This window comes from Saccostrea cucullata, unplaced genomic scaffold (assembly GCF_032062105.1).
Source record: "Saccostrea cucullata isolate Sc308-1 unplaced genomic scaffold, CSIRO_AGI_Scuc_v1 ctg145, whole genome shotgun sequence".
NCBI lineage: Eukaryota > Metazoa > Mollusca > Bivalvia > Ostreida > Ostreidae > Saccostrea > Saccostrea cuccullata.
The window spans coordinates 87,355-158,423 of NW_026931856.1; the positions used below are offsets into that span (position 1 = coordinate 87,355).

Consider the following 71,069-nt stretch of genomic DNA (forward strand, 5'->3'; position numbering starts at 1 on the left):
TGGTTCCATTTCTTCTATCAAGGTATCTTCATGGTAACTCCACTGGTCTTGTGTTAGATCAGGTGGTGATTCAGCATCCTCTTCAATTAAAAAACAAGAATTCAAATTCTTTAATTGACAAAAAGAATTGAAAACAATTTGAGGGAGACCCACAGTCTGATTCTTCACAAATTTGTATAATTTTGCTTTTTTTTTTTTTTTTTTTGAGAATGATCGTTGTTATCATCACCTTTTTTTCTTGTTTCAAAATGCAATAAATTACCACCATATTCAACAGCTTTATGTTAAATGTTTACATAATATACAAGAACTAAATTGAAATTTTACCATTTCTGATCTCATTCGCCAAAGTTTGACACAACTCGTTGTACAAGAAGGGGAAATGTCTCAATTTTTCCAGGAATGCTTTGCATGTCTCTTCTCCTTTCTTAATAACTTGTTTCAATAGTTCTTGTTTAAGACGACACCCCCCTCCTTTTCTCAGTTCTAGTTTATCTTCATCCGACAGCTGTGGCATCTCACAAACAACGCAGAGGTAGCCTATCAGCTGTTCCTCTTGTATTCTGTCTCGCAAAAATGTGTAGCCTCTCTGTACGGCCTTACAAGGACAATCTGTCATCAGATTCACAAAGAATTAACAGAATACATAACTAGAGCGCAAACTAGAATTTTTGTTTGCATTTTTTCATAGATTTAAATTGCATACACAATTTTATACTTGCTTTGAATGAAGTTAAAAATGATGTAACTATGATTCTCCTGTCACTAAGGGCGAAACGATTACACGTTTAAACGGCGACGTTTCGATTAGATGCTCTAAACGTTTACGAATTGAGTAAACGTTTACACGAAGGTTAATATCAATGTCTATCAGAAAAAACCTTTCATCCAAACAAGTTGTTTTACTTCATATTTACCAAAGAAAACACACTTCGTGTCTGTTACAAACATTTTTTTTATCTGTTATAATCGATACCAGTAACGTTATGAACGAATGTTAATATTAAACAAAACTTTCTAGAAACCAATAGGCCTATGGTCTAACATATTTAATTCCGATTTCCGAGTAGTGAAAACTAGCGATGTGTTATGTTATTTTTCCAAGTATATGTTCAAAAATAAATAACCCCTGTTGTTGCTTTTTATTGATTAGAAAATAAAAAGTATCATGCTTATAATGGCATAAGAGCTTTGAAAAATTGAACGTAAACCGAAACCTTCAATGTTATCGTATTATATTTTTCTATTACTATTTCTATTAGTGTTTCTTGAGTAAGTAGCCATAAAAATTCAACACACAAAATTCTCTCGTTTAAACGGCACCGTTTCGTTTACTGCTGTTCGTTTAAACGTTTACAAAATTTAGTAAACATTTCACCCTTACCTGTCACATCAAGACTTACCCTCAATGAGAGACATTTGTGGTGATAAACTGGATGCCGAACTTATTCCAGAATCTGAAACTAAAGATAATATAGAAGTCAAATATCATAGTGCTTTGTTCTAGTTATTGTATTTAAAAATCTTGAAACAAAAAATATCTGCATAACTTTATGACATAATATCTAAAATACATGTCTCCTCCTATTTAGTGATAGCTTGATTCATGCTCGAGCCAAACTGTACTAAGGAATAACAATTCAAAATAATGTTTGACCTTTCAGATAACTTCACTTATTTACAAGCTCAATATGTAGTGGCTCTCTGCCATGAAAATAAGAAAGAACTACAGTCCATTCATCTGAATCTTTAATCTATACTTTGTCAGAAAATGAAATCATTTTTGGCTCCAGTGGTTCTAGAAAAGCAGATCAATTTTTCAATGACATGCTTTGTGGTTTATAAAGTGTAAACTGCCCAAAATTATCTTCATATCATAATTAACTTAAGTTGAAAGAAGCAGCTTCATTCCTTTAAAAAAGAACAAAAAAAATTACAATTTGAGCTTAATATTAAAATATTTGACTCCGTTGAAAATAAATATTTGCCATTGAAGAAAAAGCATAAACAGAATACTGATAGTATATATACTGATGCATGTAGTATCTTATACCTGGGCTACTTGGTTCTTGATCTCCCATCGATCCACTCCCTGAAACTGGTAGTTGGCCTAAAACACCCATTTTAAAAATGGTGAAGGGTGAATCTTGTTCATGGCTAGAAAACAACCAAAAAAAGGAATGATTACACTGTAGTCTATTTCAAATAATTATATTATACATCCAGATGATAATTAATTGTTAGAACCACAATTAAACAAACTTGAATCTTCACTACACTGGGAATTTGGCAAACTGTGTCATACATGTATGCATGTACCCCCAACAGGTCCGGCACAATCTCTTGATTTAGCTATATAGCTTTATTAAGCTATTCAGAATAGCTTGATTAAGCTATTTTCTCAGACATTTTTCTCAAATATGTTATTTTTTCAACATGTGCATAAAGTCGCACCTTGGTGCAGTGGAAATATTAAACTTTGTACTCTTCTGAATACAATGCATGTAAAAATCACTCACCATGCAAATTGCGTCTCCTTGAGAGACTTTGTACTCAAAGCTTTAAAAGTTTTGGGGCTATTGATGAGTGACCACAGTTATTTCTTGAATGGAATTATAAAGGAGGCCAGTTATGGCCAACAGGATAATTGATTACCCAGCAGGCATTTCAACGTTGATTCAACGTTGAATCAACGTTGCACTTCAACGTTGAATCAACGTTGAATTTTGGTTGCATATGAAAGTTGAGGCAACGTTGAGACATAACGTTGTTTCAACGTCAATTTTCAACGTTGAATAAACGTTGAAAATGGGTTGAATTTTTGGTTGATTTATGGTTGATTTTGGGTTGCAAATGAAAGTTGAGGCAACGTTGAAGCTTCAACGTTGTTTCAACGTCAAATATCAACATTGAACAAAAGTGAACATTGGTTGAAATTAGGTTGAGATTTGGTTGAAATTTTTCGGATGTACAAACGTTGATATTTGGTTGAAATCACGTTGAATTCATATAACATTTTGCTTTAAAAACAAATACATTTCAAATTTTAAAAAAAAAAAAAATTATTCAAGTTGCGTAATATTTAGATTAGTTGTAATCCAGTATTATGATTGTGAGAGAATTTATTTTACATGTATTTTTAAGACAAAAACAAATTCGGATTCAATCACTGAACCTCACTGAACCTCAAAAATCACTGCTTGACAAAATTTATATTCCTTGGGAAAAGTGGTTCACAATAATCACATCCAGGTCCTTCAAAGTACGCGTATGCCTTACACTTCTAAGTTCCAGAAAGTGGCAGATCCATTGATTTTAATCATGCATATAGTTAAGTCCCACGAATGAAAGAAAATAACAGGAGAATCCACCCTCTAAAGCAAAAGCCTATTGATAAAAGAAATAAAGATGTTAAAGCCATTTGTTCGATAAAATGTACGTACACATGTAACACGTTATTCAAACGATAAAAATAAATATACATGAATGATTTAAAAAAAATCAGACAAAGGAATATATTCCGGTGCTTGGATTTAATTAACATGATTAAAAGAATTAATATTGACTTTATGTTTAAAATGCTTATTATATAAATAATTATTACTAAAGAAAAATGTTATAGACATACATATACATAGCGTACTTACAAAATGTTGCATTCCTTTGTATAATTTTCACGGGAGAAGAATCTGATGCAATCAAGGCTGACTAATTCCTATACAATCAATTCCCTGCATAACTCATGTAACTGGTTGATTGAACCTTGCGACGTACTACAATTAGTTAAATTGTATAATATATTAGTATACTAGCTTATATTTCACAACCAAATGAATAATTATCAACAAAACACATAACACGAACCAAGGATTTGCATTTCACGCAGATTTCAAATATACTTATAAAACAAGAATTAAATGATTAACAGATACTAAAAAACTGAATTTCTTAAATTCATGAAAAGGAAATAATACTTACTGAGCAGAAGTTGATATTCAAGCCTTAATCCTTGTGTAAATAGCTTGAAAAACACATGAAATATGAACAACAAAGAAACGCGCACTTCTTGTCCATCAGTTGAATTCAAATTTTGACCTAGATAAGCTGCAAACAGCTATACTCTGCCCAGCAAGAAAATTGCATAACAAGGTTATCCTGACACTGAAACTGACCAACTAAGCGAGAGGCACTCCTTATCTGATATCTCGAAGGTTTTTGGGGAGTGGATCTTAAACAATGCAACTTGACCGGGGTTAATTGTCAGTGTGAAAATTATTATGTGTTTATTTGAATTTTTTTATATTTTGTGTAAAGAAAGATTATAGAATTAATACTCACAGAAAACACAATCTAATAAAATAAGCTTTAAGACTTCTTAGATTCGCTCTGTATACGTATAATCTGTGCAAGAGTATACGGCACGGATCCATATGAGTCTTATTTTAAGAACATTAATGCGAAATAATTATTTTTTTTAATTCTATAGTAACATGGAATTACAGTGAGGTGTTGGATAAAGATGTTGAATTATTTATTAAAAGCTTATATTTGACATATTTTATGAATATATGACCAAAAAAAATAGCATTCACAATTTATTGGAAAAAAAAACTTTTTTTGAAACATAATTATAATAAAGTGTTAAATGTATATGCCATGCTTCATATAAACTCATATTTAAAATTTTATAATGGTACTAGCTATATGCACAACTCTTTTGAGTAAATCATTTATAATGCAAGCGTTTCATTTATTAAGCATAATTATTATACAGGCACGTAGCATCGTTTTTGAAAGTGGGGGGGCCAACCTGAGAAAAAAATTTTTTTACTTACCTGAAGAAGTTGACAAGCAAAAAAAAAAAAAAAAAAAAAAAACGAATTAAAAGTTATTATGTTGCCCAAACTCGAAAATCCTATTTCGTGGGGGGGGGGTAGTGGCCAACTTTTTTAAAGCCGACTTACTACCACTTCAATTTTTTTCCTTCAATCCTTGCTATCACTATACTATGTTTATAAAGTGGGGGGGCCAACCATCCCATCAATGAACATTTCCTATAGTAAAGGTTATGTTGGGGAAAAAAGTGGGGGGGCCTGGCCCCCCCGGATGCTACGTCCCTGTTATATATATAAAATTTTCTAACAATGCATGCAGCTTTGTGTATATTGCGAAAAATCGCATGGATTAGAGTTAAATTAGACACCTTTATATTTTGAACTTAAAAACTAAAGTGCTCAATACTCGTTACCCCTTGTTTCAACGTTAAATTTTCCTTACTTTCCTAAAGTTGAAAATATGTTGCATCTTGCACGTTGTTTCAACGTTGAAATCAAGTCAGTCAACTTTGCATTTTTAAACCTTGTTTAAACTCTACAATATCAGAAAATACTCTACGTTGAAAACATGTTGAATCTTCAACGTTGTTTCAACGTTGAAATATCGACAAACATTCAACGTTGAAAATATGTTGCAGCCTCAACTTTTTTTTAACGTTGAAATATCGACGAACATTCAACGTTGAAACTATGTTGCAGCTTCAACGTTGTTTCAACGTTGAAATATCGACGAACATTCAACGTTGAAAATATGTTGCAGCCTCAACGTTGTTTCAACGTTGAAATATCGACGAACATTCAACGTTGAAAATATGTTGCAGCTTCAACGTTGTTTCAACGTTGAAAATAGGTTGAGGATTCAACGTTGAAACCTCAACGTTGAAACAACGTTGAAATATAGTTGATCAACGTTGCAACCTATATTCCACCTCCTTTCAACGTTGAAACAACGTTGCGTGCCTGCTGGGTATATATTAGCAGTTCAGCACAATGATAAGCAATCATACTTACGCACGCCTCACCACACACACAGTTACTCAAACAATGGAAATTCAAATTTTGCTTAAAGCCATATATGGAGTAACTGATCAAAAAAATATATTTTTGAAAAATACAAAATTAAGTAAAGAAATATAGTTAATACATTTAATAAATTAAAACTTTTCATACAATTCTGAACACGGAGAACACCTCGTTTAATCTAATAATACGATTATATTTTCTCTGTATTGTGTTATTTAAATCTTTTGTATTTTCTTCCGAGTCGGAGAAAATTCCGAGAACCCAAATTAAATTGTGATATCTTTATAACGCAATTGACTTAGATTTTGTAATTTACGGAAAAGTTCTATTTTTATATAAAGTAATGATACAAATAATAAGTTCTTATAATTTTAGTCTAATAATTTTCATTGTACATATGCCATACTTATGGCTTTAAAAGTATTCAACAGCAGAAATGTTAGAACTTTCTATGATTTAGGTTGTGTTTTTTTTGATAATCCGTACATATATGAATAGTCAAATATTTGCAACTTTTTGTTTATTTCTTTCAAAAAACGTTTTTGTAAAAAATTGCATATAAATAGCTTTATCAAGCTATTTTGAATAGCTTAATAAAGCTATATACCTCAATTTTAAAGCTTTTAATCAAGAGATTGTGCTGGACCTGCCCAATGTTTCAGTATAAATATGAAATGGCAGATTCTACTTTAATCTTTACAAAAGTTTCAATGAACCTCTCATCCATTATCACAGCCTGTGATGCTACAATTCTAAATGATTTCTTTAATTTTTGTTTTTATTCTTTAATCAAAATGTCAAGTTTTCTACTTTCGTTTTGACTTCATAGCAATAAATATCGAGATACGACTTGTGATTATGTTATAAATTGAAAACAAAAAAATTAAATGTAGATACATATTTTGTACGGAGGTATATTTGTGAATAACACAATAAAATACCTGAAATCCCTCAGATTACGTCTTCGTAATTTTCAACGATAACATGTAACATGGCAGACCCAACGAATCTAAACACACTATCGGGAAAGTCCGCGTGACTTCCGAAGTGATTCGTTAAATCCCGTGGTTTTCATAGAATCAAAGTACTAAAAGTATTGAATCGAATTCACTATAAAATACAACGCGGTGTACCGACTCTGGTAATGTTAAAAGCTACGGATTTTTAAGAATGCCATAGCTCTTAAAATTAATAATCGAATATTGTCATACACTGGAGAGTTGCAATTTTCACATCAAAGGAACCTGATAGGGCATACCATGCCAAGAAATCTCGTCCGGTTTTCCACAGCAATGGAGTCAATAAAAGTGTAATTGACAAAACGCAAATCGGCAATCCTCTGCTGACTCCGCTACGCTCCATTCAAACCTCGGATGTGATTAGTGGAGGAATATGCATCAGATCCTTACATTTCTCCGCTGGAAACTGCCTTATCACTCATTTCATATTTCGCTCTGCATAACGTTTTTCGAAAATGTTTCTTAATTTGTGCAATTCTTTATCGTAAACAGGTTTTGATTACAATCTCATGTTAGTAGGCTTTGAAAGCAAGAAAAAACTTTTGAGTGTACCACAAAATAACTTCGATTTCAAATGTATGACATTTCAAAGAAATTCAAATAAGATCACATGACTGAATCAGCAAGATGGTAGCTCACCGTTGACGTCCGAGGTTGTGTGCGAGGTACGAGTCATCCGAGGAACTCCGAGTGACAAAACACTGGCAAGACAATTTACGGCAGCAGACTTCTGGGGGTGGATCCTAGGTTTTTAGCTTTCTTAGTTAAAGAAAAAAAATAAACTTATACCCCAGGAAGTAGTCCCCTATGCCCTAAAAAGTTCCTGTCAAAAATCTTTATTTACAAAATACGTAAATTGCCAGAGGCACTGGTATCAAAATTTATATTTAAAAAAAGTTGGACTGAATTAAGAAAATAAGAAAAAAAATCAAAAGAAAATATTCACTTTAAAATGAAAATGTTTACATAGCCAATGGGGTAACGTCTACCCATTCAGTACTCGTCTCCATCTTGTTCAACCAGGAAATGATGTAAACTTCCGGGAATTTGGTACCCTTTTCTCTATATTTCGACGCGGTACTTCTACAACTACCCGATATCAATTAATTTGTACTAAGAAAAAAAGATATTTTGAAATTGAATTACGTAAAAAATTGAAAGGCAGCTTACTTTATTGAAGAATTACTTTAATTTAATTAATTCATTTTCTTTTTTTTTTTACCCCCCCCCCCCCCTAAAAAGGCAAGGGGCGGGGGGGGGGGGGGGGGGAGCAAAGGCTTCTAAATAATTAGTATTCTACCTGTAATTTTAACCCAGTAAATTTTAAGATCCCTCCCTGAAAACTGCAGACATTAATTGTTCCGCAGGTCTCCCATGGGAAGAATCACAGATTAACGTTAATTCGGCTTTTATTGAGTTCGCTATACGGAGAGAATGCTAAGGTTTTCTTGGCATGAACTGCAAAGAAAGGGCACTGATGCTATAGATGGGACACTCAGTAGGGCATTGGCTTCATAGTGTACCTGTTTGAGCATTTATTTAGGCTCCAAAGATAGCTATAGAGTACCTGTTAAGGCATTGACTCCATAGATAAGTCAACTGTTACGGTATTGGCCAATTAGTTATATATTTAGGCTCCTGAAAGGGCATTTATGATGCTGCATAAACAAGGCACCTGATAAGGATTTAAATACCCGTTAACCTGTTAGGACATTGGCTCCATAGTAAGGGCATTGGTTCCATAGTCTGTACATCTGATAGGACATTAGGCTGTATAGTTAGGGCAACTACTAGGACACTAGTTCTATAGAAAGAGCACCTGTTAGGGCATCAGACTCCTTGGTTAAGTCACGTGTTTTGGCCAGACTGCATAGTTAGGACCCCTATAAGGGCACAAAACACCGTCACAAGATGAATATCAATACACCTTATATACTAGTATTTTGAGTATCTGTTAGACGTACTCCATAATTAGGACACTCTTTTTATAAGGCTTAAAGATTAGAGTACTAATCAGGCTTCATGGTTAGGGCCTATCATATCACAAAAATTCTATTTATCTTTAATCATTTATGTTTACATTTAATAACAAACATTACAATGTATTCAGTTTCACTAATCTTGAAATGGTGGCTGCATGAGGTGCAGCCAGCCTCCTTCTCCAATTTAAAAGAATAAACAATTATCATAGAAAATTAACGCCCTCCATCAACAGCTATTTATAATTTCAAACCTTAACTTTGTACATAATCATAATTTTTCTGAGACTCTTTCCCTTTCAAGGAAATAAGACATCAATTTAAGCACAATGAAGTCTTTTTTTGGAAATTCGGGAAACACAGTAGATGTTCAGAATTCAGGAGTACAGATTGCTGTATAAATGGGACACCTGCAAGGTTAGGGCATTTAATTATTTGACACTCATGAGCAAGCCCTGAAAAGGACTAATTTTTAAACTAAAGTTGATGTTATGGGGTCTTCAACAACCTTGTTTAAAGTTAACATTTCATATATTCGCTATATTTGCTATAGTTGTTATAATGACTTCAAGTTCCAAATACAATGTAGTCATATTTTGGCTGATGTTTTAAGTTTTTATATTAATTTAGACTACAGAATATTGTGTCTACCTGATCAATACAAAGGGTTCATGGCAGATGGGACTGGTCATCAGGTGGATGCTCACTCCTTCTTTGCACCTGATACAACCTCAGGAATTTCCAGGTTCCATGTTCAATGCCCTCTTCACAGAATTTGTTATTCATATGGATTTTTTCAGATTGACCACTGTTTGTTATTTTTACCTTTCACATTTGAAGACATTAGACTTTCTAGAAAACAAGAGGCCCATGGGCCACATCACTCACCTGAGTAGCTTTGACCATGCTCTTCTTTACTAGATTTCCCCCTTGTAATACATATTGTGGCCCCATCCTACCCAATGGGTTCACAGGGGTCATGATTTGATGCTTCAATTCCACATAAGTTTCAGTTTTTCTGGCCCATTTGATCTTAAGAAGAAGATTTTTAAAAAAAATTTCTTCCAATATACATGTATTTCTATGTAAAACTTTGATTCCCTATTGTGACCCTGTCCATCTCCCGGGATTCATGATTTGAACAATTTAGAATTTACACTACCCAAGGATGCTTGGAAAACATAATTAAGTTTCAGCTTTTCTGGCCCAGTAGTTCTTCATCAGATTTTTTAATGACCCCACCCTATTTTTTTTCTTTTCATGATTATCTCTTCTTGTAAGGGGGGACTTGGCCCTTGATTTTAGTATAAATTTTAATATTGGCCAAGTGGTTCTTCAGAAAAAGTCAAAAATGTGAAAAGTTTAGACAAACGGACAGACAGACAAAATGTGATCAGAGAAGCTCACTTGAGCCTTTGGCTCAGGTGAGCTAAAAAGGGGTGGAGGTCTACAGGAGGTGGACTGAAATAATATTTAATCTTTATTCCTTGTCCAAATCATCGTCGCAAACCATGGCCAAAATGTACGCTCCTCTCCCATTCTGGCTGTGATTCAACGAGGAGAGAATTCTTTGTAGCTCATTAAAATTTTGACCAATGCGAGTAACGCATAGTCGGATGATGAGCTTTATCGCAACCTTTCAATATCCAATCGCTGTAAAGGAAATATTTCTTGTATACTGTTGACGTCAGTTATTGATTTCGATTGCGATGGAAACAAAACTTGCCACTGACTGAATATGACGTCACAATAGAGAGACGTGAATATTCAAGATTACGACACTTTTTGTGATCAAGAAGCCACGAGTAGGAGAGAGCTATATAAACAGACTCCGTACAGTGGCTTGAGACGATGTGTCCAAATGTGTGCATTAAGACATATAACAGTTAATGGAGAAAAAGGAGATGCTTTACCACCGAATACATTTAGTGGCCCACAGCCTAAGAATCACTCTTCTGATAAATTGTACAACCTTTCACTTCTATTTTAAGCCTCTTCACTCTTTAGTAACCAATATACTTATGATAAATCTTCAAAATTCCAAATTAAGGTCAGCATGACCTACATTTTGGTTAAACACTCTGAGAACCCAGAATTCATCAATTTACATATAGTTTGATGATTCTTAACCCTTCTTGATCTTAGATATTCAGATATAACCATGCACAGAGCACTTGTTCTGTGATTGGCAGGTCATGACTCCAAATTTTCAGCCACAACTGACCTAAGTCGATAAAAATGGGTTGCACCTGTTCCTTTACCATGTACTCAGCACTTTGAAGTGAAAGTTGCAGGTCTTTTGGAAGAGACCTTAAAAACACAGGCCCTGTGTCCCAGCAGACTTGGCACGATAAAGATCACTCACTGCTCAAAATGGTCTTGAGTACCAAGTAAAGGTCAAAATTCGAAGCCTTTCACAGGTAAATGGTGATGCCTCTATATGAGTGAAACAGTTTGAATGGGACATAGAAGAGTCATTATCAAAAATCGCCAAAATTTTGGTCACAAGCCAATAAAAAAGTATATGAAGTAAAAATTATATAAATTTTCACATCACTATTTAGAATGCATTACATGTATTCTGTAGTTGGCAGAATATTAATTTTATAGCTGTGTGATATATTTAAAGAAAAAATGCATTGATAATAGCTCAAATTAGCACATTTTGTGATGTCCTACACTCCTTTCCATTGAATTAACAAGTGTTTTATGGCATATGTTGTTCATTTTCTTTTCATTTTTTTCCTTGTATGCCTTAAACTATTCATAATAAATGCCATAAAAACACTAAAATTGTCTTAAACAAGCTCATCTTGTAAATATGAAGACTAAAAGGTGTGTCCCACGAGTTTTTGTCTCTCCTGTTACGCCAATGAAAATCAAGAAAATAGAAATATTTAGAATAAACTTTTCTGGGTTTCATACTTACCATCAGCCTTGGTTACATTTGCATGATACTAGGCTGTTTATGTAATTTTTTTAAATTTGATAAGTTTGAATAAAATGTCCAAAATAGAACTACGATTTACGCAGTAGAAAAAAATGACGTCCGTACTGTTACATTGAAATAAAGCTTAAACAATGGAGTGAAACAATTTTAACTTCTTTTACAAAATAACTTAAACATTTTGCTTCAAACCTACTGCATCATCAGCTTGTATGGTAAGCAATAAGGAAAAAAATGACCAAATATAGAGCAATTGTCTACCCTGTTATCTGTCCATCCTGTTACGTGTTAATTTGTAACAGTAAAGACAATTTTTGTAACAGGAAAGACTAACATTAAATAAAATGTGGATTTTAGACCTATCTCATCATTAACCAAGAAATTTATTGCATGATTTTTATTAAAATTGAAGTAAGTAACACAAATACACCTTGAGTAAGGATTCATTGTTTCTAATTGTTAATTGAAACATAAAAAGTGATTTTGTAACAGGAAAGACATAGCATATTGTAACAGTACGGACAAATTTTGCTTAAATCAGAAAAAAATGTGGACTTTTATTAATTTGTCAGATGTAATATTATTTTCATTTTATTACTTTGTAGTAATTATTTTATTTTTTATTCTTTTTTCAACTATGAAAAGATAATTTTTGATATTAAAGGACTTCTAAATATGATTCTGTAACAGGAAAGACGGGCATTGCTATAAAATAAACAATTTTTGAGAACTTTTTTTCTTATAAGCACAGTATAATATAAATTCAATATATGATTTTTTATTTATTAATTCAGTTTAACAGGAAGGACACAATAAATTATGGTTCTTAGCTATAGGCAGTATATATTTTTCCATCTTTAAAAAAAAAGTTTCACTCAGGTTAAGGGATTTGTTACTGCCCTTTTAGGTTGGAATTTAGGCCCAATTCCTGAGGGTCATTCGTCTAGTGAGGTTAAACCCAGGGTCATGAAACCCAAACCATGGTATAATTTATAATACACCACAAAACAGTCAAAATTGTATGGTTTATCTAATATTACTGATCATGGCTTTGCTACATGTAATGAGAAGATTTTTAAAGATTTTTCATAATTTCTTGTACTCCAAATATAACTCTAAATTAACCAATAGATGCCAAACCCTACACCAGTGATCATGATTTGAACAAATTAGAATGTACACTAAGTATAAATGCCTTTATTTAGATTTGACTGATCGATTGATTGATTGATTATATACTGTTTAACGTCCTTATCAAGGGTTTGCTGTTCCTGAAAAGAGATTTGTTGATATGTGTCTCAACTTACGCCAGTAATATTTTGATCATTCATAATGCCATACCCTACCCTAAGGGTTCAAGATTTGAACAAACTTTAATCTACACTATGTCATGAAGCTTTATATTTAAATTTTATCTTTTCTGGTCTTTTCTAAATGACCTGTCAAAGAATTTCATTCTTTCTTAATTATCTATTGGAAGAGGGTGTGACCCTTCATTTGAACAATTTCAATTTCCTTTTCATAAGATATTCTGTACTAAATATAGTTAAAATGACCAAGATAAAAAAAATGTGAGAAGTTTAAGAAAACAATAACAATTAAGTTAACACCAACAAACAAAACACAAATCTCAGTCAGAAAAGCTCATCTGAGCATTTGGCTCAAATACGGTAAGCTATACTAAACATCATGAGTGGTTTTTTTTCTTTCTTTTTGTTTGTTTGTTTTTGTTTTGTTGAAAATTGCCATGTGATTTAATTTCCCAATCAGTGATAAAATGAAATTAAATTCCCAATTTTGATGACCTAGCTAGGACCCATTTCCAAATTGCAGTGGAAAATTCTTAAGTTAATCAAACAACTTGCCAGAAACATACACTTTTTTGAACTACCAGGTAATATTTTATGTTTCTATATTTAGAAAAACAGTGAAAAAAGAAAGTTTTCCTCTAAAGAAAGGTAAAAGAAAATTATACAGGCAAAAGGAGGATGGCTCTCTAAATCCATGTTTTTCTTTTAAATGGAGGTTAAATATTTTTTTCAGACTCTAGTGTCTTTCAGTGTCCTTCCTTTACGTTGTACATGCCAATGTTTGCATAGGCAAGCAATTTTCTTAATGTAAATCCTATTTTGTTTTACATTTTACTTGTAATTCAGCAATTTGAATTATTCTATGTTATATCTAATTAACATGTAACATTGTTTTGTACTATTACAATACTGTGTATTTTGGAAAAGTCTCTCCTGTAACAGTCATACATATTCATTATTTTCATACTCTATTTGTTCCTATCTTAACTTTAACGTAAAGTTTAATCATTATTTGGGAACACCAGCGTAAATTTTTAGGATTAATTAAATTATGTGTTTAACAAAATAAAGAATTTGATGTAGATACACAGAAATTTCTCTCCTGTTGCATGTTCTGTTCTTTCCTGTTACACTTTTTAACTGAGAGACCAAAAAACCTTTCAAAGTCATATTTTTCTGGAATTGCTTTAGTTACTCTATATCTTTATAATATATTAACAGATTTCAGACTGAAACTGATTAAATATTTACTTTCCAATCATTTCTAAACTAGAATTTAGGATTCTGTTACAGGAGAGACATGTCTATTGCAAAGTACTGTCTTTCCTGTTACGGGCCTGTCTTTCCTGTTACATGCACTATAATTATGAAAATATGTGGTTTATATGTAATTGTAACAAGATTGGATCTACATGCATGCATAAAATGCCATTTCTTATCAAATGTGTGAATGTGGTTTTTTATACTAACTTTTACGACTGTAAAATGGTGAAAATATTGACCAAAATGATGTTCAGATTTGAAAATTGTCTCTAAAATCATTGAAAAAATTATTTTGCTCCTGTTTCATTGAAAAATTATAACTGATTTTTTATTTGCCATGCTTTCACAAACTAGGCTTAACTAATTTTATAATTATTTTTCCACCTCTTAATAGTAAAACTTGCATTATTGTGTCTGTAACAGGAAGGACAAAATTTTAGGTGAACCAGTATTTTGATTTCTTCTTACTCTGAAATCAAATAATTTCCAGGTGGGAGTTTAGTGTTTTTGTGTTCTTCAGATATGTGTTTTATAGTAACGATTAAAAAAATTTAATTCTAAATGCAAGAAATTTGTTGATTTTTCGAATATTTTTTTCTGCGGTTTTTGATAATGACTCATAACACATACAATCAATCAAATATTATTTTATAGCTATGAAATGCCTCAAGATTTTTTTAAAAGCTCATATTTCATCTAAAAAAAACAAAACAATGGCTACATTATTGCAGATTTAGATATGGCTCAAATTCAGAAATTAAAAGTTAACACACTAAAAAATCCAATTGTAGCTCTTTGAGCCTTTGGCTGAGAAAAGCTAGTAAAATTGCCACATATAACATATACACTTCTTTTAAATTTATTTTTTCAATCATTTAATATCAGCAGTCGTATGTCAAAAAAAAAACAACCCACAAAATATTTTTTTGCATGATATTAATTGGCTTTCAATTGTCCACTTGCATATAAAAATGTTGCACATAAAAGTTGGTTTACAATATCAAACTTATGATGATTGTATAGTTTTGTAGCTTCTGAATTGAATATTTTTAATTGTGTATTAATGTAAAAGCAAAAACAAGGCGAAAATAAAACGGCGGCAAAATTTCTTCCCTGTACACAGTACTAGTACCAGTAAGTGTTCTGAGAATTGTACAGTATTGAAAAACAAGTTTGTATCACACAGTCATAAGTAGATACACATGTAATACACTGTACTTATTGTTCTGAAAGGTTTACTATTTTCATCATCCAGTTACTCAGGAATTAAGGATTTGATGAAAAGACATAAAACATACGTAGAGACAATAAGCAAAATTAAATATTTAAGAAAAAAATCTTAATTTGACACATTTGAGGCTAAGATGGGTTAAAACAAGAGGCCCAGGGGCCACAGCGCTCACCTGAGCACACCAGGCTTGAATTTACTCCACCACCCCCCTCCAGGCATTCATCATTTGAACAAACTAGAATCTACACTACCTGAGGATGATTCCATATAAATATCACAAATCATAGCTTTGAAGTACTTGAAAAGAAGATTTTAAAAGGTTTCCCTATATATCCCTATGTAAAACTTGGGTCGGCCATTTTGGGCCCACCCTAGCCCCGGGGGTCATGATTTGAACAAACTTGAATCTACACTACCTGAGGATGATTCCACATGAGTTTCATCTCTCCTGGCCCAGTGGTTCTTGAGAAGAAGATTTTTAAAGATTTTTCTTATATATTCCTCTGTAAAACTTGGGTCGGCCATTTTGGCCCCATCCTTGCCCCAGGGGTCATGATTTGAACAAACTTGAATCTACACTACCTGAGGATGATTCCATGAGTTTCATCTCTCCTGGCCCAGTGGTTCTTGAGAAGAAGATTTTTAAAGATTTTTCTTGTATATTCCTATGTAAAACTTGGGTCGGCCATTTTGGCCCCACCCTAGCCCCGGGGGTCATGATTTGAACAAACTTGAATCCACACTACCTGAGGATGATTCCACATGAGTTTCATCTCTCCTGGCCCAGTGGTTCTGGAGAAAAAGATTTTTAAAGATTTTTCCTATATATTCCTATGTAAAACTTGGGTCGGCCATTTTGGCCCCACCCTAGCCCCGGGGGTCATGATTTGAACAAACTTGAATCCACACTACCTGAGGATGATTCCACATGAGTTTCATCTTTCCTGGCCCAGTTGTACTGGAGAAGACGATTTTTAAAGATTTTTCCTATATATTCCTATGTAAAACTTGGGTCAGCCATTTTGGCCCCACCCTTGCCCCGGCGGTCATGATTTGAACAAACTTGAATCTACACTACCTGAGGATGCTTCCACATGAGTTTCATCTTTCCTGGCCCAGCGGTTCTGGAGAAGAAGATTTTTTAAAAATGCCATAAATTTTTCATAAATTCATAATTATCTCCCCTTGGAAGGGGGCGTGGCCCTTCATTTGATCAAACTTGATTCCCCTTCACCCAAGGATACTTTGTGCCAAGTTTGGTTGAAATTGGCCCAGTGGTTCTTGAGAAGAAGATGAAAATGTGAAAAGTTTACGCCGACGCCGACAACGACGACGACAGACAACGGACAAATTTTGATCAGAAAAGCTCACTTGAGCCTTTAGCTCAGGTGAGCTAAAAACAAATGAAAGTACAACGAATCTAGGGACTGAGGCATGAGTGAGCTTTAGTATACAGCTGCCCAATTCTGTTTTAGTGCACTGTGTATATACAAGTAATGTATGAAGTTGGATTTTAAAAAAATGAAAACAGTTTAAAATCATTTTAAATTACACACAGGGTTTCAAAAGCTGCACATTCAAGTATATCTAATATTATAATTCAAAATGGAATGAATTTTATACAACTTTCATTTTTAAATATAAAATGCAAACATTCTATAAAATGTAAAATTGATTGTCATTTTTATGTGAATTATTTTTTGAAGGATGACTTTTGCAACTACATATAAATGGTACTATTCAAATGACTTAAATTAACCAATTTTGTACAAAAATTCTTTAATATAATTGCTAAAATTACATTCATCTAAATTAATACATGATTCCTTAAATTCTTTACAACTCGCCGAGTAGGTCCAGCTCAGCTATAACATTTTCCCCCGTGACTGTGTTTACCGCGGTAACAGTGATCTGAGTTAGTCCAAATGACAGAGAAATCTTCACACTCCTCCTCACTCCCTTCACAGTTAATTTCCCAACTACACAGCAGGACTTGTCTACATATCGTGGATTCTCTTCAGTAGATCTATAAATTTTGAATGACATTTGAGTGGCACTTCTTTCCACTGGTTCAATGTCCTCATCTAATTCATATGTGTCTCCAATGCCAACCTCTTCCCCAATGGTAACTAACTTCACAAACACACATACGTTGTTCTCACCTCCAATGTAACATTTAAGATGTTCAGGGTCGTGACCTTTTAAGAAAAACCTGTAAAGCCCCACCCCATAGGTGAAGGCACACCTCCTAGATGATATTACACTTGGGGTGTGGCCATAAAGTACTGCCCCCTTTAGTACGGCCAACCCAGCCTCACTGGCCCTCAAAATGTTTAGCCTTGGGAAAGTTTCTTTGATCGTTTCGTAGACAAATTTTGACTCTGAGAACCCTCCCACCATCATGATGTCCTCAATTTGTCCTCCCAGTTCCTTCATGATGATTTCAGCTTCTTGTTTGATTCTATTTAGCACAGGATTGAATAAGATAGTCTCAACACACTCTGCAGTCAACTCGAGTTTGTTTCCATGATGCACAGAAATCTTGCCATTAAAGCTGGACCTGACCACTATTTCTTTTAAATTCATTTCATGATGCTTTTCAATTATTTCTACAAAGGAGTATGGAATTTCGAACCTTAAGGGTTTGTAGCTATCTCTCCTGCTGAATTTCCTTTTCTTCACTTCAATATCATGCTGAACTTCCAGGAAGTCAGATCTGTGTTCCTGTTTGCATATGTCAATGACAGAATGCCCAAATAATTCTCCGAGGAGTTTTACAAAGTTGTCATTGACCTTATTTCCTCCCCAGTCCCCGCCACAAGCGCGGAAGAGCTGCTTTAAGGAACCGTCCAATGCGACCTCCATTGCTGTTAAATCAGCTGTCCCACCTTTCAATATAAACCTCTTAAAATTAGTTATTGGCACTTTTAATCTTCAAATACAATTTCATGAATTTTTCAAAGACAATAATTTCTATCAATTAAAAGTATAATATGATATAAAAGTAATTTGTGGAACACAAAAATGTTTTATCAGTTAACTTACTTAAACTGAATCAAATTGATGTCTTGAGTGCTGCATAAAAACATTAACCTAAGCAAACTGATCACAACTTTAAAATACTGTAGACATACTTTTATCTTTATGGAATTAATTTATTCCATGATTTTTTTGTTAAAAATTTGGCGAAGGTTTATACAATTTAACTTCGTTTTATTCATCTCAAAATAAATCTTCAAGAAGATTTTTAAAATCCCCCCCCCCCCCAAATAATATCTGCAAAGATGTTTTGACAGAGCTTCTATTCTGATCTTTGTAGAAAACTTTACCTCCGAGATCCATAACAAGAAACTTTTTGCCAGGTCTGTACTTGGATAACTCGTCTGCTTGCCTCTCTATCTGGATTTCTTTAACATACACAGAAGCTACCTCCGGCTCCAATGCCAGCATCACATTATAGGGTTGAATTCCAGCCTGTGAATAAAGGTGCCTGAGTCATATTTCAAACTTATATCTCTTTGTAAAGCAATAGACTTAATGGGTGCATCAATGCCTTGTGTGGCATGCAGTCTTTTGTAAATGTTTTCTTCACTAATGAACAAAAGTTTTCATCTCAGATAACTGATTTCTGAGAAAAGTCACATTTGTCTTGGATGATGAGAAAAATTGTACACAGAATCGTATTAATTTAAATGCTGCCTTTAACAAAAACATAAATGGATAGCATGAATATTAACCTTGTAGGCGCTTTCTTGCATCATCTGCTTTGCCTGCTCCCCCCAGATAGCTGGAACTGTTAGTACCCAGCGAATGTCATCAGCAGAACAAGGTGCCCTTGAAAGGTCAAGGTCACGCAATAATTTGTCCTTGAAATGCTGAATGGACATAGCAAAAATCTTCACTGCAAAGCACTCTTTTCCTTTATCATCTTGAATTACTGTTCCCCTATTTAGGCTCTGTATGAAGGGAAAACAAAAGTAAACTCATGTAAAATGCAGCATAAAGAGAATGTCGTGTTAAACATTAATGTCAAAGTTAAGAATGTATGTATTTCAATTACATTATACCTCATCTCTGTGAAGATTCATTTTAAAATGGCTGAAGTAGAAATAATCATGATGATGGCCTTCCTCACAAAGTTCCTTGTACTTCAACATGGCTTCTTGTCCAAATGCCACAATTTGCTCAGACTTGTCTAACAGCAGAACAGTTGGCTCTTTCTCAGAAAGCTTCTCTGGACTTTTGTATGTCTGGGTGTAAATCTTCTGTGGCTTTTCTTTCCATGAAAATGCATAGCCAGAATAAGTTGTTCCAAAGTCAATCGCAGCAACAAGCAAATAGGAATGGGGTAGCTCTGAAAATTACAGGTAAATCATCATTAAATCATAGATTAAATGTTGGTAATAGCATTGCTAGCCCATTACAAATTTTGTTGTTAACATTCATGCAAGTTACAAATATTCTTATAACAAGAGGCCCAGGGGCCACAGCGTTCACCTGAGCACATCAGGCTTGAATTTACTCCAGCCCCCCCCCCCCCCCCCCAGGCGTTCATCATTTGAACAAACTAGAATCTACACTACCTGAGGATTATTCCATATAAATATCACTAATCATAGCTTTGAAGTACTTGAAAAGAAGATTTTAAAAGGTTTCCCTATATATCCCTATGTAAAACTTGGGTCGGCCATTTTGGCCCCACCCTAGCCCCGGGGGGTCATGATTTGAACAAACTTGAATCTACACTACCTGAGGATAATTCCACATGAGTTTCATCTTTCCTGGCCCAGTGGTTCTTGAGAAGAAGATTTTTAAAGATTTTTCCTATATATTCCTATGTAAAACTTGGGTCGACCATTTTGGCCCCACCCTTGCTCCGGGGGTCATGATTTGAACAAACTTGAATCTACACTACCTAAGGATGCTTCCACATGAGTTTCATCTTTCCTGGCCCAGCGGTTCTGGAGAAGAAGATTTTTTAAAAATGCCATTAATTTTTAATAAATTCATGATTATCTCCCCTTGGAAAAGGGCGTGGCCCTTCATTTGAACAAACTTGAATTCCCTTCACCCAAGGATACTTTGTGCCAAGTTTGGTTGAAATTGGCCCAGTGGTTCTTGAGAAGATGAAAATGTGAAAAGTTTACAACGACAACGACAACGACTATGACAACGACAGACAACGGACAAATTTTGATCAGAAAAGCTCACTTGAGCCTTCGGCTCAGGTGAGCTAAAAAGGCTATTTGAGTATTTAACATTTCAGTTTTCAAGTTTTCATACTGTATGTTTACTAAGCTACAATAAATTATTATGATCAGTGATGGTTGCAAAGAGATTTTAAAATATTAATTTTTTTTTTTCATCAGGTAAGCTACAGAATCAAAAGATATAAATAGATTTTAGTCCTAGTTACCTTTGTAAGAGGCTGATTTAAATGGAGGTGGAAATTCTTGAGCCTTCTCCACAGGAAGTTGTTTTTTACTATAGGGCCCAGGTGGGGATTCAAGGTAAAATGAGGACACTGGCTTTGATGGAGAGGGTTCTTTTTCTTTCTTCATAAACTTTGGTAATTTTTTTGTAAATTTACTCTGTTTATTTTTTTCTTCCTCCACTTCAGGTGATATGATGGAGTGAAGAGAGGATGAAGATGAAGTAGAGCTGATGCTTTCATTTCCCTTGAGCGGTCTCTCAGGGGTTCTGGGAATGTCCTCTTGTGGTGGTCCGCCTGTCACCTCCTCCAGATGTAGTCTCTCAAAGTCTTCTGGTGATCTCGGACTTGGTATTTCTTCCTGCAACCTTTTTATTTTTTGATCTTCCATCTCCAGCATTGCAGGGTCTAAGCCTTTCGTCTCAGTTTCTCTGTCATTTGTTACTGTCACCAAAAGAAATCAGGCTGGAAATATGAAACAGCTGATGTTTGTTCAGCTGTACATGATTTTAGCTGGTACAAACAACAGTTTAGGCCATGCAAAATTAATTCCTTGGTTCTCAGGCCTTTTTTCAAGAAATATGATGAGGGAGGGAGGCATTTTTTTTTTACTTTTTATTGCCCCCAAAACATGATGAGGCAGCTTTTTACATTGTACAAAACCTCAAAAAATGATGAGGGAGGTGATTTGTTGTTTTTATTTTATTGATTTAGCAATAAAAAGGGTCAATGAGGCACCCTTGGAAGAGATGAGGGAGGGCCTGAGAACCAAGAAATTAATTTTTTTTGGCCTTATATAGGAATTATTTTTTTAAAAAATAAAATGTTTTACATGTACATGTATCTCTCAAGACTAAAGTAGTCTTTTCCAATTTTTATAACTATGAAGGAATTATATGCTAATTACAATAACTAAATCAAGCATTTTAAACTGTTCTTTTCTGCAACCGAATATCATGTTTAGGTAATTTAATTTTTTTTTCTAGAAATCCTTTAACTGAAAGGAAAAATATTTACTTGTGTATAAGCAAAATTTGTACTTATGAAATTATATTGTCAGCAGCAGTGGCAATAGGACATTTTGTGATATATTGTTTTGGTCACAAAGAGGGAGCAAAAGGATTTTTTAATTTCTCCTAGAGGTAAAAGAGTTCTACTCATTGAAGACCTGTAAACAAGTCTCCTCTATGAAAACTTGTTGTTACCGCCTCTGTTTTCAGAGTTTCCGAAAACCAAATATTTCTATCAGTCATTCGGACTGATGACTTAATGCGTTCTACCGGTTCGAAGCATATTCTATCAGTCCGAATAAGTTTTAGAATATACAGTGTACATTTCTTAATTATCGGATGTAATTTTTTAAAAATGGCATTGAATATATAAAAATTTCCATGGCTCACCAACACTGATTGTGATACCAAGGTTATGCAACTTATAAATTAATTCAAGCATGGCACCAGCCCACACCAGGTTTGTGGCAGCTTATCAGCCCCAAGTAAATGTTGGGGGAAAGAAACAACTAATTATTTTTAAAAAAGTTAATTCTTGAAAAAGAAAATTTTATTAAGGTTTCTACTTTCTAGAATTCTTTTTAAAATTAAAAGTTCAATTCTCACTTGTAAAATTGAATTATATATAAATAGCAGTTGTGATAGAAATTCAAAATAGACATAAATTTTAAATTATCTGTACGTTTTCTCAGTGGACATTGCACTTCATGACCTATAACTTCATGTGTTTACCATTAACAGAGGAATGGAGGAAATTCGGATTAGGAAAAAAAACGATCGTTTTTGGAAGTAAACAAGTCAAGTAGAACTGCAAAATGGATAAGATTATGGATATTTACAAAGATTAGGAGCTTGCTGCATTGAAAATTTTCATTTATGAAGGCATTGCAATAGATCAGAGTACAATAAATTAATCAGGACAAGCCCTCAACACAATCTGACAATCGGTCACACGGACCGATACTATAGCGAATTTCATCGGACATTTTGATTTTCTATCGGTTTTGCCGGTAGGACCGATAGTTTTCGGAAACTCTGTGTTTTATGACTTACCGGTAGGAGTCAGGGTGAGCAGGGATTCAAACAGAACCCCCTCTGATGACGGTACCTGGTCCTCCCCAATGAACATCTCTGTAATCAGAAGAAAAACACACTGTGTGTAAACATGACAGAAGGGTAAATCATATTAGCTATACTGGTAATTCAGTCCTGCCTTACCTATGTCTTCTGTGGCTATATGCTCTCCATGTATGTTGTCATTTATTCTCAGTAAGTCCTCTAATCCATTATTTTTCAGCATTTTCTCAAATTGAATTACATTGTGATCCTCCTGAAGAATGAACTGTAAGAAATTTGCCATTCGCTGCCTGCGTTTTCCATTCTTTGGTAAGATTTTCTCTTGAATACTATCAACATCTCCAATGCACTTGGATAATGTTTCTCTTGCTAATGTAATCTGCATTTCATCCAGGATATTTTTATAATTAGAAGTTATCATCCTCCTGATATTTTCTATAAAAAAAGCAAGTAAAAATATCCATCAAACTTAAAATATGAAGACTTGTGTTCTAAACAGGAGATTTTGAAAGAAAATGTTCATATACATCAATCGTAACCCATTAAAATAAATTGACCCTCTTGTAGCTATTTGTAAATCTCGATATTTTGGGATCCTGACATGAGAAAATTGGCTCTGCTCTACCTGCACTAATGTTATAAATTGTCACCAAACATTTCTCTCTACACAGAAAACTTTGACCTGCTTTTGTTCATGGTCAGCTAAATACTGTAGATGTACTTTTTTCCACAGAGTCATAATTCCGCGGAATCTCAATTTCTGTTTAATCTGGGGGTTGAAAATTACGCAGATTGATTTCTCATACTGTCATTACTCGTATATGCCTTACATTTATATCAATTATGCTTGAACAAATTTCCGCGGAAAATTGATGACCGTATACATTGCGTAAATTAATACCACGAGGTAAAAAGTAATTCTACAGTACCATAGACACTCACCTGCTCTATTATGAATATCTGCAGGATCAATTAAAGCCACAACCTCAGAATACCCTTTATTCTTTAATGCATTTATAAAAGCCTCCACAGCCCTTGAATCCCCATTCTCAATCAATGTTAAAAGTTTTTCTGTCCGTTCATGAGAAGTTGGAGCATTTTTTACAGAGTCCAACACATTTTGTTCAAAGCAGATTGAATTTGAAAGCACAGAAGTTAGAGCTCTGGGTTCTATCTCTGAGATCAACTCATTCCTGTGCACCTTTATTTTCTTCTTGATAAGTTCTATCTTAGAAATATCTGAAAGACAACAGCAAGAGAAAATTATTTATCAATGTTTAAATGCTTCCAGATAATGCACAAAAGACTTTACCAGTAACATATAAGAAGAATTCGCACCAATTAATTTGATGTTTGCAACTGTTAAATCAGCACCTGTACATTTCATTATGAAGCCTTTTTTGGCTTATTGATTTACCTGGCTTGGCTGCTGCTGACTGAGAATAAGAAACTTGTACCCTGACCTCGAGCGGCTCCATACCCTGAACACTGGGTACATTGACCCTCTTTATCATTCCTAGTACCAGCTCCACCAGCCGGTTGTTTTCTCTGGCATTGAGTAATGTCTGTACAGCTTGGTCTGTGACGGGCCGTAACTGAATGACCACAGAACCAGAGGACACGTCTTCAATGTCCATCTGACCATGTGTAATGGCCTCCTCGAGAATGGCCGTGTCTGTAGAGAGGACCTGCTGAAGGAGAGCTTGTTCTACCTGCCCTCCTGTGGCGCCTTCTACTGCTAGCCTTAGATTTAAAGATCTATTCTCTACACATTCTAAACGAAATATGCAATGTGTTCTATACCATTTATCAAGAACTGATATATGATTTTCATGGATTTTTTAATATCATGCTAAAGTTAATATATCATTATCATCAAGTACATCGAAATTATACCTGAAGCTACTGTGGAAAAACTGTGTGATGCTTTCCATTCTATATTTGATTCTGTAAATAAAAAATATCAGAAAATCTTTCTTAAAAATTTAATCATGATAAAAATACAATGCACATAAAAAATTGCACAGGAAATACTTGTCATACTGTTCAGCCATATTGAATGGTATCTAACAGAATGACTACAGTTTTGGTATTTCCATGATTAAGATACTTACCAGCTCCTACAGCCCCTGATTCTGATTTTTGGAGCTCCGTAAGAACTGCACAATATTCATTACTTTTGAGAATGTGTAAAAAATAATGAAAGCAGTTATTTTCATTTTTCTTGACTGTCTCCAGCAAATGTTGGCTTTGTTTAGAATGTTTTGATGTCTCTGTTATTCTGTCATGATTATAAATGTCTATTGCACTTTCCTCAAACAAAAGGTCACAGAGTTCAAGAGGCTCCAGTTCGTCCAATAGAAAATCATTAGGATCCTCCAGGCATGTAATCTTAAGGCTCCTCAACGTAGGGTCCAATTCTGGCACACCTATAATTGAAGATTCTGAGAATTATATTTGTGGTACAATAACATCATATTCTTAGAGGTAACAATTTATTTATTTATTTTTTTTTTTTGCATGAATTAGCACTTTGATCAGAAAAACAAGAGGTGTTTGTGAAACACTATGCACCTGGCGGCAACAAAGTTTGAAAAGGTTGTCTTTAGCATATTGGTCAAAGTCAAGGTCACAAGGTCATTGATCTTGGTGCCATTTAAAAGAACTTAATATATCAAATATGAAGTCTCTATCTTTTATGGTTCAAAAGTTATGGCGAAGGTTCAAAAAGGCTATTTTTTGCATATAGGTCGAAGTCAAGGTCATAAAGTCATTGACTTTGGTGCCATTTGAAGGAGTAAGTATACCAAATATGAAGTCTTTATCTTTCAAGGTTCAAAAGTTATGGTAAAGGTTCAAAAAGGCTATTTTTAGCATATACCTAATAGTCAAGGTCACAGTCATTGACCTTGGTGCCATTTGATAGTTTAATTAGTGGAGTAAGTATACCAAATATGAAGTCTCTATGTTTCATGGTTCACAAGTTATGGCAATGGTTAAAGTTGACAACAGACAGACAGACAAGACAGAAACAATATGTGCCCCCAATCTATTGATACAGGCACATAGAAAGTTAATTATATCACAAAGCTTGTATTAAACAAAAGAAAAAAAAATATTAATTCAAATAGAGAAAATATACATGTAGTATACCTCTTTTTTTCAATTCAGCACTCTTCTCCCTCATTTTGGTGACCAGGTCCATTCTATTTAATTCTACCTCCACAACTCTGAAGATTTCCTTGCATGCAGGTTTCCCTTTCATCAGAAGTACTTTTAGCAGTTTGGATTTCTGTTTTCTTGCACTGGTAAAACTATTAATTTCAGAAATGTTTGTTTGGTCCAGGAATCCAAACATCTGATCCACCATTATTTTGGCATCTTTACTGTCTGGAAGTTCCTCTTTGAGAAGACAGAAGTTTTGTTGTATGCACACAGCATAGTCAGCTACAAACAGAGTTATCAAGGCATTAGTAAAATATTCCAACTCAACTGAATAAATTTTAGAATTAGCCCTCTTTTTTATGCCCTACCGTAAATATGGCCGGGGCATATATACATGACATATAATGTATAGTGTTTCTCATGTCTGTCTTCCATCTCTCCGTTCTTATGTCTGTCCTTCTGTCACACTTTGCATTTAGCCCATTTTTGAAATTTTTCCAAGATATTTCATCAAACTTTATATGCTATACATATTAATGAAACCTATTCAAATACATAAACATTTTTTTACCTTCATTTTTCCTTTGGCCTTGACCTAATTTTTCCTTAAATTTTCTTAAATTTGTATTTAGATCAATTTCAAAAAAAAAATTCACTTTTCTTAAATATTTAAAAAATTTGACCATGACGATTGACCTTACTCACTTAAATTATTATTTATATCAATTACAAAGAAATCCAAGTTATTTTTATCAAACCTTATGCTAGTATTTTATTTATATTGATAAGCTGTTTAACTACATAACCTTTTTTGACCTTGCCTTTCCTTTGACCTTGACTTCAAACAAATTAAGAAATTGAAATGATCCATCAATCTCTTTCAATTCTGTGTTTAGCGTAAAGACATAGGATCAGTCATGCGAGGGCACTGTAAATATGTTGTGACTTTTCTTGATAATAAATGTACCTCTAAAACTTTTTATTGATAGCTTAGAGATTTCCATGAGTGATTTGCAATCCAAATTGCCCAAAATGCATATTTATGATAGTTTTAAGATTAAAGAAGTTACAAAGCACATGCTTTTAATGTATCAGTTTGAAACATTCTTGCTTTAAGTAGGTCATGAAATTATAATACTTATTTTTTTTTTTAAAAATCATCCTTTAAATACATATTTATGGAGAAGTACTTACAAGGCTTCTTTGTCATTTTTCTATCCTTTTCTAGTGTATCTAGCACCTGGAGATACTTTAAAGACTGCAGGATAAACACAAAGTGAGAATACAGTTTCTTGTTCTTTAAGATTTGGAGAAGCTCTGTTACACGTTTATATTTGCGGTTAGGATCAGTCACAGTGTCGTGGTCTTTATCAGTGATGTCACCGGACTGAAACATCTCATCAGCGATTTCACGGGGTTCCAGTTGTGTATGCAGGCATGATATATGTTTCTGTAGGAGATCATCTGTGACTAAAAAGGGTGGATTTCTCTGTGTGACACCTAAAATAGAGAGACATTCCATGTTTTGAGACTACTATTATTAAATATAAATTTCTTTCTTTTGAGTGACTCCATTCCTTTCCAAGAATTAATATATTAACCAAACAGTGAAACTTGAGTATACTCACAGCAAAAGGATGTTTTATATATACAAGACAAACATGGACAAGATTTTTCAATGATATTTTTTGTAAATTTGTTTTGTAAAATCCTGTTTGTGATAAATGTACCATTTCCCTAACTCATAAGTTTAACTATTCTAAATCACCATTTCAGTTTTATTTTTTAAAGAATGAGAAATGTTCCTGCCTTCCATTTGAATGATTTTATCAAATTCTCTTAATGAAAGGATTCTCTGTAAAATTGTTAAAATTGAACCTGTAATTCTAAAAAAGACTTCAAAAGGAATGTAAATTAAAGCTAAACTGAACATAAAGCTGATTAGATGGAGGAAGGGATGTATGGAAATGGAAGATCAGAATATCTCACTGAAGCTATTAGCTAAGTGAACATGTTTGAACAAGTGAGACTTACATTTCCTAGCCTCTGCTTCCACCTGTTTACGAGCTTCAATAATCTTCTTGGCAACAAAACAAGATTTTCTGCTCATGAGCTCTATGAAGATTTTACACCTTTTCTTCCTGATGATATGTTTAATGAGTCTCTCACACTTTGACTGTCTGCAGGGTCTCTCACACACATAGGTATCTTCCTCTTTCTCATTCACTATACCCTCTTGTCTTAATTCGTCTTGGAGGTCTTCATAAATAATGTTATCTTTCAGGAAAACAAACGAATTCCTGACAGCTAACTCATCTGGACAAGGATGGCATTCTTAAATGGAATTATTTAATTAAATGTATGAAAAAAAATTATTGTAAATACATGTCAGTGAAATGTGTTTCTTGTGAATTGTAATTATAGTTCATACATTTATCAATCTCTATGGGAAATTTCCCAGATCTACTTTGTTGCTATAAATGATGATCTGTAGGCCAAAACATAGATCTTATCTAATTAACTAAATACTTATTTATTAATATGCCCCTCAATAGATGTGAACATAATATCAAAATTAAAAAAAAAATTTCTTTGCATGTGGTCAACATAAATTGATAATTTTTTTTGAATTGCTTATTAATTGTAAAATCATATACCCAGTACTTGTATACAAGTATTTACCTTGTGTCATACCAAGGGACCAAACACCAGAGTCTGAAGTTAGAAAAAAAAAAACAATGATTAGAAATAAACAAATAATTTATTCCCATTTCTACTACTGTATTTGTAATTGTCAATTTAATAGAAAAGCCAAAGATTTTATTCTCCAAAAGATCATGAACATCATCAAAAGCAGATTATCAGAACAGAAACAAATATTCATACATCAATATTTACATTTGCAAATGTTTTCCTTTATATAACACTACTGAAAGCAAATGTTTTTATAACTGTATAAATACAGGTACGGGGTCAAGAGGTCATAGATGTGCGTATGGATAAATGTTTGATGTAATTTCTCAGTGACGTCATAAAGGGTCAACGTGCGTTCAGTGGATTACATACATGCCGTTGGGTTTGAAAAATAATGCATTTCACACGTTAAAAGTCACAATCAGGCAAATTTAAAGTATGAATAAGTCACAAATGTAAATATAATTAATAAGGTATTATTTTTTTAGTTTTATTGGGATGTAAAACGGGTTGGCACATGATCAAATCTTCCATAAAGCCCTTCGGGCTTTATGGGATTTGATCACGTGACCAACCCGTTTTACATCCCAATAAAACTCAAACAAGAGGCTCATGGGCCACATCGCTCACCTGAGCAATGTGGCTAGGAAAAAAGCATAAATCAGTTTATTATTGAAAAGTTGAAACTCAATAGTGGTCCCAAACAATCCTTAAAAAGGAGAGGGTATGATTTGAACAAACTTGAATCTACACTAACTAAGGATGCTTGCATATTTCTTTGACTAAATTTGGCTTTATTGCCCTTTACATTTGAACCTAATTACATTGTCGTCCCGCCCTACACCCAGGGGTCATGAATTGAACAAAATTGAATCTACACTACCTGAGAATGCTTCGATATGAATAGGACTGATCATGGCTTTGCTATTATTGAAAAGGTGATTTTTATAAAGATTTTTTTACATGTTTCTATGTAAAACTTGGATTCCATGTTTTGGCCCCGCCCTACCCCCAGGGGTCATGATTTAAACAAACTTAAAAGTCCACTGCCTGAGGATGCTTCCATAAAAATATGATCATTCATGCCTTTGCTATTCAAGAGAAGAAAATTTTTACAGAATTTTCCTATATATTTCTATGTGAAACTTTGATAGGCCATTATGGCACCGCCCTACCCCCAGGGGTCATTATTTGAACAAAATTGAATCTCCACTACCTGAAGATGCTTCCATAAAAATATGATTATTCATGCCTTTGCTATTCCAGAGAAGAGGATTTTTAAAAGAATTTTCCTTTATATTTCTATGTGAAACTTTGATTGGCCATTGTTGAACAAACTTGAATCTACACTACCTGAGGACCTATGATATTACATCGCTATATCTGTAGTTTGTTATATCCATATATATAAAGGAATTGGTTTAAATTTATTTAGCTGGGGATCCAAGATAACTTCACTATATCCGTGAATTTGCAAATATACATGTTTGTACTAAACAAGTTTTACTGCAGAACAGGCAAAATGGAAATACAGTAAAACCTGTCTAATCAGGACTTGTTCATTCAGAGATCATGCCTATAAATAGGACTTTTAAAAACTTCAAGACCCTTTAAGATAATTTCAACTAGAACATTGTTCACTGAATTAGGTGCAGTTTTATGCTGTGTTTAACATTTCTTCAACAATCAATATAGTAGGTAGATAAGTTTTACGTGCATTCCTAACTTACCATCAGAGACTTGTGATATTTGCCTTGCTGGAGAAGGAGTGACCATGGAGTTACCTTCTCTTTATCAATCACGACAATGAAGAATGTGCAGGATCCATTTTCCTGTAATTAATATTCTAAGAGTTATTATATTAGTGTTTTTGGTACATACATTTAGAATTCTTTTTTTTTTATCTCTAAGCATTACCTTTCATCTGCAGTCAAAGAAATTAACCCCCTGATGATTATCAATGACACCACCCCCACCCCATCACCATCCTATAAAGGGATAACTTAACATAAATGGCTGTGAATTAGAGTCATTTCTTTGGTAGGAAACCAAAGTACCCAGAGAAAATGTTCTAGTTTAAATGGGCCACCAGTCCACCATCTTACATGAACACTGTAACATACGAGCACTCTGATCACACTCTGGGATCGAACTTGGATCACTGCGCTCAGTGGACAGGGGTCTCATATCAGAAAACAGACACTAACAGAGTACAAAATAAAAACCAGAAGTCTCTGTTGAGACTAAAGCTCTACTGGTTTGTACTTATAGCAAAGGAAGAGAAAAGTACTTAAGAAGTTGGAAATTGAAACTTCACAACAGCAATAAATAGAATAATGATCCTTGATAAAGTCTCTTTATGTTCTTAGTGTAGTCTACTTGTGTGCCAAGTTATATTGAAATCAGACCAAAAACTGTAGGAGGATTAGCATTTTGAAAGAAATTTAACAGAAATTTCTATTTTTAGTAACCATGGCAATAACTTTCATCGAAATCAAAAACCAATACACAGAATTATGTATCTTAGTGTAGTCTACTTGTGTGCCAAGTACCGGTAGCATGAAAAATTGTTTACATACAGAATTAGGTCTTACTAACCAAAACTGTAGGCTAAGGCCAAAAAAAAAAATAGTCTTGTTTCCTGCTACCAGCCTGAAAAAAATAGGGTCGGTAGGTAGGAAAATTATTTTTATTTTATTAAATTTATTATATTTTTTCCAAAGGTATTTTTTGGATATGAACTACTACAAAACCAAATAAAACATGTCATAGCTAGGTCAATATTATCTTTTTAAAAGAAATTTCATGTCTTTTGATGCACAACTCAGGTGGAATTTTATAAAAGCTAGAACATATTTTAAACATATATTTCATGAAATAGAATTTGAATCTATATTTTTTTTCACTTTTGGATCATAAAGTTCCTGCAATTTCCATTTTAAAAACAAATAAAAAAAACAGTCAGGCCTGGAAATAAGACTATTTTTATTTTTCTCCTAAAACTTGAAAGGTTTTCTCAAACTTGAAAGGACGGAGAAAAACTTGGAGATCACTGAGGATTCAAGATACCCAGGGTAAAATAAATAATGAATAAGTAGTTGGGACTTTGACATATCCATGGTATTTGAAATATCGGTGTTCAAGATACCAAAGTTCAAATGTCCTTTATTCCAGTAGATACAAGACTTCTGTAGATTTATATATATGAACTTAAATGAAAAAAAAATTTTTACTGGTGTAAATTTTACAAAACACTGTAGGTCAAACTTTTAAATTCAAATATGCTAAATATATTTGTGTGTTCATGTGCATGCGCAGATCTGATGCCTTGTGTATATTGATTTACAATGTCTATTTATGCATTGCTTGCTTTCTGGAAAGGAGGTGTGACAAGCGGGGGAAGGTATGGGAACCACAGTATCCCAAATTTGTTTTGCTTTATTTTTTTTTCAATTTTTTTAAAAAGAGGGGTGTGGGCATGATCCTGACCTGAGTGCATGTGCACATCGACCCTACTTCATATTTCCTTGAATTTTTATCATGCACTTGTTACAAGGACTGTGGATAGAGTTTTTGGTGATTGCAGGGATTGGTAGGCCTCACTGCAATGTCAGAGAATATGAAGCTTTACAAATCATCAATGGCAGGGAGTTTATGGCCATAAAGTAGGCCTACGTCAAAAACGAAAGTAAGAAAATTCATATTATTGAAATTAGGATTACAAAAATAATCTAACATAATAATTACATTCACTAACTATATAATAATACTGAACCGTGTGTGACACATTATTAATCTTGTCATGTACGTCGGATCATGATACACGCAGGTCCACAGGTGAAATCATCAGATATAAAAAAAATGGCCGACTCTTGAGGTGTTCATAACTTCCCCGTCTGTCAAGGTCACATTAGCTATGAAACCGAAAGTTGATTCAACACCCATTGATTACAATCCCACTTACCCATCCCCCCAAGAGAATAAAAAAAAAAGACATACTTTGAATCTTGCAGTGTAATACCAGAGGTAGGAATAAAACTCGCCAACATCTGCTGGCTATAAATAGAAGCCGTGACGAACCTTGGGATTTTTTGCTAGTTTCGGTTTTATCTTGGTTTGACATAAACAGTGTTTTCTTCTATCGTGATCTATGTAGATGGTATGTATAACTTTATTTAAGTATAATTTAGTAGACACTTGACATATATACAGAATTAATAGAAAAAATATATTACTAGGGTTTTAAAGTGTGATCTGTTTAAGTAACCATGGCATGTGTTGTGGTGATGAAAACTACTCCAGTTCCAGAAACTTAAGGTTCGATCCATAATGTTAGGGAATTTCATGATAGAACCATGGATCACTTGGACATTATACGTGTACTAGTACACATGGCACGTGTACTTTTATATTTTAACTTAGCATATTTACGAGACAAATCCTTAGAAAAACTATGCGCGGATCTAGAGGAGTGTGTGGGGGAGGGGGGCTGGAATTTGCAGAGTTATTAATTTTTATACTAAACAAAGTAAAAGGTGGCCTTCGAACCCCCTACCCCCCCCCCCCCCCCAACCCTCGAAAACTTGGAAATGGTTAAGTTGATATGAATATAGTCATAGGTATGAAGAAGATTTGAAAAAAGGACTTGCAGGTTTGGCAAGATATTGTATACAGGGAAATGTTTGCACCCGTTTTATTTTCGCCCCTTTCGCCCTTGTCCAAATTTGGCCAATTCAAACAGGGCGAATTCAACAAACACAGCATTATTCTTAAACAGAATTTTGACTTGGTGAATTTAAAACGGGGCAAACTTGTAAACAAGTGTAAAAGGGCAAAAATAACCCTGTTTACAGTCACTTTTTTTTGGCTTGTCAACAAATTCCTAGGTTGGATTTTTTTCACTGGAGTGGACCTCGCCCCCCTTCAGAAAAAATTCCTGGATCTGTGCCTGAAAACATTGAAAATAAAATAGGCTATGTATTTTGTGAAAATGTTCAAATTTAGAAAACATGAAAAAAATCCATTTTTAAACTCTATTTGGTTTCAGGTGTAAAGATTACATGCAACTTTGAAGTTGCTTACTTAGTATTGAATAGTTTGACTTTTTATCTAAAAAAAACAATGCACACATCGTTATAGATTCTCACATTCTTATATTTCATTTCTAGTGAATTTAATGGTCAGATGGCAATTAACAAACAAAATTCATGGAAAAGAAAATTCTACAAAAATGTGAGATGAGTGGCAAAAATGCAGAATCACATTTAGGCCTTAAGTGACCAACATATATGTATAAAACAGTGAAATGTCTGGATTAGAAGAAATACAACAGAGTGCAATGTCAGGGTTGGAAGAAAGAGTAAAGCATGAAGCGATTTCTGGAGCAGAAGGAAATCCAGACCCCGATTCCTCCAGTAAGATGATTGTAGCTGCCATGGACTTTGGAACCACATACTCAGGATATGCCTTTAAGTTTAGGCACGAGGCGGCAAAGAAAATGTACATCAAATCATGGAATAAAGAGGCTGGCAGTAGCTGTTTGCCCTCTGAGAAAGCTCCAACATGTGTTCTCCTCAGAGGAAATGGTGAATTCAAGTCATTTGGTTATCAAGCAGAAACTGAATACAGCGAAATCGCGAGTGATGGGCTGGAGGAAGACTGGCATTTTTTCAGGCATTTTAAGATGCTCCTCCACAGTGAAGAAGTAGGTGCATTTTTTCCTTATTTCAATTTTTACAGAATTTTTCTTGATTACTAGATTGCATCTTTTATTTTGATCACAGGGACTTAGCAATGAGACAACCTTGACAGATTCCAGAGGATTCAAAATGCCAGCATTAGATATCTTCACACACTGTATCAAGTACATGAAAGATGACTTACTAGATATTGTAAAAAAGAGAAATGTTGATAACCTGTTAACAGATGATAACATTCTATGGGTTTTAACAGTTCCTGCCATCTGGGATGAACCTGCAAAACAGTTCATGCGAGAAGCTGCAGAAAAAGTAAGTCAATACTAGAACAACACAACGGTCATTTGTCCTAGAGAAACTGAAGTATACGAAACATAAATTGTACATGTTTTTTGTTTACATAAAAAATATTTACTAATTTTTGGGGGAAAGAAGTTGACACAATAATATTTCTTTGAAAAAAAGAAACATTGAATTAGACTAAAACAAGCTAATCCAGAGTATATATTTCCCCCATTTAAGGAAAAAATCAGCATGCAGAATCAGATGGATAGGGACATAGGGAGTTATGGTATAAACTTCAATATTGCAAAAACTCAAAAACTTCTTGAGATATCACCCAGAAATGAAAGTTCTACAAACCAAATGTATCTTTTGACTCAAAAATCTGAAGGGATATTCCTAAGACCATTGGAAGTTATTGGCATTTTCTCTGCTAAGCAGGGACGTAGCAACAGGGGGGGGGGGGGGCCGGGGGGGGGGGGGGGCTGGCCTCCCCACTTTTTTTTTCCCCAACATTACCTTCACTATAGTAAATGTCCATTGAAAGGATGGTTGGCCCCCACTTTTAACCATAGCATAGTGATATCAAGGAATTGTACGGAAAAATTGGAAATGAAAGTAACTTGGCCTTAAAAAAAATTGGCCACTACCGCGGTTTTTTTTTTTTTTTTTTTTTTTTGCTTGTCAACTTTTTCAGGTAAGTAAAAAAAAAATCTTCTCTGGTTGCCCCCCCCTTTCAAAAACGATGCTACGTGACGTGCCTGCTAAAAACTCAAAGGCTTCTTGAGATATTGCGCGGAAACGAAAGTGTTGAGACAGAAAAAAATTATTACCTTGATCTTTTGACCTAAAATCAATAGGAGTCTTCTTTAGGTCATGGGGAGTTGTGTAAAACACCATTGCAATTGGTCAAACGCGTATTGATAAATCGCGCAGAAACGAACGTGCTATAGACAGGCAGCTGGACAAACGAACAAACAGACCGAAATTAATATCTCCCAAAGTGAAAGCAGGAAGTAATAAAACCACCCCTCCTTTTATCACCCTTCCTTCTATACAAAATAATAATTTTTACATGTGTTTAAAATATATGGTTAAACGACACTCGCCAGCACAAAATGTCATTTTGAAAATGTGTGCGTCTATGACATATGACCCGAAATCTCTGACGTTTTCTTAGCTTTTTAACGATGTTGAGTTTTTTGGCACTTTAAAATCAAAACTTGGAACAAATCCTGGGAAATGTCTCATGTTTCGGACCAGATAACATCCTGCTAATATTGAATTATCTCTTAGAAACTAATCTAACTCACTCTATCCAATCTCTTTTATGTTGTCACAAGAATTATTTCTATTTACAGGCGGGAATCGATGGCGATAACTTGGTGTTGGCGCTGGAACCAGAGGCGGCGTCCGTCTACGTCAAAGAAATGAACGTAGAAGTTCAGCAAGAGATGAATCAGTCCCGCCTGTCTGCCTTTTCTCCGGGAACCAAGTATATGATCGTAGATTTAGGTGGTGAGTTTGAGTTTAACTATTGAAAAAGAAAACTCTGAACGTGTCTTTCGCTAAGTAAATATTACGTCATAAAGCTTCAGCGGTGTTTGAATAATATTCTTGATTTTATTTTTAACTTTGGGGTCTTTGAATCAATATAGGATCGATGTCTGTTTCGTCTTTACAGGTGGAACTGTGGACGTAACTGTCCGGGAAGTCTTGGATGACCGATCTCTGAGGGAAATTACGAAGGCCAGCGGCGGGGCGTGGGGAGGACTGCGAGTCAATCAACAGTTTTATCAGTATATTGAAGGGATAGTCGGGAAGGAACTGATGGAGAAACTTAAGGAGGAATATCCTGCGGCTCACCTAGACCTTGAGCGAGAGATAGAACAGAAAAAGCGGAACTTACAAGGCGACGAAAATAAGAAAATTTCAATAAATCTTCCAGGAGAATTGTTAGATTTGTTTGAGAATAGCAAAAATCAAAAGTTGTCGGATTTTGTAAACTCTTCGGATCATTACAAAGGGAAAGTGGAGATGAGACATGAAAAACTCCGATTTGACCTTTCGGTAACCTTTTCCATGTTTAAGCCCGCGGTAGATAGTATTTTGCATCACATTGGAGAATTGCTTTCAGACTCAGTCACTAGTGGTTTACAAAATATAATGCTTGTTGGCGGATTCTCTGACTCCAAAATTATCCAGAGAACAGTAAAGGAGCGCTTTAAGGACTTGAGAGTTGTAATTCCTCAAGATGCGGGTCTAGCCGTCCTAAAGGGCGCTGTTTTGTACGGGGAGAACCCACTCATTGTGTCAGAACGAGTCAGTCGATTCACGTATGGCACTAAACAGTTTCGTTATTTTTTGGATGGGGACCCTTCTGAATTTAGGGAGGAGGTAGGGGGTGTACCATACTGCAAGAACGTTTTTAACGTCTTAGCAAAAAGTGGTCAAACGTTCCGCGTAGGTCAAAAGGTCAACACAGAAGTCTCGCCAATTATACCAGATATGACGCGAATGCCAGTTATATTTTGCCAGTCAAACAATCCGGAGCAAAAATACGTTGATGAAAGTTGCAAAGAAATTGGAACCTTATTAGTGGATATGCCAGACACAACAGGTGGTCTTGACCGCATTGTGGATGTGTCCTTGACCTTTGGTGACACAGAGGTACATGTAACGGGTACTGATAGATCTTCCAGGAAGAAAGTTTCTGTCTCGATTGACTTATTGAGGAGAAATTAGAGGAAATCCATAATTATGGATTATTTATTGAATTTTTCTGATTTTTACTTTCCTTTCCCTGATTTTTACTCTAAAATTGTCCTCCATCGATCTGACAGATGCTTTTTTATGGAGAACCGAAACTCGATAGTTTTGCATTCAAACACAGTCTAGTGCTAATGCAGGGTTGTTTTTGTCACCATTCTTTTCAGTCGCAAAGTGTCAGGGGGGGGGGGGGTCTCACAAAATCCATGGCTTTCAACGATGGCTCATGCTCATTTTAAGTTTTGGTTTTATTTCAATAAATTTTGTTAGGTATTATTTTATTAATTTTGTGATTGCAAGATCGAACAAGAAGCCCAGGGGCCATATTGCTTACCTGAGCACTTTGGCTAGGAAAAAAATGAGTTCAAAGTTAATTTATATATACTGTATATCTTCCTTACAGCCAGTTTTATTTAAGGAATGAATTTAATAGCTACCCATTTTATACGGTATAAACTGGGTTGGGGCAGTTTACGCTTTATAAACCGCGAAGCGGTTTATAAAAAAGCGTAAACTGTTCCAACCCAGTTTATACCGTATAAAATGGGTAGCTATTAATTTCATTGCTTATAATTTAATTTTCATTCATTCGCTATAAGAAAAAAAGATAATTGGTCTAATAAAATGACTTCAATTTGTACAAAATTTGAATGTAACGTCAGGCGGATTGATACGTTTTTGACGCAAGTCACTGTGACGTAGGCAACCCATTTTATACGATATGAAGTAAATTTTTTATCCAATCAAATACAGCGTTACAATCAGAATTAAATTATTTTCATTTATTATTTGTCTTCTTTTTCGTGTATCTATGTATAAAGATGTTTACTACCTAATCATGCGTTGAATCATGTGTATATGAAGTAAACGATGCAGTACATATATGTTGTTGAAAGCAGTTTTTTTTTCAAACAGATATCACCTATCCCCCATACTAGGTGATATCTATTCAACAAAAAGGTGTCTTCCACCAGTGTACTATTTCTGTCAATACTAAGCAGCAGAAGACACAGCTTACTTATGGCTGTAATGCCCCCTTAAAAGCTAATCTAATGATGGATTTGAACAATATTGAGTCTGCACCACCTGGGGAAGCTTCCTTTTGAATACTAGTATGATCAATCATACCTTTGCAGTTTTTGAGAAGAATGTTTCAAAAGATTTTCCCAATATATTCCAATGTTAAAATTTGATTGGCCATTTTGGCCCCGTCTTACCCCCTATGGGTCACGATTTGAATAAAACTGAATCTACGCTACCTGAGAATGATTCCACGTGAGTTTCATCTTTTCCCGGCCCACTGCATGGTTCTCGAGAAGAAGATTTATAAATGATGCTTAATTTTACACTAATTTGTTATAATCTCCCCCTGGAAAAGGGTGTGGCCCTTCATTTGAACAAAACTTTGATTCCACTTCACCCGAGCATACTTTGTATCAAGTTTGGTTGACATCGCCCCATTAGTTATTGAGAAAATTATGAAAATGTGAAAAGTTTAGACAACTTGACGTCGGCAGACAATGGACTCAGGTTAGCCTGGTTCCCTGTCCCTGTTTTTGCTTCGTATCAGGTGAGCTAAAACGTAACGTGTAGTAGAACCTCGTATTTTGGCTGACGTTTCCATAGCCGTAGCGTCATGACGTCAGAGAAACCATGATAACGTGCTGAAGAAAAACATCAACACTAGCAGATTCCAACAGACACAGGACAGGTAAATTTTATGTTCCTGTCAGTATTTTCTAAAAAATACAAGTTGTATGGATTTAATCTTTTCTTTAAGTATTTCTTTAAATACATGTAATGATTATCATGATTTGCTTCAGATGCATCTAAAAGGTCGGAAAAATAAATCGAGATGGACAAGGAAGATGGGGATACGCCAGGTGAGTGTTGTAAACCGTACAGGTGTTACAGGTGTTATTCTGTATTGTCACCATGTTCCGCACCACAAGGGTTCTTCGACTGTTTTAATGAAATATTTTCTCTCTAACATATCTAGAAAGTATTAGTAACTGCGAAAAATCCAAAAGCTAAAACTAGGCTTAGTCTTTTAATAAAATTAAAGTATAGTATACACCGTCCATTATGGTCCAGATTGTACCTTAGGACTTGACCCCCCCCCTCCTTGTACTGACCCCGAACCTTTATGATTTCTGTATAGAGTGGGTTGAGAATTAATTCTTTACACACTTTATCGGGCTTATGGTTTGGGTTACATAACAAATATCTCAATAAAAGTAATGTTATATATAAAAAAAAAGATAGGACAGGCGGTCAATATTTATAGGGAGGAAGGGGAGGGGGTCCTGTTCTCAAGCACCTGTGGTTATTCTGTAGTGTCAGACACTAGTGGACAGTACCTTGTAGTTCAAATAATAAAACAACAAGCCATTTAAACCTGTATGTCGTTAAGATGCTGCGTGCCCAAGAGACTCAGCGGACGGCTATTCGGGAGTTGGATGTGAGAGTTCAGAGCTTGTCATCGCAGAGAGAGACATCCGACGCCGACACACTACAGTCCATGACGGGCGGCCAACAGAAGGTACGGTGTACATACCCGGTAAATGTAATGGGTAGGACAGCTAGTAATGGTCTAGACTTAGTTAAGTCCTTGGTGTTTTTCATTTCAAACCAATAAAGTACTTATAATCGATATTAATTTTTGCGCAACTTTACTTTTTTTTTTTATCTCTGTCTCTCGATCGATACTACTCGCCCTCAAATACTGATTATATCGCGCCTAAGGATAGAAAGGATCTGGTGAGTGGTGTAGCCCATGGGCCTCTTTATTTCAATGTCAATTGTTACTTAATATATCTTTGAATGTTGAAGCAATTTTTCCAAACTTGGATTGGCAGAGACAACCCATTTAATGAAGCCGGGGCTGCCGACAGAGAATTAGACAGAATCAGAGACCAGCAAAAAGTCATTGTAGGTACAATTCTTATGGATTGGGGGGGGGGGGGGGGGGGTGGAGTGGAGTCATTAATTCTTGGAGGTAACTTGAATGGATCGATATTAATATATAGAAAAAAAATAATGTGTCAACTCCAAGTAATATAAGGAAAATACAAATTTGGGTGATGTTGGTGCCTAGATATTATCAGGAGGGAGGAGGGGGCGGATCAACATATTTTTATTCTGAGGTGTGAATATTAATATTTTTCTGACCATTATTTCTGCCACATTATTGAGCTCAACAATTGAATATTGATGAACACATCTTTTGAATTCGTGATAGGAATAGTTTATGCTTAGTCGTATGTAATTAAATTCATTCATGTGAAGGATTAGTAAATAATTTTATCATTAAACTCATAAAATTAATTAGTTTAAAATATATTAATTCATTTAGAAATGGATTGAACAGCAGGCATAAATGCCTATGATCGTTCTCTCCATAAAATTTATTGTTGCAACAAGCATGAAGGTTCGACGTAATCCATGCATAAGTTCATTTTGTTTTGGGTATAAATGTGGAATGAACTTTATCTTTAGATTATTGATGTATGACATCTTCAATGTTTTGAGTTGTTTTTTTTTTTTTTGTAAATCAGAGTTATATGAATAATAAAAAGAAAGAATAAGTGCTCTATGTCGTCAGGTGTTAGCGTTATCTGGATATCTTTTGTTGTTTTTATACATGTATGTATTTATTATACATACTCTGTATACCTAGGAGAAATGGAATCAGAAATGGAAGACGGCGAGAATATCGCATGGAGACACAAACCACAAGGTAAAAAGTTTGTAACACAGATACTACAACTGAGAACAATTTGCCTTTTAAAGGGGAGACAATCAAGAAAAACAACCACATCAGAGTGATAAATCACGTCTCTTTATCAAAGGCCTATATTGCTATATATACTCAAATAATCATTTCTGTTAACTTTTCATAAATATAAAAGACAAAAATACTGCTTACAAGTTTAATTTCATCAAATAAACAGGATTCATTAGAATTGTGCCTTCTATGCATACTTTAGATCTTTTTATACTGAGTAGTTGACATATTCCGATATTTACACGTTTTTGTGTGTGTTTCAGCCACAGCACCAGCGATCAAAAGAAGGGAACGTTAACATGACCTACATCAATGTTAGTTTGTTTTAAAACAATTTTGTCTATTTCTTTTGATCACTTTGTTTTATAATAGAAATGTTTTACATGTTGATATTATTTTGAACCCAGACCTATGTGAGAGCAGTGATCGAGTCGGCCTATTTACTTTGGTACTGGGAAGTCTGTCTTCGGGATAACGTTGGAGATTATAAGAGTACGCCAAGATTGATATAAACACAAGGTATTCATTAGATATCAGGAAAACTACATTGTAGTGAGGGGATACAGTGTTTTTAAACATTCCTTTCTTAGTATTAAAGTTAAACATTTTAACGCAATATGAGCTGCATTCTTGAGCATTTTATTTTGCTGGTAAAATGTGTTATTATGATTAATCTGTATGCAATCTAAACCCTTATGATGAATAAAACCAAAATTAAGTTTGAAAATGTTTCAGAAGAAATATTTCTGTGCAACTGAATATACAGTATTTTTTATAAGAAATCATTATTGTACAGGACGACAATAATTCAATTTTGCTTCAATCAACGCGTATAAAAAGTTCTTTTATAGCAAATATGAACAACAAAAGTTTATAAATGTTCTATTTTTCTGCCATTGAAATAGTTAATTACAAATTTGCAACATTTTTTTCCGATGTCAAACATGCAGCTCATATTGCTTTAAGCTTATACAACTGCACTTTTGCTAAACTTTATCTACCAAATGGTTAGTATTTAAAATGCAGAAGGAATTTAAAACAAAACTTTTTTTACAATATTTTTAATTTCAAAACAGAATTTTTTGTTTTAAATGACTTGCAAAACCTTATTTTTGTTTCAGATGCTGTGCATTGACCGATGTCGAAGAAATTAGAATACTTTGATACACAAGTTTTAGAACTTTTTTTTTTTAACCATTTAAACTTTCTTACCCATTATTTTTAACAATTTACACAGGTTTCTTTATACTCTTTTTGTACATATTTTCCTTCTTATGATGATAATTTATTGCAGGCTGTATTTATATACATGTATTTAATAAATATGTACTGGGGAAAAACATTGATTACTTTGTTAAAAATTGAAAGTAGCAAATGAAGAAAATGTTAAAAGATCTCTTTACTACAAAATTTGATTAGTATTAAAAACCCATCTCTAAAATAAATTCTGCTTTCAATACTTTGCAATCTGGGCATGAATTATACAGTAGTCCATGTTCATGGAATAAACAATGAAATATTTTAATAAGTTGGTTTATTTATGATGGTTTTTTTTCATCTACATGTACATAGAATTTAATATAAATGATTACTTATCAAACAGAATTACAAAAAATCAGCAAGATTGGAAAGAATAATTTATATCTATTGTACAAGACTGGAATACTGAGTTTTACATTCTGACATTCATTTTCAATGAATGTACATACACTAGAAAATAAAATCAAAAAGATAACAATTTTTCATTCAAAACTTGCACAATTGTGCACAAACAAAATTAAATAAATTTTAAAAAGGCATCATTTTCATCTCTGCTCTACACACACTCTCAAGAGACACATCCACCCCACAGGATGCCTGATACCTAGCTCTCACTGAATATAAACTGCACCCGACACGTGTATCAATGAATACAATCTATGTTTATAGTCAAACATCACTGAAGTAACAACAGGTTACAGAACAGAAATCAGAAAATACTGTAAACCAACTTTAATTCACCTGTGAGAATTTTTCTCGAGGTATTGCAAGAGTCTGGTTGTTCTGAATATTTCTCGCTGTGAACCGGTCCTCAAAGTCTCTGTGTCTATTAACAACAGAACAAGAAAAGGCTTGATCGCAATAATTAATCTTCGCAAACTTGTTTACCCCAGATTTTCACGAATAATAGTTGGTTTACAGTACATACTGTGTTACAAGATACAAAGATAGTCAGATTATGGAATTATGTTAAATAATAGCAAGCAACAAATTCTAAAAGATTTTGAAATTGAGCATTCATTTGTTAACAAACTTTGAAAGAAACTGATGTTAATAGAGCATTCGTTTTTTAACAAACTTTATAGGAAATTGATGTTTTTCTTGGCAATTCATAACTGGAATACATGTAGGTATTAAAGCAAGATCAATATCTAAAACGTAAAAAAAAGAATATATTCTGAGTACATGTACATGTATCTATAAGTTAGTATTAAGTGTGAATCACTAAAGAATCAACAGAGTCTGACACCAAACATCACAACTATTAAATATGACATCACACATTTCACTCAACGATGCAATTCATTTTACAGTACAGACCTGACATTTTACTACCAAATAACAAATACATGACATAAAATACAATTTACATTAAAACTTTAAAAAAAAAAACCCACATGTATTAACACACTGACAATCATTAAATCCACGAATATGATGATTACCACAAATTTATGCATGGAATTAAACGACCTTCAATAAGTTTATAAAGGATTCAGTGTGTACTTATTTTAACAAAGATATACAATAAATACTTATTGAAGCAAATCATTTCTAATTCCAAATATTTTCCCTACTTCCCAATGCAAGTCTTTACTAATTCTAATGTTAATGTAAGTCATTTTTAAGGGTCCTAATCCATCAATCTAATCACACTGTAAAACAACATAAAATATTCATTACCTACATACATATCTTCTTCCTCACTTGACTCATGAAAAGAAAGTTTATAAAAAGAATGACGACTTTTAAGACTGTTCAGCGTTTATGAATGATGTGAACTGTGAGATGTTTTGCTATGGATTAGGCTGCTTCCATCAGCTTTGCATATAATCTCTGTCACTCGTCTCTCACTCCTTCTAGTACACAGCTTCTATCAATCCTTTCTTGACTTCCTCTTTCGGGGAGATCTTCTGTATTCAAAAGAAATTTTCAGATATATGAACCTTTATTATACATGTAATAGAAAAATCTTAGCTCCTCTTTTTTAAAGATTATTTTAAAAAATCTAATTTTGAAATGAATGATATGAAGGTATTGCACGGTATTTCTGCAGAGGTGTGAAAAAAGAAACAAGAAACATTTTCGATGTTTGATATTTCATTCCTAAGTACTCAACATCACTTCTTTTGAATTTGTTAAGTGATTAAGGAACCTATGATATCAAGAGTTACGTACCTTGGTGATCCACTCTCCCCTTTTTCCTCCTCTGCCGTATCATTGTCCTCATCTACTTCATCTTCTCCCTCATCCTACAGGTAATTTACATATCATTTATATCAATATTTCTAGAGTTTGTTCAATATAAAGTGATCTGTCAATCAATAATGTATTTAATTCATCTTCCTTTGAATGCTTAATTTTAACTTTTAGTTATACAACTTGTTTACAAGTACTTTTTGATTCTACTCTACCAAATATGATGAACTGTCAATATACAGTTAGGCTGTCCCCATATTGATCATAAATACGAGGGTTGTCCCGTAAAATCATGGACAAAGAGTTTTTCTCGAAAAGTAATGGACGCACAAAGCTGAAAATTTCAGTAAATGTTTATTTATCATATTTAAGTGCATGATAATTTTTTTGATAAAATATAGGCAAAAAATAAAGATTTTATTATGCTTGAATGTGCACGGGGTATTGTCCTACGGCGCACGGTAAAAAAACCAAGGTTTTATTAAAGAATACACAAGTTTGAATTCAAACTAAAAGTTCTAAATACATAAGATTTGGATGAAAATTATCCTAATTCAATTCCACAATCAATTTTGTAGTCTTTGTAAAAATTTTAAGGCATTTGGTTATTTTTTGGCAGTTTCTCGAGCATTCGAAATGGGAAAGTGGTGAACACAGCACACGAAAAATGGCGACGTTTCATGACGTTACGGCGCACCGGAGAGCAGTTCAGTTTTAATTCGATGTTGTAATGACACTTTAGAGACTTGAAATGACCATAGAAGAAAAAAGATTATAAAAATATCACCACATCTTAAGCATACAAATGAAATAGGAGTTTTCTTAGCGAAGTCTTTTTTGATCGAGTCCCTGGGAGAACAAAACATACGGACAATCTCCTAATGTAATAGCAAAAGACGCTGTCACAGTAGACCGCCGATATGAGATTTTCTATTAGTTGAATGATGGTGAGAATTTTGTCCGCAACTCACTAATAAATCTTCAAAAGATCGCATGAGGGTTCCAGTTGGTTCTTCGACTGTTTATGGAGACTAAAGAATGTGTATCAATGAAATTCCTAAATTTAAGTCGGACTCATCCAACTTCATTTTCAGCAAAGATAAAACGTGACGCTGTTTTGGACACTTTGACGTTATAATCCATGCGCCGTAAGGTGATACAATACATGGCATAAAATCTCATAATTTGTTTATTTATGCATATATTTATCTGAAATTTGCTGTGTATATTACTAAGATATGTACTAAATAATAGTGAAAATTTCAGAACGCAGTGATGTTTATTTTTCACACTAGACAACTTGTCCACCATTTTACGGGACAACCCTTGTACTTCTATGATGTACCTCTGCTGTCTCTAGACTAGACTTGGATTTCTTTGTGCTGGGTTTATTATCTCCCCCTGGTCCCGCTTTTTCCTCCTCTGCTGACCCTGCGTCTTCTTTCTGCTCATCGTCTGGTGAGACTGCGTCTGTTTTTTTGGCGTCTGCCAGAGTCTCTGGCTGAAATAGTGATCAATACCTTGTGTTCATAATTCACTCAGTTGTTAACATTAACTACATGTACATAAAGAGCTTCTTAGATCAAACTTTGTCTATTATCTTTTGTCATCATTGTTGTTAACATAAGGATTTCACATTTAAATCTTTGGCATAGGTGAGCTAATTTACAATATGATTATTAAAATTTTTAAATTGCATGCTCTGTTTGACTAAGGATTTCACATTTAAATCTTTGGCATAGGTGAGCTAATTTACAATATGATTATTAAAATTTTTAAATTGCATGCTCTGTTTGACTATATTTTTTTGTTCATGTAGGTATATGCATAAATTTGACAATCATCTTAAATGCTGCATAATGCTTATCCAATGTATACTATGGTTCCACTGGTAAAACCATTCTGATTTACCAGCTTCTTAAGTTTTTCTTTACATAATTGATATAAAACTTGCGATTGAATTCAAAACAGTTGACTAAAACTTTATTCTGGTTTGTGAAGTTTTGATTGGGTAATGCACTGATGTTTGAAGCAGTAAAATTAGCATTAAAGATAGTGAAATATTATCATTGTGATGTCATAATAGAGCTACGCAAAAACACAATGCTTTGTGACATATTTCATACAACAAAATCCAACAAAATAAGACATAAACAACAAACAAATGCAATGACTGCATTAGAATGAGAATAACTATCTTAAAATTTGGTATTTGTGACCGTTAATGTTGATTTAACGGTCGCAAACATACCGATACGTAAAACCCAGTTTGCGACCATTAAATCAGCATTAACAGTCGCAAATACCAAATTAGAAGATAGTTATTCCCTTATTCATTTAATCACATAAAAATTGTAAAAAGACTATATATTTTTATATTTAGTAACTTTTTTCTTCAAATTATTAATATTCCTTGATTAAAGTGGTAAGTAAAAATAAAAATATTAAAAAAGATAAAATATTATTACAAGTGCATGCATTTGTATTTATAAGAAAATTAAAATTAATACCGGTAAGTGAGAGGCAAAACAAAATAAAACTAAGCACCTTTATGGGACCACTCCGGGGACATAAACAGATAGAAATTAACAGTATAGGGAGCAGAAGCACCACAACATATACAGCCCAGAGCCAGGGTTTGTCGTCAGCCGCCCCCTTCAGTGCCGAGAGATATCCAAAAGCCTTCAGGAGGAAAAAATAAATACATGCTACTAAAAATAACAAACACAACACCAAACAGAAAGTACTAAGCCCCCTCGACAGGTAGTGGATTGGAATGTTTTGCTGTTTTTATGTACTTTCTGTCCAATCCAAACCAGGCAATGAGGAGGCTTTTTACTTATCCCCAGAGTGGTTCTCCTTATAACTGACCATTCCATTGGCTAAAGTCATTTTATTTGGCAAGGGAATAGCCAGTTACACTAATCTGGAAGCATGACTTCTGATGACCATAAGCTTTGTTTTTATCATCTCTCTGTTTTCTTTCTTTCTTTTTTTTTTTTTGGCCATTTAAACATGGCTCACAGTCTTAACATTTTGAAATGAGAGGATGGTAAAAGTGCTATGGCTAGGACAGAAGTCATGCTGGTGAACAAGCAAGCTGCTGTAGACATAACAATGAACCTGGGCCTTACCTCGGACTTTGACATACAGCAGTATGCAATAATAAGAACAATGGGAAGGACCACCACAACTAAGATGAGAGCCCACAACCAGGGTCTCTCTCTCGTGGCGTCCGTAATGGCATCCACTACACTGCGCTGTAATCACAATCATCCATATACATAAAAATAATCATTTTTTTGTTTAGAAAATTCTGTAAAATTATTCTGAAAATTGTTCTAATTAACAATGACTTTCTTTCAATCTACATCACAATGATTCACAATCATATCTTATCATTTTTTTTCTATGAGACGAATTATAAAATTACACCATTACATATCCCCTATGAAAGTAAAACCTTTTCAGTATGTCTTGATTGATAGGAAATTTACCTATGCTGACAATCTATCCTCTCAGATGATGCTTGTCAGAAACTGACACCGAGTCTTGACTGACACAGCCATTTTCCTTTCAGATGAGACACTGCCACAAAAAGTCACTTAATCTTCAGTCATATTGTTACTTACCTTTTAGGTGAGGCATTGTCAGTAACTATTAGTACACCTTTACTCACAAGATTACTTATGTTACAAGTATTATCAGTAACTGTCACTATATCTTTACTGGGAGACATTTTGCCCTTTCAAGTGAAACACTTTTATGAACTGTAATATCACATACATCCCAGTAAGGTAACTTACCCTTGCAGATGTCAGTGTAATGTCTTTACTGAAAAGGTAGCCTACCCATCAGTTTCAATATTAGTTTGCCCTTTCAGTCTCAACTTTACCGACAAGTTAACTTACTCTTTCAGCCACTAGATCTTTACTGACAAGGTAACTTACCCCTCCAGATGATGCTTTCTCTGCGGCTGACTTGACATTAAATGTCTGTTCAGTCCACCTTTCTGCTACCACTTTATCATCAGTGATTAAAAAGTTGTCAAACACTATCTCGTCATTCATGGACCACAGCTCCAATCCCAGCGCATTCTGTCAGAAACCATATCACATACATCATACACAGAGAAGTTTGTATTGAACAATAATGATGTTTGAAATCTTGGTTTATCATTAGCCTTAAGTTTATGACTTTTATATGACTTTATTAGATATAATATACTTACGATTGGATTCATTTGATAAGGTAAAAGATCTTCAAAGAAGTTTGGATTTGGAATTCTTCTGGCTTTCCATACACCCTAGAAATAAAGATTCCATTTTTAGTATATGTATATGTTATCATAACAATATGATCCTACATGTATGTGCAATGTATTGCTTAATACAATTTAATTTCACATATTTTACAACATCAAATAAACTATGTTTAATTGTCACAATACATATGGGTATGTCCCAAAGACATGAGACCATCAAGCAAAATATGGAGAACAAATTTTGAGTTCAGGGTGCTTCCATTTGAGTCAGGGGATTGGAAACATGGATCCACCACCGTAACTAACACACAGTTCCTGTGATTAGAATGATGTTGTTTGTCCTGTCTCTTACCTGGTAATTTGGATTGTCTACCATTGGTGGTCTCCATTTTCCCTTGTATTTTGGATTTTTAATCATAGGTTGTTCCCACTTTCCACAACCAGGGGCATCTTTACATAATGGATTCTCTACAAACAGAGCCTCAATATATTTACATAGAATTCCGTACATAGAATTTTGTACATGTAGTTACTGTTATATTTAAATGATATGAGATCACAAAGTTATGATACATGGTTATAATACAATAGACTTACCAATAAGAGGAGCCTCCCACTCACCATCCATCTCATCATCCCTACAACAAACAAATAAATCAATCAACATCACCCCAACAAGAATCAATCAATCAATCATCGTCATCCCTTCAGATGAAATTTAATGCAAAATTAGTATCATCAAGAAATAATCCTTCTTAGATAAAACTTTCTGATTTGTTTTTAACATTGAAGAAATGTATTTGTTTAATATTTATTAGCATGAAACTTGACATTCTGTATTGAAATGAAGTAGTGCATGGCCTGTGTGGTTGATAGTTGACACACACACAGTATTTGTTTGGTGTCTGACTGTTGGTTCAAATTTGTCTTGCTAAAGAAAACTTTATTTCTCACAAATGGTCAAAACTTGCAAACAATATACTTGCAATAATCAAAGTGAGAAACAATACCTGCTTGAGCTTAATATCCCATTGACAATATAAGAAAAGTTGTCATGGCAATCAATGCATACATTCCTTACCAGTCTTTCGGTTTCTCCGCATCTGGGTCAGGAACAAGCTTGTTCTCATTCTCCAACCACCCGTCGGGCTTGGTAGCCTCAGTGTCTACAATTTTCTCTGGTTCATTTTCATCCCTGATTAAAGCAGAAAAACAAACATGTTTCTATGAAAGAACATGAAAGAAGATTTTCTAATATGAAGGAAGATGGAGTTCTGCTATAAGACAGTTCATGTTTATAAGTACTGTAAAATTGTTCATGTAGGAGGATGTACATTAACTAGATAGTCTGTTTACACAGTAAAAGTGAACTTGTTTAATACAAACACAGATAATGATTTTATAGTAATAGGGAACTTTTACAGGGGACCTTGGCAAAATCTTAACAGTACCTTGTAAAATTTTTAATTTTTAGGGGGGGGGGTCTTACCAGTCCTCTGGTTTCTCTGCATCAGGATCTGCAATTCTAGAATAAAAACAAAAGCATAAAAATTTAGAATAGTTTAAATACATAAACATCATGTCTTGTCCATTTTGAGAATAAAGCAATATCAAAAGATTAGGAATGACTACAACACATTCATTATGTAATGTTTATAGGTCATGTAATTGTACAGGTTGTCAGGTATCATACTTTTCTCTTTCATCCCAGTCTGCTGGCTTCTTGTCATTGGGATCATCAATTTCTTTTGGCGGATTCACCGGTGGGCTGTAAGAAATTAAGTCATTTTAAATTCTCTTGTTTACAAAATGAATGACATAAAAATTAAGTATTATATGTTTCCTTTATAAAGTTGTGATTTACTTATCTTACTTACATCCATTACTATTTACAGACCTACATCTCAGAGTGACACAACAAATGAAATGCTAACTAGTCATGTAACACATGTAGTAAGTCAACAGGATAACACTTCTTCAAACAGACATACCTGAAGTCTTCTAACAAGGACCCCTCATTAACAACAGTCCCATCTACCGATACTTCATAAGTGTTGTCTGGGTTTACCACTGTAAAAACGTAATAAAGGAATATATGGTCACTTGTCTAGTGATTCAAGAAATCTTATTTACTGAGGTAACAAACATTTATCACAAGGTAAGGTACACACTTATGGAAATGTCTTTCTCAATACTTCATGCAATGCAAGGAATTTTTTTTATCAATTACACTTATGCAAAGAGAAACTTTAGATGAGAAAACTTCTGATGATGAGAAAACTTCTGATATATATTAATAAACTTACCGAGAGAATACAGATGAGTTTTCTTATCATTAAAGTAACTATCTAGAGATGCGGTGGGTTTCTTGGCATGTTTCTCCTAAAACAGGAACTCAGCACATTAACACATTGATAATCAACCATATAACAATTGAGAGAAGTTATTACCTAAGTTGTATCATTTTTTAAATGAGAAAGGACAACTTACCTCTATTTCACCTGTCTTTGGATTCTTGTGTCTGAAGATGAAGTGAAGCTGAAAGAATACAATAAACATCTGAATTATCCCTTACAAAGAATAGCTATCACTCGGGAAGATCACTGGGCTTCTTCATTGGTAGAAGTCAAAAATTACTTACTAAAGATGATGAAATATTTAATGAAACAGGAAGCCCAAGTTGTGCTATGAAACAAGAATTTATAAATGCCTCATTTAAACATTTCTTTTCTATCATAGACTAATCATCCGTCCCCTAAATATATGCATTACATGTTGGATACAGCGACTTAATCAGATCTGGAGATAGGGCGTTCCCTACCTTGTTATCCAGTCCACACTTATCGGGACCAAACATTATTGTGTACGGGGTCTTGTCATGAAATTTTTGCTACAAATGCAAAAAAAATATAATAATTGTACGCATAAATGTATACAATTATAGTACAAAAAATAAACATCATATAGCTGTTTCAGAGAATTAGTTTCCCTTATTTAAGGAAAACAGAAAAAAGAGAGGACAATTAAATGCAGATCATCATAATCTAAACTAGCTGCAATAATGTAGCCCCCTTCTTTTTTGAATATATATAAAATAATCTTAGCTTACAAGGTCTAACAGAGGATCGTCTGACAGGAGTTTGATGTATCCACCTCCACAGTCTATGCCATTCTGGTATCTCACTTCATACCTTCAATAATCAGTCAGTTAGTAACATCACTTTGAATCTCAAGTCATTCAGTAACACCCATGGTATAATAGTTTGATAGGAATTTGATTTTTCTAGGTGGAAATTATGTAATTTTTAAGTGAGTTTTAACGTTTATTATTCACTTACTGCACAATCAGGGGTTTTCCATCAAACTTGAAAGGTTTATTAAGATTGGAGGATACTGCATGATGTTTTGCCTTGGACTGTAAAAAGAACAATAATTTAACAGGTTACATTATTCCATTTAAAAAATGACAAGAGAAAAATTTGAACTGCCACATTTCTCAGTTTGTGAGTTTTGTACCTATCATATGTAATTGTATAGATATATTATCATTATATTCACATCATGAAGTTTACTGTCAATTTTTTCCTATCTTTACATTGTCAAATCTGTTTTTCATTTTGTTTTATTTAGGATGCAAATTCTGGCAATAGTGAGAATACAGAAATGCAGGGTTTGACATAATGCAAGTCCATCCCATCTAGTTGAGTGGTCTAGTCCAGTAAAAGGTAAATGTCCTCACATGACCCAATTTCTATCCTTAGCTTAAGCTAAAGCTAACCATATATTATTTACAAGTCCCAATTTAGTTGAAGTAACCCCAATTGATTGGTTGTGACTCATCTAACAGCCTAGCGATTTTGACTAGAGCAGAAAACATTTTTGTTCAAAAATGGTAATAAGTTTGATCAGGAGTAGTGTTTTTATGGTCTAGGCTAGCAAATATATGGTAATTATACATACATGCCAACTTTTGAAAATTCCCATGGGGGATTTTGCGCGTGACGACAATTTTCAAAGCTTTAAATTCGCGACATTTTGTCGTGAAAATAAATGATTATAAAATACTTTTTTTTATTATAATATTGATAGCACTTAATTATTAATACAGCACAAATAAAACAATACAAATTAAAGTTTTATTTTTCCAAATTTAAATATCTTTGCTTAATAGTTGTCACTCTGTTCTATTAATTTACATTTTGTTTCTGGTATGTACCCTTAAAATCAAGTGTCACTTTATTTCCTACAAGTAAGTATATAGACAGGGCATGATTAATTTTATCTCACACAAAAAAAAATTTGGAGAAATATATAGGCCTAATTAAATCATGAATTTTTTAACACAAGCCCCACCCCCACAAATCCCAAAGAAAAATTAAAATTGTAAAAGACTACACCATGAACATAATGAACTTTTGCAGTCTTGGCAATGCCATATGGGTCTCTGGTATTTCCTTGACATATATGTAACAAAGAAATACAATGTACAATATGAGTTTGATCTATGGGAGAATGGGGGGGGGGAGAAAATCAGTGTAATTAACATGAGAGTATTATTTAATCTTAATTATTTTCAATATTTTTTTAAATTGACAAACTATACAATATTTTTATTATTAGCAGTTAAAATCATCAGCTATATAAGCTTTGAAATTTTCTACTTTCGTTTTTAAAAAAAACGATCTTTTGGGATTCCAATTTTATTGTTTGATTATCATTTTATTGAGTTTAATACAATGACTAATAATTAAGCCCTAATCCATGTGTTTCACTTCACATACCCCTTCAAACTGAAATGATTAATCCCCTAACTGCTCAAGGCTATAAGCTACCTGTACCTGGACAGCAGCGTGTGCGTTGAAGCGAGAAGTGATTTCCTGTGGCTAATTAACTCTGCATGCTAAATAAACAATGAGACTTATCTGTGTGCTTTGAATAATAAACTCTGATATTCTTATCCCGAGTGACAAAATTTGGCGGTAGGGAAACTGAAAATCTGAATTTTTTTCAAATCGGGAAATTGGGGCAATTTTTCTCTCCCGATCGGGAAGGCGGGATGAAAGGGTAAAATCGGGAGAATCCCGCCTAGATCGGGAAAGTTGGCATGTATGATTATATTATGATTATAGTGTCTAGTGCCTAAAAAAGTTCATGTCAAAGCCCTACATGTCCTACTGACCAGCAATAATTGATCTCTATTGTTATATATATATTGATAACCAATAATAACACAGATATATTTCTACAATTGCTATCCTCCCAATTTTTTAAAGCCATAAAAGGTGGAACTGAAGAAAAAACAACTAAGTAAACAAACATTAGACTGCCTACCTTCATGACTAATCCTAGGTCCCCCTCTATAGCACTGTCCTTTGGTTCCTCTACCTGCCATTTACCTGTCAATCAAAAGTCATTAACTTTACCTTGTATCACTTTATAATTCACTTTACCTTGTATTAGTTGATTTTTACCTTGTATCTGTTTATAAATCAAAGTTACTTTTTCTTTTAAATTATGGCATTATTATGTGATAATTTGTATCTATAAGAAGCATTTAACCAATACCATCATATTTTGATATGGATTCTTCTGCTCCATCTTTTTTGGCTTGTGAAACAGTCCACCTGTAGAAATATAATGCATTGAAAAAATGACAGAGACCAAGGTAGGTATGTTGACAATGATGATTTTAAAGCTGACTTACTTGTTAATAGTATTTTAAAGTGATTACCTTTTAAAATTCTCTTTTTTGTCAAAGGAATCTGCAAAGTGAACACTCTTATCTATCTTTGGAGGAACAAACTTCGGCTGTGAATGAAAATCAATGATTAAAAATCCATTTTAAATAGTTTACAAAAAAATAAATTGTTCATTGTACTCAGAGAAGACAAAAAAATAAATAAACATGCATAGTCATGAAACCTTTTTTAAAACTACATCCAAAATCTCTCTTTTGACATTTGCACACTATACGAGCAACTTCTCTTAGTATTTTAATTGTCTGAAAGTGTTGGATATCTTTATTAAAATTATACTATCTCTCCTAATTGTTATTAGAAATGTAATAAGGTAAGTAATGAAAACGTAGGAATTATGAGATACAGCATTTATTGATATATTGAATGAAGGCTTTCAAACCCATAATCAATAGAGGTAAATCGAGAGAGGGTGGGTCTGTATACCTTTGGAACAGTTAACCTCTCTGGGGTTTAGATTTCAGATGGGTACACCCAGGGTATAATTAACCTCTTTATATTTAAAGTATAATTAACCTTTTCTGGTTTGACATCATCGTCTTCCACTTCCACCTGAACATCATCATCCTCTTCTTCTGTGTCAGCAAACACCGCCCCCATCAGACACACCCCCAACACCAACATACACACCGTATACAACTTCATCTGCAATAGAGTAAATTCCAGTGCAATTCTGTTGAAAGTTTTAATCAACTTTTTATACTCCTTTTTAGTATTTTAACAATTTATTTTAAAAGTTGCCATTTTCAATGGAATTCATATTTAGTACAAAACATTCAACTCATAAATTTTTCCTCACAAAACAAGAACAATCACTATATAAACAAAACACCGTACAATCCTCATTAACCACCACGGGTGCTTAGAAAAATGCAAAAATTCAGAAATTTTTGGTATTCTCTTTATTATATTTTACGACATATTTTAACTTAAACAATCTTGTGAAAAAAAATTCAGAGAACCACTTATCTCAGAAACCCACTGGTGATATCATCCTAGGGCAAACTCGCGGAAAAATCTTCGTATGTAATCAAATATACGTTGGTCATTTGATTGGCTTCTGCAGAGAGTCGCGATGGCAAACAACAAATTTCAAATCACGATACGTTCTGTAAAATCACATATTTTCGTGGGATCAAATTTTCATGGTTTGAGGAAAATCTCTTGGTTCGTGGGGATTTTATTTCATGCGTCAAGAATTGATTACTTATGTATGTCACATTTTACATTTCATGGAGGACATGAAATTGTGGGTCTCATCATACCTCGAAAACAACGAAAATTAACCCCCCCCCCACGACAATTTGTGATTTCACAGTATGTATGTCAGGGATCTAGAATTACGTTTTCCCGTTGCCCGGGGTGAGTAAAAATTCCTGCGGGAAAGTATGATCGCGGATCATGCTCACCTGCTCGGGAAAATAAAAATAAATGACAGTAGACACTTATGTTGTTGAAAGTTGTTCTTTTCACAAGTTTTGATTGAAAATTGATTTGAATTTACTTAGCTAGTAAGTTGTGTGAAGCGGTATGAAGCATTCCCCGTCAAATTAAACAAAGTATTTCTTTTGCTACATTACAAATACACGGAATGAATCCTATTGTTAAACCTCGTCTGTAGGACAATATTATTTTAACGATAGAACGTTCTATCTAGGGCAGGGGCAGTTGATAGGGATTACATGGTAAATTTCCAATGAAACTACATTCTGGAAGACCACAAATGTTAGATCAAAAAGTAAAATAGAGGGTCACAATGGCATTATGCAATAATTTCACTCAGTGGTATAGGAAGAGCTTAAGAGTTGCGAATAAAAGATGGGTACCCTTCAATATTATAGAAAGAATGGCAATGTCCAAACTTTGCTTTGGGAAACCCAAAGTAAGTGTTGGATCAGAAAGTAAAATAGGATTTACTACATTACAAGTATATTGGATGTATGTTAACTGTGGTGAGGGCTTGTCACGTCCCTAAAAGCAGTGATGAACAGGAAGGTAATGCATGTTTTCAACTAAACTTCTCTACTAGATTCCATAATTTGCTTCCAAACTGCATTACTCATAAAGTCTCCGCAGATAAATTTAGAGAATAAACTTATCTTTCATGATGAGCGGTATTACTTATTACTTTTGGAAAATGCAGATTAACTGCATAATTTCGAGAAAGTTCGGACTAAACTTTCGATATCGGCGTGCGGTCCAAAATTTTTAAGCTGCTTTCTCTGCAAATTGAACATGTGAAGGGCCTTTGCATCGTGGTTTGCATGCTAAAAACTACTTAAATAGCAAGATTACCTTCATTATATCCAAATTTCAGAAAATAACAAGCATGACACCGACACCTTGCGTCTGTAAAAACCTATGCCCTAAACGTGGAGCATTTTCATTGGTCGAGGTGAATTTTAAATGTTAGCCTAATGGTGATTGGATATCACAAATTAGATAGATCGTACTTGTAATTATTTGACGAATTTTTCCAAAAATGTATTTTTATTTCAGAAAAAGGATCGATAATGAGTAACAAATTTGAATTAACAAAATGTACTTATTACTATGATTAATAATGATAAAAAAATAGTTATTTAAAATTTTGTACTTGGTATAACAAATATTAAATTCGTGATAACAAATTATTTATGTAAAATAATCATAACAAATTTGTATAATTTATAAAAACAATATTCAACAAAAAAGATGTAATCCCCCCCCCCCCCAAAAAAATTACTTTAGTTACTTATAGCATAGATCTATATAGGGGTTTGCAAGAATGTGCACCTGAACTGAAGTTTTTGCATGGCATACATGTACTGAGCGGAGAGAGCTTATTCAATGTCCTTATCCGCGCAAAGACCGAGGGAGGGCATATAAATTTCCTGACATTTAATTTTAAAATAACTTTTTTAGTTAATATTTTCAATGGCATCAAAACCGGAGGGAGGTTTCATATATTAAAATTAATAATTATCTGACTGCTTGCTATTTTGAAAACATAAATATGCAAAAGCGTAGATAAACAAATTTGAGACATTCATTTATGAAAAATATTTCTTATAAAGGAATTTAAACCACAAAGTACATGTACATTATAAAAAAGAGAAAAGAAAATTAATTTATAAATTCCTATTTTCCTTTTGGTATTTGTATGTTGTTAAAATATATTTCATTACCAGTTACAAAATGAAGTGTTACCCGTGTCTTTCGAAAGAAGTTGAGAAAAGTCACATGGGGTCTATATGTTATGTTCCCCTCTTCATGTATAATGAGAAGAAATGCCAGTAAAAGTATTTATTCTTATTTTAATGCGGAAAAGTTGGTGAGATTCCTTTTGATAATTATCGAAGACGTTCAATATTTTATTTCAGCCCGTGAGGAAAATGCATGCTGCACCTGATAATTTTCATCACACACTGTATTGTATTGGGGGGATGTTTAAAAGATTTAGGATTTTCTTTTGTTTTATCTTTTACCTGCATTTTTCATTTAATTTACAGTAAGATAATCTATTTCTAAATAATCAAAATCGTTTTTAAAGAACATTTTTGTATCCCCATGCATCTTCACCAGCCAAGTGTTTTCGGTCCACCCCGCTCCCCATAAACCCTAGCGGAGTGAACAAAAAACTCTTGGCTAGCGAAGTTGACTCCATGCAATCAATTTTATTTGTACTAGTATTAAAGACCTCAAATTCATTTAAATACGTAAATATTCATATAAATATATGTAATTACAACAAATAAAACATTTATATGGATATAAAAGTACTCTGTCATTATTTTTCTCCACAAACATATTAAGATCTATTTAAAAAACTTTGTTTAAAGAAAAGATTAAAAGGATTCCAACAAGAGTAAGAATGATGAAATGTTAACCAAATATGGTTTTATTTTAACATTAAACAATAACAAGTGTGGCGGTACAAGGTTTAATCAGGGTTTTCGGCCTGATTGAAAAATCTTATAGCTTTCGCTATTTATTTATTTTGTAATATGTAACATACAAACAAAATGAGGAAATAAAATAAAAAATAAAAATAAAATTCATAAAGGTTTTACAAGAAAAAGGCGTTGGCATTTTTGGAGACACGAAATTTGTCTCATTTAACATTTCTTTGAGCATATTATTCACCGCCGTCTACTCCCAGCCCTTTACTATTTAACACTGATCCATTTTTCAACAACCCGTCAATTTATATACGATCCTAAAATAGAAATTTCATTTTCAAAGGAAGTTCATTCAAGCGGTCCTGCTACCCGATGAAAGTGATTATCCTAAATTTAATGTCTTAACATAAACCGCATTACCCCCATTCTTTGGAGTGTAGTTTAAATGTTAATCTTAGTACTGTACATTTTCTACTACTAGAGTATGTGGATTCTGTTGTTGTTGTATCCCCCATATGTTTTGTTTGTTCTTAAAAACAAATTTTTATTTGACATTTATCATATAAAAACCTCTGGAATGTTGGTTTGATTACTTAAATTTAAGTACCAATAACTTTAAAAATGAAGATTGCCTGGTCGATACTCGACTATTTAACATAAGTAAGTTCCTAGTATATATTGGAAGACCTCTCTGACTGTCCTAAGGTGATGTTAAAAAATAAAATCTTTCCAATTCACCACTATCGATCAATCAACCATATATTTTTCGTGACTTTGAAATACTATGGACCATGGTCTGAAAGCAGATTTTTAAAAAAGTTGAGCATTTGATTGCCTTGTCCAAGAATTGTGTATTCTATGTTCTGAGAGTTTGGAAAATGTTGTTCACAGCAAACACTGTATGTATGGTTAAGCCCAGATTTGTTTAAGTTGCAATCGTGTTGGATCTGTCTCGCGAACTCCTTCGGTTTCTTTCGACCGAAATTTCAGTTTACCATCCAAGTTGTGAAATACCCTCTTTTATATGCTCTTTAACATGCATTTTGAAAAAAAAAAAGTTTTGCAACCAGATTAAATACATGCATTTAAAGTCTTACACTGAATTAAATTCTATTAAAAAAAAGAAGGGATGGGTGAACTCGGGGTACTTTTTGCTTTTATGACTTATCATTTACTATCTTATACACTTTTGTGTACATAATGAAGTCAGTGGGTCAAACAATAACCCACATACTACTCTCTTTGTATCTTTTTAAATCTTCCAAAGTAGTTTCATTAAAAAAAATCACAGCACCTTAAAAAATCATTTTAAAAAATTCAATGACAATTTATTTTTCAAAAGAGTTGTAAGGTGTTGCTGCTATAAGATCTGAGTTAACGGTAGACACACCTGAATTTTTTCCATTCATGGGAAAGGTGAGTTACGTAGTAAATGGCAATAGATTCCGTCAGATTTAAAGGTCATAAACACATAGTAATTTAAAAAGTAGAACGGCAGTACCTCCTCACGGATCATTCAATACCGTGTAATCGTTCAGGGAGGAATCTCAGTGACGAAACATCAATAAAATCATCGGAGCATCCCTATCACGCATGACCAGTTCGACCCTCCCAGTCACATCGCCTTCTTACCAGACTTTTGGAAGCATGTGTGGCTTGTGAATTTCGTAGGGAACTAATTTTGGGATTTATAATTTGGTGCTCTTACTACATATTATTATTTTCATCAAGTTACTTCACTGAACAAGGTAAGAAAAAAATACTATATTATATAATTTAAACTTTTTAAAATTGTATTTACAATATTTATGTTGAAAATTAGTTATTGAATAAAGAAACAAAAATAACTTAAGTTAGAAATGGAGCTATTGAGTAGTAATCAAGATAGCTTATTTTATTCCTTTAAAGCATGGGCTTTGTTTGAATAATATGTTCAATCTGCTTAACATGTGTACAAGTTCTATGCAAACACCCCTTTACATTTACAGACATTTAATTTTAAAATCATATCGTATTTGACAATGTTGATAAATAATGATTTCAAAATATTTTTGGTCAAATTACTAGTATATAAATCATTTTAGTTTTTGGCAAAAAAAACCCACTTTATACAATATCAGACTGTTTATCCAGAATTCATTTTAAAATTAAATTAAATTCGCATTTGGACACGCCCTCAACTACGTGATCGGGGTAGAAAAGGTCACTGCCCGAAAATTAATGGTCCCAGTCCAGTAACCAGCGGTAGCATTAGCCGTATTGTTAGAGACTGAATGTTTCTCCAGAAGTTTTATTGTGTCTATAATGGAATTCGAACACAAAAAGGCGAACCTTGACGTCCATTCATTGAAAATTATCCCCAGAATGTACTATTTGACCCGAAATTCTTTAGCGCGTGGACATTTTTTCTGCTAGAAAAAAATACATTTTTTACCAAATGTTTTACACAGCAAAAGCACTCATTTACTATAAACAAATTATAGCATATAGAAAGATGTCAATAATGTACTATAATAAAACAATCCACAAGATTATGTGTACAGAGAATCATACCTTTAATTAAATAATGCATCCAAGCATTGGATATCCTGGATTTAATAGCGAAAAAAAAAATTTGATAAAGATTATTTTATTTTTCCCTAATCAGATTTTTCACAGTGTTCACCATACTGGTATACACTGATCGATAGGTGATCAGTAAATTTTAGATACGTTCTATTTAACCCGATCACATCTTTGAGTTGTCGATAAATGAATACCCATATACCAGTATAAATCAATATAATTTTATAAACTGAATTTTACAAAGGGATCTCATATTAACAAAAAGTAACAAGCTAATTCAGAGAATCTGTATCCCCGCTTAAGAAAAAAAACATGCACAGATTAAGAGGGGGAAGGGTACACTTTAAGAAGGGCGGGAGCGACCATAGGGAGTTATGGTTTAAAATTTCATTGTAAAAGCTCATTGCAGGCACGTAGCATCGTTTTTGAAAGTGGTGGAAAAGTTAAAATTTCATGGTAAAAAGTAAAAGAACAATTACTATAGTAAAGGTAATGTTGGGGAAAAAGGTGAGCCCCCCCCCCCCCCTGGCCCCCCCTGTTGCTACGTCCCTGCAGATATCGCGCGGAAACGAACATATTACAGACACAAAAACACTAACGGTCATGATTAGGGTGCGAACGCAAAAATCTGGCTGAAAAAGAAAAATTAATTTGCAATTTAAAATGAGTATGAACACGAACAAGAATAAGGTAGATGCAACATGTACAAGTTCATGAAAATTTGTTCGTTCCCTTTTTTAGAAAATATTCATTTTCTTATTAATTTCCTGCATTTTTTTTTATATATTTCAGATGATTTCGCTTACAAGGCGAGTTCTTGTCTTTTCTCTCTTGTTCATATTGGCTTCCAAAACGTCGGCATCCACCACCACAGAAGAAGCTACAACCACTGATGCCACAACAGAAGAAGCTTCCTCTACAACGTCATCACAGGAAACCACAACACAAGGAGCTTCCACTGACAGCACCCAGACAGCAACAACGGAAGAAAATACGGAAAGTACGGAAACTGCCACAACACAAAGCGTTCCTACGGAAACAACAACAGAGGGAGCTTCTACAGACTCTACCCAGGCAGTTTCCACACAAGAAGCCACAACTGACAGTACCCAGGCAGCCACCACACAAGAAGCAGCAACCGCAAGTACTCAGGCAGCCACTACACAAGAAGCCACAACTGAGAGTACCCAGGCAGCCACCACACAAGAAGCCACAACTGACAGTACCCAGGCAGCCACCACACAAGAAGCAGCAACAGCAAGTACTCAGGCAGCCACCACACAAGAAGCCACAACTGACAGTACTCAGGCAGCCACCACACAAGAAGCAGCAACAGCAAGTACTCAGGCAGCCACCACACAAGAAGCCACAACTGACAGTACTCAGGCAGCCACCACACAAGAAGCAGCAACAGCAAGTACTCAGGCAGCCACCACACAGGAAGCCACAACTGACAGTAATCAGGCAGCCACCACACAAGAAGCCACAACTGACAGTACTCAGGCAGCCACCACACAGGAAGCAGCAACAGCAAGTACTCAGGCAGCCACCACACAGGAAGCCACAACTGACAGTACTCAGGCAGCCACCACACAGGAAGCCACAACTGACAGTACTCAGGCAGCCACCACACAGGAAGCAGCAACAGCAAGTACTCAGGCAGCCACCACACAAGAAGCCACAACTGACAGTACTCAGGCAGCCACCACACAAGAAGCCACAACTGACAGTACTCAGGCAGCCACCACACAAGAAGCCACAACTGAAAGTACTCAGGCAGCCACCACACAAGAAGCCATAACTGACAGTACTCAGGCAGCCACCACACATGTAGTCACAACTGACAGTACTCAGGCAGCCACCACACACACAGACAGTAAGCAGCCACCACACAGCAAGTACCTGACAGGCAGCCACCACACAAGTAGCCACAACTGACAGTACTCAGGCAGCCACCACACAAGTAGCCACAACTGACAGTACTCAGGCAATCACCACACAAGTAGCTACGGATGTCAGTACTCAGTCAGCAGCAGTCACCACACAAATGGCAACTACAGAAAGTACTCAATCAGCAACAACACAGGTAGCTACAACTGTAAGTTCTCAGGCAGCCACAACTGATAGTACTCAAGCAGTGACAACACAAGGGGGCACAACTGCAAGTACTCAACAAGCCACAACACAACAGGATACTAGTAGTGTCCAAACAGTAACAACTTCTGAGAGTACACAGGCAGTGACAACACAAGAAACCACCACAGCAAGTAATCAAGCTACTAGTGACAGCACACTATCAGCCACCACACAAGGAGCCACGACTGATAGTACACAGTCAGCCACAACACAAGGAGGTACAATATCAAGTACTCAGGCAGCAACAACACAAGAATCTACGACTCTCGGTACCCAAGCAGCCACAACACAAATATCCACTTCTTTAAGTTCACAGGAAACCTCAACACAAGTAGTAACGACTGAAAGTACCCAATCAGTGACAACACAAGTAGCCACAACACAAGGTGACACTAGTGGCAGCACCCAATCAGCTACCACACAAGGAGCCACCACAGAAAGTACCCAGGAAGTCACGACTGGAAATACTCAGACTTTCACCACACAAGTTTCAACAACTGCAAGTTCTCAAGCAGCTACCACACAGGGAGCCACAACTGATAGTAGTCAGGCAGTTTCAACACAATCAGCCACAACTGACAGTAGTCAGGCAGCCACCACACAACCAGCCACAACTGACAGTAGTCAGGCAGCTTCAACACAACCAGCTACAACTGACAGTAGTCAGGCAGGTACAACAACACTAGCCACAACCGATAGTACTCAGGTAGCCACAACACAAGGGGCTTCCAGTAGTAGCACAATTGCAGCCACAACACAAGATGCAACCACCGATAGTACCCAGTCAGCTACAACACTAGAAGCATCAACAGCAAGTACTCAGCAACCTACAACACAAGGAGCAACCAGCAGTACTCAAGCAGCCTCAACACAAGCAGGCACAACTGACAGTACTCAAGCAGCCACCACACAACCTGCCACAACTGACAGTAGTCAGGCAGCCACCACACAACCAGGCACAGCTGTCAGTACTCAGGCAGCTTCAACACAGCCAGCCACAACTGACAGTAGTCAGGCAGCTTCAACACAACCAGCCACAACTGACAGTAGTCAGGCAGCTTCAACACAACCAGCCACAACTGACAGTACTCAAGCAGCCACCACAGAAGAAGCTACAACAGACAGTACTCAAGCAGCCACCACACAAGGAGCCACTGGCAGTACTCAAGCAGCTTCAACACAAGAAGCCACAACTGACAGTACTCAGGCAGCTTCAACACAACCAGCCACAACTAGCAGTACTGAAGCAGCCACAACAGAGGAAGCCACCACAGACAGTACTCAAGCAGCCACCACACAAGGAGCCACCGGCAGTACTCAAGCTGCCACCACACAAGGAGTCACAGCTGTCAGTACTCAGGCAGCCTCAACACAACCTGCCACAACTGACAGTAGTCAGGCAGCTTCAACACAACCAGCCACAACTGACAGTAGTCAGGCAGCTTCAACACAGCCAGCCACAACTGACAGTAGTCAGGCAGCTTCAACACAACCAGCTACAACAACTGTCTCAGCTTCAACAAGTACACAACCCACTACAACCCAGGCACCTGCTGGTGATTTTTTTCATTTTGACTTTGAATTATGTTTTTTTCTGTTATTTTCATCATTTAAAAAGTTTTGCACAAACTTATAAACTATCATATTATGTGGAAACGTTTATGGAATGGTTATTTTCTGTTAATTATATTCTATGTATGAAGAATTGTAGCTTGTTTTGATATCGTTGTAGCTGCTTATGGAATGCAGATTACACTTGAGGTTCAACCAAATGTGGACCTAAGCGACCAAACCAGCCAAGCCTACATCGACTACAAAGCAAAAGTAGAAAAAGCGGTATGGTTGGCATTTCTGATTTTGTTGTCTTTAAATTCTGATTAAAAGGATATAAATAATTTATTTTGGAAAATATTGAAATGAAAAATGCATTGTAATTTACCGATTGATTCTAATTTCTTCTTTATAATCAAAACAAAAAACTAATTTCAGTTGAGTGATTACTTCAGGAGAAAGCTTGGGAATGTTTTTGCCTCTCTCACAGTTCTGTATATGAGGTACAGTTTTTATTATTCAAACACTTATTGTCTTCAAATTTACCATGTATAAACAGAAGTAAGCATATCTGTTCCTCAGACAGGAATAGCAACCTATGAAACTATTGAGTTTCAAAGAGAACTTTTCAAGGTTCAAATAATTTTGAAGTCTTTCAAAATCGTCATGTAAAAAAGTAGATGCATGTATTTGCATACAATAAAAGAAGAATTTTAGGAATTTTTTAAATCGGCCTCATATACCAATGCTTACTTAGCGTTAAATGGACACTGAAAGCGATCTCTAATATTTAATTAATGCTAAGCAAACAGCATACATTATTTGATAAGGATTGACGTTATTAGAACTAAAATAACACATTAGTATAAAACATGCATTCTATTCCAGATGACGATACCCATGGTGGTTTTTTTTTATTTTTTAAATTGGATATTTTTTGTTGAGCAATTTTCAATCGGAAAATTTTTATTTAATACTTTTATCTACAATCAAAATGATATGCTACCATTATTATACTTTTCTAATCATAGGATTAACTATAACATGAACACTAGAATAAAAAAAAATACTAGATACACGTGCACGTTAGTTTCTGACATTTTTGTAAAAACATCTTCAGTATAATTGATGGATAAAATACCATAATGTGTAGTTGAATTCTTTTTTTCATTAGAATTAGTGAAGAGGATATTCGGAATTCAGCGTCAGTAGTGAATAAGTCTATATTAATTTAGTTACCCTGTTGATATTACTAACCACTTCTAGATCAAAGTCATTCAAACCATACTTATAGGTACATGAGGAAATACAACATTAAGTGTATAATCTCAAATCGTCAGAGGTACATATCATATACATATAACAATTACATTTGTGGGTACGATAGAGAGATGGTTATATATTACATGATAATTATGTAATTATACATAATATAATAATAACATCGTAAATGTAATGCATGGAAAAAAGGGTAATGATAGTCTCAAGTATATCAGAGACACAGATATCTCAAGATTTGACATTTAAATTTTTTCAAACTTCAATTAAAAAATTTAACATTGGATGCATGTGCATCATAATATAGAGTGAAATCCCTTTCTGTTTGTCCTTTGATACATATTAGTTTTGTCTAGTGGTTTACTGAACAACATCTACAGGTAGATATTAATCATAACTCATGCTATTTTTTACTATATTTAGAACTGGCAGCTTGATCGTTAATTACACCCTCTCAACCAACTCGGAATCTACAGGGGAGGTAATAGGTGCCGTACAGGATCTTGTTCAGCGTACAGAAACGGTTACCCTGGACAACCAGAATGTGCAAGCTAGCAAAGCCAGCATAGAATCCTCGGGATCAACTAACACAGGTAAGCCTGTCAAAGGCAGCATAGAACCCAAGGGATCAAGTAAAACAGGTAATACAGTAGTCAAAGGCAGCATATAACGCATGGGATCAAGTAAGCCAGGAGTCAAAGGCAGCATAGAACCCTCAGGAGCAAGTAAGCCAGGAGTCAAAGGCAGCATAGAACCCTCAGGATCAAGTAAGCCAGGCCAGGAGTCAATAAAAGCATAAAACCCTTGAAATCAAGAAACACAGGTAAGCCAGGGGTCAAAGGCAGCATAGAACCCTCGGGATCAAGTAATACAGGTAAGCCAGGAGTCAAAAGAAGCTTAAAACCCTCGGGATCCATTAAGCAAGGAGTCAAATGAAGCATAACCCCTTGGGATAAAGAAACACAGGTAAGCAAGGAGTCAAAGGCAGCATAGAACCCTCTGGATCAAATCACACAGGTATAAAGTCAGAAGTCAAAGGAAGCATAAAACCCTCAGGGTGAAGTAACACAGGTAAAGTCAAAAGTCAGAGGCAGCATAGAGGCCTCGGAATCAAGTAACACAGGTAAAGTCAAAAGTCAAAGGCAGCATAGAAGCCTCGGAATCAAGTAACATAGCTAAGCCAGGACTTGGTTATCAGCTTAATTACTTGTAATTGTGATTTTGATTTTTTTTTTTCAAGTTCTATTTTAAGCCAGCTTAATCGTACTGACATACTTTTTAAGTGAATTGAGCTCTATTTAAAATGGAGCATCGTATATATTTTGCAGTTGACCTAGAAAGAGGTTCGGTAACAGATAGTTGTCAGATTTACAATTCCATTAGCACCTGTTCCTCAGACACTATTTGTGTTGTTGAATCATCTGGTGTCCCTGTCTGCAAGTAAGAGAATTTATATAAAATAATAATAAAAGATAGACATTTATTGGAATGTCAAACATTTTTAGAAATAAAATGGGAAAAAATAGCTATGTAACCTTTTTGAGAGATTATAATTGTATCTTTTCTCTTTTTTCAGACCTATAGTTAAAAATGGTAAGCTGAGTTTTAATATGATACTACTTAGTTATATCTTTGATCTCTTAGAATTGAAATCTTACGATCTCTCCATACGATGTCTCATAAATGTCTAATAAATGTTCTTTCTTAGCTTACTTTTCTTCTGCATGAATCTGAACTTTTTATTAAATGCGAAACTCTTTAGTGCCTCAGTGATGCTTCCATTTTTATACGATTTTTTGCAGACAATTTTTCTTTGATCCTTGGTTTGGCTATCGGTATCCCCGTGTTTTTCCTGGTGGCGTTCTTCATTGCTCTAGCCTGTATCTTAACGAGGAAACACCGCCGAAGTCAGCGACTTAAGGAGGAAGACGACTGGTGAGGAGCCTTAAATACAATTTACCATAATTATATAATGTATTTAAATAATTTTTTTTAATATAAGTCGAGTAGTGTACATTTTTATGAAATTGATTATCCCATGACATGCCATTTATCCTTGACTTCACATGGCATGTAATCTATATACATTTTTTTTTAAATTGTACACTCATATTTAGCTAATACATATAAGAAGACTATATCTTATTTTATGGAATACACTGTATAACTTTATTTTATTTCAAAGAAATTATATATGTATACATGATAAATCAGACAAATTCTGCTTATCTCATTGTGAATTTAATATTTTAAAACAAAGCTTTTCTCTCTGTTACAGGGACATGAAGAACTATCCACATCTCTCCTTACCCTATAAGTATGATAACCATGGTTTCTACAAACATCATTACTTTATGCCAGATAATTTAGAAATGGAAGTTTTACCATCAGCCAAACCATTTAAAGGTGAGTAGTCTTAGTCTTGGAATCTGTGTGTCCAGGGTCTGCTAACTATCATTTTATCATAGCTACATATTTATTGTTTTTGATAAACTTAATAAAATGGAAGGCGTCAAACCTTAGTATTCCTAGAAAAAAAATGTTGTTTTGGTGGTTGCATATTCTCTATTCGAGACATTTTGAAAAATCCCACAGAATAGCTTGTTATTTACATAGCAGATATTATCTTTTCATATGCACTTTGTGTGAAAAAAAAGAAGATTTTTTTTTAATTAATTCACTTTCCCCTTTTTATCCGTAAAAGGAATTCAACTTTTTATTCCTGGCGCAATCAAGTGAAGCAAGTCTGATGATGAAACATTAAAATGAGTTCTGTTTGTATGGTTAGCCAAGGAAATACAAATAAAATTCTTTTTTACCCAGGTTCGTTGTTATCTATAATGATTTAAGCAAACGGGCCGTATATACAAATAAAACTAGAATTTAAAGTAACAAGCTTCATGGCAGCGTTAACAAGCAGTGAAATGAGATCCGTGCCCCCCGCCATATGTGACATCTCCTTTTGTTGTTTTGTTTACCCGCTCACGGTTGATTGTGGATCCATAAACTCCGGTCTCCCTAAGGGTGTATCAATACATTACGCTGTCAGGTCGGTCATTCTACACCCATTATAGATTTTCACACTGTGCGAATTTGAGGTAATGACTCTGATGTCGGGTATATATCTATTGAAAACCCTTCAACTCCTCACCGAAATAGAGAACCACCCGAGCATTAACAAGTTTGGGCGTTACCATGATGATATCACAAAAATAAGCTATTTTATAAAGGACAATATTTGTGTTCAGATATGAAAATATGTATACACCCAGCTTTTATGTATTTTTGAGATGATTTATATATTTCTTTATGATTTATTATGAGTTTGTGTGAAAATAAAAAAAATGCATTAATTTTGAAAATATATCATTGATTTAAATCAATGACATTTTATGTATAAATACGGTATATATTAATTATGCAAGTCATACATATTCTTTAATATTTAATTAACGTATATTAACTTTGATTACGTTATAATTTTATGTTTATTCTGATGCAGGAAATGCTCCTTGGAATTCTCCCGGTGGTTTTGAAAATTGGGATGAGGTAAATATACTAGTAAATGAAAGCATCAACCCCATTTTCGTTTATTACTCTTAATATAAGACAATTAAAAATAAAGTTAACGAAATAAATTAATGTTAAATAGTTCGTATTTTCAGGTGTTGTTTATAATTCAATTTTGATTTAATCTTCAAATTTCCATAATATGCCTTGAGAATTTTACGAGATATATTAAAAATGATATTCATTTAAAAAAAATCTTCATTTTCTTTGCAGTATCGCATGCCACGCCCACAAATGTACCGATCTCCACATCCGGCATTCGTAGTAAGTAACACTGCCTCAGTCATGCTTATTTGTCATTTTGATTACTTAACTAGGAAAGGCAAAAGTTCAAAATGTTATCATAGGTATTTATTGTTCTTAATAAACTTAAAACTGAAGGCGTCATACCTTGATATTCCCAGAAAAAAATTATTTATAGCTGTGGTGATTGCATATTTTCTGAAATCCGAATTCTGTTTGAGACATTTTAGACAATCCCATAGACTAGCTTAATATTTACTCAGCGGGTTATGATACCGGAATTTCAAATAGCAATACTTATATCTTCGTTAAAATACCTAATTTCTATTTCTCAAAAATATTAAAAAGGAACGATGACAGAAAATTAAAAAAAAAGTGGCCGCGAGCTTGAAATTAATTTACTCAGCGGCTTACGATACCGAAATTTCAAATTGCACTCTTATATCTTTAAAATGCCTAATTTCTATTTCTTAAAAAAATATTAAAAAGGAACGTCGACCCAAAATAAAATGTGTGGCCACATGGTTTTCCTAATTTGTTATTTTCAAACATTTATTTCTTTTAATCTTTCATCTTATCATTACAGAGTGACACATAGGAGGAACCACTGATAACTATAAATATGTGGGAATGTTCATCACTGCGAGAATGCTGCCAAATGTGAAGAGATGACACTTACTCATGCGTATCATGATTGTTTACCTGTGTCCATCCGACCATCTCATTCAAAGAATTGAGATTGTCTAACATGTGTGAAAGGAGATTAAACGCAAACGAATGTTTCGTTCAAGTAAATCAAATAAATACATCAAATGGCGTTTATATAGGAAAGAATTCGCTGTTATATA

The 71,069-nt window shown here is 34.3% G+C and overlaps 7 protein-coding genes across 12 annotated transcripts in view; 4 read left to right on the forward strand and 3 right to left on the reverse strand.

Moving 5' to 3' along the window:
- The window catches only part of LOC134233693 (uncharacterized), a 26,985-nt gene extending 20,092 nt beyond the window's left edge, over positions 1 to 6,893 (reverse strand). For both annotated transcript variants that reach the window (XM_062715677.1, XM_062715676.1), the window contains exons 1-5: positions 6,800 to 6,893; positions 2,054 to 2,157; positions 1,404 to 1,463; positions 328 to 612; positions 1 to 80 (exon numbers count right to left, since the gene is read on the reverse strand). The exon at positions 1 to 80 is cut by the window's left edge and continues 226 nt beyond it. In XM_062715677.1, coding sequence (XP_062571661.1) covers positions 1 to 80; positions 328 to 612; positions 1,404 to 1,463; positions 2,054 to 2,123 — 495 coding nt within the window. In that variant the 5' untranslated portion in view covers positions 2,124 to 2,157; positions 6,800 to 6,893. The remainder of the gene's footprint in view (positions 81 to 327; positions 613 to 1,403; positions 1,464 to 2,053; positions 2,158 to 6,799) is intronic.
- A 10,115-nt stretch (positions 6,894 to 17,008) lies between these two features.
- Positions 17,009 to 32,908, reverse strand: LOC134233692 (uncharacterized). The gene is made up of 17 exons (XM_062715675.1): positions 32,760 to 32,908; positions 30,715 to 30,816; positions 28,973 to 29,005; positions 28,325 to 28,624; positions 27,485 to 27,790; positions 26,279 to 26,572; positions 25,240 to 25,554; positions 25,022 to 25,072; positions 24,543 to 24,899; positions 24,068 to 24,364; positions 23,267 to 23,560; positions 23,102 to 23,179; positions 21,024 to 21,482; positions 19,675 to 19,961; positions 19,345 to 19,563; positions 18,937 to 19,081; positions 17,009 to 18,495 (listed from the first exon to the last, which is right to left on the reverse strand). Exons 2-17 carry the CDS (start codon positions 30,758 to 30,760, stop codon positions 17,444 to 17,446), a joined length of 4,533 nt encoding a protein of 1,510 aa, XP_062571659.1. The 5' UTR covers positions 30,761 to 30,816; positions 32,760 to 32,908; the 3' UTR covers positions 17,009 to 17,443.
- On the forward strand, positions 32,572 to 38,124 carry LOC134233694 (heat shock 70 kDa protein 12A-like). Of its 2 annotated transcripts, none has more exons than XM_062715679.1 (5): positions 32,572 to 32,672; positions 34,153 to 34,688; positions 34,768 to 34,992; positions 36,324 to 36,480; positions 36,647 to 38,124. In XM_062715679.1, exons 2-5 carry the CDS (start codon positions 34,290 to 34,292, stop codon positions 37,705 to 37,707), a joined length of 1,842 nt encoding a protein of 613 aa, XP_062571663.1. In that variant the 5' UTR covers positions 32,572 to 32,672; positions 34,153 to 34,289; the 3' UTR covers positions 37,708 to 38,124. The 2 variants fall into 2 exon arrangements, with proteins under 2 accessions (XP_062571663.1, XP_062571662.1); XM_062715678.1 differs by lacking the exon at positions 32,572 to 32,672 and adding an exon at positions 33,006 to 33,143.
- Positions 38,125 to 39,305: 1,181 nt separating this feature from the next.
- LOC134233697 (uncharacterized) lies at positions 39,306 to 42,845 on the forward strand. Of its 3 annotated transcripts, none has more exons than XM_062715682.1 (8): positions 39,307 to 39,442; positions 39,555 to 39,614; positions 40,145 to 40,273; positions 40,564 to 40,662; positions 41,411 to 41,470; positions 41,782 to 41,832; positions 41,926 to 42,037; positions 42,640 to 42,821. In XM_062715682.1, the coding sequence occupies exons 2-7, from the start codon at positions 39,555 to 39,557 to the stop codon at positions 42,028 to 42,030; spliced, it is 504 nt and encodes a 167-aa protein (XP_062571666.1). In that variant the 5' UTR covers positions 39,307 to 39,442; the 3' UTR covers positions 42,031 to 42,037; positions 42,640 to 42,821. The 3 variants fall into 3 exon arrangements, with proteins under 3 accessions (XP_062571668.1, XP_062571666.1, XP_062571667.1); XM_062715683.1 differs by having other exon boundaries at positions 39,328 to 39,459; positions 42,640 to 42,824; XM_062715684.1 differs by lacking the exon at positions 40,564 to 40,662 and having other exon boundaries at positions 39,306 to 39,442; positions 42,640 to 42,845.
- A 403-nt stretch (positions 42,846 to 43,248) lies between these two features.
- On the reverse strand, positions 43,249 to 57,382 carry LOC134233695 (calnexin-like). 2 transcript variants are annotated; one of them, XM_062715680.1, is made up of 22 exons: positions 57,293 to 57,382; positions 55,514 to 55,642; positions 54,973 to 55,049; positions 54,807 to 54,865; positions 54,573 to 54,637; positions 52,580 to 52,656; positions 52,351 to 52,432; positions 52,063 to 52,131; positions 51,732 to 51,779; positions 51,548 to 51,623; positions 51,233 to 51,311; positions 50,935 to 51,009; positions 50,731 to 50,766; positions 50,323 to 50,436; positions 49,839 to 49,879; positions 49,594 to 49,709; positions 49,209 to 49,283; positions 48,928 to 49,074; positions 47,525 to 47,659; positions 46,323 to 46,478; positions 44,957 to 45,030; positions 43,249 to 44,691 (listed from the first exon to the last, which is right to left on the reverse strand). In XM_062715680.1, exons 1-22 carry the CDS (start codon positions 57,296 to 57,298, stop codon positions 44,655 to 44,657), a joined length of 1,773 nt encoding a protein of 590 aa, XP_062571664.1. In that variant the 5' UTR covers positions 57,299 to 57,382; the 3' UTR covers positions 43,249 to 44,654. The 2 variants fall into 2 exon arrangements, with proteins under 2 accessions (XP_062571664.1, XP_062571665.1); XM_062715681.1 differs by lacking the exon at positions 47,525 to 47,659 and adding an exon at positions 48,112 to 48,237.
- Positions 57,383 to 60,258: 2,876 nt separating this feature from the next.
- On the forward strand, positions 60,259 to 63,381 carry LOC134233723 (polysialoglycoprotein-like). The gene is made up of 2 exons (XM_062715720.1): positions 60,259 to 60,626; positions 62,236 to 63,381. The coding sequence occupies exon 2, from the start codon at positions 62,236 to 62,238 to the stop codon at positions 63,379 to 63,381; it is 1,146 nt and encodes a 381-aa protein (XP_062571704.1). The 5' UTR covers positions 60,259 to 60,626.
- LOC134233698 (polysialoglycoprotein-like) overlaps positions 63,355 to 71,069 on the forward strand; it is an 8,020-nt gene continuing 305 nt past the window's right edge. The window contains exons 1-11 of the mRNA XM_062715685.1: positions 63,355 to 65,135; positions 65,312 to 65,415; positions 65,569 to 65,633; positions 66,832 to 67,001; positions 67,737 to 67,848; positions 67,985 to 68,001; positions 68,211 to 68,343; positions 68,687 to 68,814; positions 69,911 to 69,957; positions 70,192 to 70,242; positions 70,808 to 71,069. The exon at positions 70,808 to 71,069 is cut by the window's right edge and continues 305 nt beyond it. Of these exons, the coding sequence (XP_062571669.1) occupies positions 63,491 to 65,135; positions 65,312 to 65,415; positions 65,569 to 65,633; positions 66,832 to 67,001; positions 67,737 to 67,848; positions 67,985 to 68,001; positions 68,211 to 68,343; positions 68,687 to 68,814; positions 69,911 to 69,957; positions 70,192 to 70,242; positions 70,808 to 70,819 (2,484 nt within the window). The 5' untranslated portion in view covers positions 63,355 to 63,490 and the 3' untranslated portion in view covers positions 70,820 to 71,069. The remainder of the gene's footprint in view (positions 65,136 to 65,311; positions 65,416 to 65,568; positions 65,634 to 66,831; positions 67,002 to 67,736; positions 67,849 to 67,984; positions 68,002 to 68,210; positions 68,344 to 68,686; positions 68,815 to 69,910; positions 69,958 to 70,191; positions 70,243 to 70,807) is intronic.

Coding starts and splice junctions, on each gene's coding strand:
- LOC134233723 (XM_062715720.1), top strand. CDS start 62,236: ATGATTTCGCTTACAAGGCGAGTTCTTGTCTTTTCTCTCTTGTTCATA.
- LOC134233694 (XM_062715679.1), top strand. CDS start 34,290: ATGTCTGGATTAGAAGAAATACAACAGAGTGCAATGTCAGGGTTGGAA. Junction 34,689..34,767: donor TGCTCCTCCACAGTGAAGAA/GTAGGTGCATTT, acceptor TTTTGATCACAG/GGACTTAGCAATGAGACAAC. Junction 36,481..36,646: donor TATGATCGTAGATTTAGGTG/GTGAGTTTGAGT, acceptor TCGTCTTTACAG/GTGGAACTGTGGACGTAACT.
- LOC134233697 (XM_062715682.1), top strand. CDS start 39,555: ATGCATCTAAAAGGTCGGAAAAATAAATCGAGATGGACAAGGAAGATG. Junction 39,615..40,144: donor GGAAGATGGGGATACGCCAG/GTGAGTGTTGTA, acceptor TATGTCGTTAAG/ATGCTGCGTGCCCAAGAGAC. Junction 40,663..41,410: donor GAGACCAGCAAAAAGTCATT/GTAGGTACAATT, acceptor CTGTATACCTAG/GAGAAATGGAATCAGAAATG.
- LOC134233695 (XM_062715680.1), bottom strand. Junction 54,638..54,806: donor ATCCATATCAAAATATGATG/GTATTGGTTAAA, acceptor TTTGATTGACAG/GTAAATGGCAGGTAGAGGAA. Junction 49,710..49,838: donor GTGGGAGGCTCCTCTTATTG/GTAAGTCTATTG, acceptor CTCTGTTTGTAG/AGAATCCATTATGTAAAGAT.
- LOC134233692 (XM_062715675.1), bottom strand. CDS start 30,760: ATGGTCACTCCTTCTCCAGCAAGGCAAATATCACAAGTCTCTGATG. Junction 29,006..30,714: donor AATATCACAAGTCTCTGATG/GTAAGTTAGGAA, acceptor TTCTAACTTCAG/ACTCTGGTGTTTGGTCCCTT. Junction 23,180..23,266: donor TATAGCCACAGAAGACATAG/GTAAGGCAGGAC, acceptor TTCTGATTACAG/AGATGTTCATTGGGGAGGAC.